The sequence below is a fragment of the Lycium barbarum genome, chromosome 3 (genome assembly GCF_019175385.1).
Source record: "Lycium barbarum isolate Lr01 chromosome 3, ASM1917538v2, whole genome shotgun sequence".
Classification (NCBI taxonomy): domain Eukaryota; kingdom Viridiplantae; phylum Streptophyta; class Magnoliopsida; order Solanales; family Solanaceae; genus Lycium; species Lycium barbarum.
The window spans coordinates 134,919,210-134,991,298 of NC_083339.1; the positions used below are offsets into that span (position 1 = coordinate 134,919,210).

The 72,089-nt window shown below is 34.3% G+C and overlaps 1 protein-coding gene and 2 pseudogenes across 3 annotated transcripts; 1 reads left to right on the forward strand and 2 right to left on the reverse strand.

Annotated features, from left to right (window-relative positions):
- Positions 1 to 31,638: 31,638 nt before the first annotated feature.
- On the reverse strand, positions 31,639 to 39,416 carry LOC132632743 (calmodulin-binding protein 60 A-like; annotated as a pseudogene).
- A 2,281-nt stretch (positions 39,417 to 41,697) lies between these two features.
- LOC132631411 (NAC domain-containing protein JA2L-like) lies at positions 41,698 to 46,333 on the forward strand (annotated as a pseudogene).
- Positions 46,334 to 55,059: 8,726 nt separating this feature from the next.
- On the reverse strand, positions 55,060 to 63,305 carry LOC132632744 (calmodulin-binding protein 60 A-like). 3 transcript variants are annotated; one of them, XM_060348806.1, is made up of 8 exons: positions 63,136 to 63,305; positions 62,535 to 62,613; positions 58,572 to 58,624; positions 57,655 to 58,118; positions 57,112 to 57,272; positions 56,412 to 56,618; positions 56,161 to 56,325; positions 55,061 to 55,974 (listed from the first exon to the last, which is right to left on the reverse strand). In XM_060348806.1, exons 1-8 carry the CDS (start codon positions 63,201 to 63,203, stop codon positions 55,402 to 55,404), a joined length of 1,770 nt encoding a protein of 589 aa, XP_060204789.1. In that variant the 5' UTR covers positions 63,204 to 63,305; the 3' UTR covers positions 55,061 to 55,401. The 3 variants fall into 3 exon arrangements, with proteins under 3 accessions (XP_060204790.1, XP_060204791.1, XP_060204789.1); XM_060348807.1 differs by lacking the exon at positions 58,572 to 58,624 and having other exon boundaries at positions 55,060 to 55,974; positions 63,136 to 63,289; XM_060348808.1 differs by lacking the exons at positions 58,572 to 58,624; positions 63,136 to 63,305 and having other exon boundaries at positions 55,060 to 55,974; positions 62,535 to 62,696.
- Between the last annotated feature and the right edge of the window lie 8,784 nt (positions 63,306 to 72,089).

Sequence of the window (72,089 nt, forward strand, 5' to 3'; positions counted from 1 at the left end):
ATTATTCTTATATTATCATTTTTTATTATCAGTTGTCATTAATTATTATTTCTTGTTATTTCCATTATCATTATCATTATCATTATTATTATTAATTACTAATCATTATTATCAGCGTTATTTGTTATCAATTATTAATCATCATTATCATCGTTATTTTTATTATTAATTATTATCATTATTTTATCAATAATTGTTATTTATTATTATTATTATCATCATTATTATTTCTTATTATTATTATCATTATTATTTTATTATTACCCCTATTATTGTTATTATTATTAATTCATTATCATTTTTTGTTATTATCAGTAATTGTTATTTATCGTTATTATTTTTTATTTATTAATTACTATCATCTTTATTATTATTATTATTATTAATTATTATCATTTTTTAATTATCAATATTTGTTATTTACCATTATTATTATATCTATTATTATTTTATCACCATTATCATCAACATTATCATTATTACCATTATCATTGTTATTTAGCAGTATTACTACCGCTATTTATTTGCTACTATTATTTAGTATTATTGAAACTTGCATTTCTCGACATTTCTACCAACTTCTGCACACACATCGCATTTATTTCGCACATTTAAATGATAGCGTTTGTTATTAAATATTATTGCACGGTCATTTGCGACATCATATAATTTTTACCCGGGTCTTTTTATAATTACATATTTCCGTAGGTGATATTCTGGCACCCTTAGTACATCGTTAATCAAAATGTGTCTCTTATTCAAATTTAGAAGCCAAATTATTTCTTGCACTCAGTCCGTATTTTGACTTACCGGACCCCAAATCAAAGTCCGATTAATTCCTAATATTTTTGGACTAGACCATATTTTTTATCTCAATTTTTAGATCAGTCCATATTTAGTTTACCAGTCCATTCTTTTAAATACCCAGTCTAAAATTTGACCCGGTCCACAAATGGACCGGGTCCAATTCATTTTTTCAGCAAAATGAGGGAAACCCTACCCTTCATCTCCTCATTTTCACACCGCCGCACCCCTTCCTTCCTCTCTCCTTCCCGCTTCTCTCTTCCCCACTCAACGCCGACTCACCCCACCACCGCCGCTCCTCTTCCCTTTTCCCCACCACGCCGTTCCTTTTCCCCCTTTCCTCCGCCTCACCTCCTCGTCCCCACCTCGCCGACGACTCCAACACCGCCGCCTACCCTACACCGCTACCCCACTCCACGCTCCTCCTCTACCCTACCTCTCTTTCTTTTCTCCTTTTTATCATCACCGCCGCTACCCCACTCTCCACTCACCGCTACTCTTCCTCCGCTCCACTACGCTCCTCCATTTTTTTCCATAAAAAGGGGAATCGAGAACAGAGTTAGGGGGGATTTTTTTCGGTATCTTGAAGGATTTTCAGATTCTGGGAATTGTTTTCAGTATTTTTTGAGAGACTCACACCATTTTCCACACTTGATTTTTTTTTTCCGGTGAACTTTAGCCGTGGGGGAACAATTACTCTATTTCTATTTCTTCGTTTTGAAACTTTAATTATTCTAATCGAGTTCGGGTTCGTTCGAGTTCGAGCATAGATTCGAGACGTCGATACCCACTTCACTGCACCCACAAAAGGTCAGCGTGCTCTTTTATTTCGAATTTAAAATCTGTGATGTTATTCGTATATGTTGTTGCTTCAGTTTTTGGTTAATTTTCAATTTACCAGTTTAGTAGTATTGTGTATGTCCAAGTTTTAGTTAGTCTAATTTCGGTTTAGTAACGAGTAATGTTTAATTTAACTGCTGGTTATGTTAGTTAAACAATGTTTGTGAGTTGATGTTTTGATCAAAGATTGTTTTATTGGGTCCGAATTACTGCTATTATGCGACCAGATATCACATTATGCTTTAGCAGGGTTAATTTCAACTATGATTAAGTAATCAGGTACAGAAATATTTTCTATAGTTTCACAATTTCATCTTGATATAGAAATGAGGCGGTTTGAAAATGTCCGTATGTAGAAGAAAATAATAACTTTCCAATCTTTTCCTTTATTTGCTTTTCTTGCTTCAGTAGTTATTTGGTTCTGCGACTATCTGTTGGTTTTGAATAGATCAGCTCAGAATATGGAGTTAAACGTAATGGATTCTCTAATCAGCCCGTTCCGATAGTTAGTCGAATTTGTTGATTAGTAGTCACAAATATCCGTAGTGTTGCTATCTCGATCCCAATCTGTTCTCCGAGTTAATGTGCCTTGTTTGATATGTCCAACTTCCAGATTCTACTTCGAATAAATAATGGGTAGAAATAGATAAGGCAAAAGCAGTCTCATAGTTTATATTGTATTCAGTGAGTTTAGGTTTTTTTTTAGGTCCTTATTTACATGGGTATGCTGTTCATCCTGTTTTCGGCGACAGGCTGGGCCTCTATTAGTTTTAATTGCTGGATTATCCAATTACATGACCTGATAATGGAACTTGTTTTAATCTATCAACCTCGAGCTAGCATTAGATACTTCAAATACGATCACATATTCAGATCCGTTCGTTGCTTGTAAGTGATTCAGTCTGTCACCCCTAATATGTAATATGTCCAGTTCGAATGATTGAGATATTTAATGTTATTGTTAGTTGAAACTTATCATCATATTGCTTCAGGAATCTGACTATTATCTGCTTCTTTGCTAAAAATCCTTATATGGCCCATTATAGTTTGTTTCATTAGCATAGTTCAAGGAGTCAATATTCAGCCATATGGTTAAGGTGTTCATCTCTGCATAAATATGTTGAATGTTAGCTAATAAATGCTATATTTAGAAGCCTATTAGAAATTATGCTCTGGTTGTTCATGTGGTTCATTGCATCACAAGAGGTCAATCCAACTCCTTCACTCGTTCCCGTCTTTCGTTTTAGTTTGGGGTCATGAGTGGAATACATGAAATAAATGTTAGCAAACATGTTTTAAGCTCCTGTTAGTGTGTCGAAAGGGATCTTGTGTTTAGCGATGTGCTTCCAATGTTAATGGCTTTAATGGTGGCTAGGAATTATTCACTGGAATATTCTGCAGGAGTGAGATCTTGCTTTGTTGGACAACTTTAATTACACTTCACTACGTTTGTTTTCTGTTTTTCACGTAACTGAAAGCTGCGGTGTAATGGATAAAAGGAGCTGCTTTGTAACTTCTAATGATATTAAATGCTAAAAATTAACATATGCTTCAGATGTACGTGTGGTATGAACCTGTTTGAATACTTAAAATGCAACAAAGTACTTTTCAGACCCTTATGCATCTCAGAATTATGTTTAGCCATTGTTTACTAGGAATTCTTGGTGTTTTATTTTTTGTTGAGTATAAAAATATCGCTTTCTAATATTTATCCTTTGTGTCTTTCTTTGTTTGCATGAACACTGGATTCGATGAGTTTCATTTTGAGACTCAACGACACCGCTACCGCATGGAATCCGCAGCCGTATACTAAATTCGCTGGGCCGAAACCCAGTAACAAACAAGTCACAGCAGTTCTATAAGATGGGCTAAACCCATTTAATTTCATTTGCTCTTTATTTCGTACATTTAAGTTATATTGTACAATTAGTACTTTACTTGGTTTGTTTTCTTAGCTAGGATAAACCTTAGCGTAATTAGTGAGTTGATAGGATGGGTAGTTAATTTAAAAGAGAGCTAACAATTAATTCATAGGTTTCATTTCATTTTTTTTTTTAATTATTAGTATCGATACTATTCGGTTTTATTAGAATAATTGATTTTTTAAAAATATCATGACTACATATTTTGAGAATCAAGATTCATTCTTACTATCTTAGAAATTTAAAACGTTACTAATTTTATACTAACGCTAATTTGTTTTGAGAAATAAAAGGTAAACTAGCTCCCACCGATAACTCTTTCACATTAGTCATTTTTCAACACTTCAAAAAACACATTTTGTTTAAAACAGTCTTTGCATAATATACATTGAATTAATAGTCATTCTATAAAACCTTTTAAATTTTATTAAATAACTTTTAAATTTGTTGGTCATTTTTTTTCAAATACATAAAAACATTACACATCTCGCTTCTTTTAGTAACTAAATTCTTTATGCAACTATTACTTTTCTACAAGTTTTATTTTGAATAACATTCTATTTCTATTTATAACTTTAGCCATACTTACAAATCTACTTTCTTTTTCTATAAAACTATATTTACACTTAGCCTAATTAATTATAAGTCCGGTCGGTCAACCATTGTTAATGGGTCTTAAAGGGTGCCTAATACCTTCCCTTTAGACTAATTGAACCCTTATCTAGAATCTTAAGTTTCGCAGACCTTAAACAGAGCTAACTTTAGAAAATAACTTTAATAAACTTTAGGTGTCCTAATTCACCGTAAATAATTAGGTGGCGACTCCTTAAACAAACAAAAAAACAGGAATCTCCAATACGTCATACTTCTACTTTAACCTCCGGGGTTAAAAAATGGGGTTTGACACCGTTCCCATAATGAATATACATTATATTAATCTTGTGCTACAATTATACCGATGGCTTTGTCCAAATTCCATCTTAGATTGTGAACATAAACCTTATACTTATAAGAACCGATGATTTAATCTTCCGTGTATAAGCTAAACTCTATACACTAGATCATCTACTATATAAGTAAATGACACACATACTAGTACATGATCTATTTAACTCTTTATCAAAAACTGAATAAATAACTGTTCTATAATAAATACTATATCCAAACACATGGTTAATAGTATATATATATATATATCCCAACAATCTCCCACTTAGACGTTTAACCATGACAATTGTTAGAATATACCATATCTAAATGCACGGTTAATGGTATATACCCCAACAATCTCCCACTTAGACTTTTAACCATGCATTTACAACTTTCACATGTATTCGTTTTGCACAACTACCAAAAGTCTTAGCCAATAAGCTCTTTGCAAAAAAAAAAACTTGCCAAGTTGTTTCGTGATGCAACTTCGTTCAGTAGTGCTTCGTCGTAACTGACCAGTTCTATACTAAAATCTTCAGGGATCCTATCATGAAACTCTCCCAAAAGTGTATTTCTTTTCAGGATCCTATCATGAAACTATCCCAAGAGTATACACCGAACCGATCTTGATTATTGTTCTCCCACTACGACTAAGTACTACTACTAGTATAGTCACACTATCATATTCCTGAGTCTTAATATTATCTTCATTGCCTTTCGGTATTGAAATATTAACGACTTCATATAGTGTTATTTGCTCAACATCACTCCCCCTATTTAAAAGTAGTGAATTTCCTTACGCCTATTAACGTTTCTCCCACTTCTTAAACGTAATGGAACGTCAACCCTGACTTGCCGGTTAGATGTTCTTGAACTTCTGAATTTTTAGATGACTCATTTGCTATTTCTTTGCTCAGTTCCTATAAAACTAGTTTACTTCTAGGAACTTGGTTTATTAAATAGTCCTTTTCTAAAAATCTGACATTTGTATTAACAATTACCTTATTTTCTTTTAGGACAGTAAATAAACCACCTTTCGTTCCCTTTGGATAGCTTATAAACATTCGTACATCCGTTCTTGATTCCAACTTATATGTTTTCTCTTTGAACACATGTGCTAGACAACCTCATATCCGAACATGTTGCAGATTTGGCTTACATCCAATCCACTGTTCTATGGGTATCAAAGGTACTAACATAGAAGGAATTAAATTAAGAATGTAACTCGCAGTTTCTAAGACATATCCCAAAACGAAAAAGCAAATATTAATAAGTAAATCATTAATCTTACCACCTTCATAAGAGTTATATTTCTTTTCTCTTCCACACCAATCTATTGCAGAATACTTGGTGTAGACAATTGAAATGCAATCCCTCTATCTGATAAGTAACTAATGAACTCTGCAAAGAGGTACTCGCCACTATGATCAAATCGTAGTGACTTAATATATTTTTCCTGACGCTTTACATTTTCGCCTTAAATACCTTGAATTTTTTTTAAACCATTCGGACCTATAGAGCATCAAATAAATATATATTCATATCATGAGTAATCTTCTATGAATGTCACAGAATACTCAAAAACACCTCTTTCCTTGAAGTTCATTATACCACACAAATCAGAATGGATTAACTTAACTTATCGTTAACTTTATTCCCTTTTAAGAAAAAAGGTCTCTTAGTCATTTTTCCTTCTAAATAGGACTCACAAGTTGGTAGCGCCTCCACTTTCAATGAACCTCAAAAGTTCATCCTTTGACCAACTTCAAAATCCTATCCAGATTAAAATGACGTAGACACAAGTACCAACAGATAAGCTCATTCAATTCCCGGGAAAAAAAAATCTCGTATGGGACATATTAACATTATTCAGTTTAGAAGAGATGTTAATTTAAAGTGTCCACGCATCAATGTACCACAAGAGATAAAATGTTTATGAAACTCAATAACACGAGTTACAAGAAAAATAAACTAACTATCCATCTCTTGTTTGGTTAGAAACTGAAAATAAATTCTTTCCAACAAAGATAACCTCCGTTAAGTCGTAATTATATACTCCATCTGTTTACTATTATTTGTTCAATATTCTAAAAATAGATTTTAACTTTTACTTGTCACTTTTAGCATATCAAGAGAAGACAATTTATTTTTGGGTAAATTTCATAAATATACAATTTGCTCACTTACATTGCAGAAAAAATAGCCCAAAACTTGCATTGCAAAGCTTTAATCCACACCTATATACATATACACATATATACACCCATATACAATATTATAACATATATCCCTATACACCCATATACAATATTATAACATATATCCATATACACCCATAAACAATATTATAACATATATCTATATACACCCATATACAATCCTACACAATGCTATACAATATTATACACCCATAATATTATACAATATTATACACCTATATACAATATTGTACGCCCATATACAATATTATACATCCATATACAACAATCACAACGCCGCCGCCACTGCTCCATCTCTGGCCAAACAACCGGGACCAAACATAACGTCGGCGGAATAGATCTAGAGTTTCGATAGCAGTAGGAGGCGGGAGAGAGGCGGGGGAGAGAGAGAGAGGCGAACTAGATCTAGGGTTTTCCCGGCATTTTTGGCCACCACCGCGAACTAGATCTAGGGTTTTGGGGAGTAGAGAGAGCGAGAAAGAAAGATTTCCATGGCTGGCCACCGCCGCAAGCTAGATCTAGGGTTCGGGGAGGAGGGGAGAGAGAGAGAGGGGGAAGGACTTCTTCGGCGCCGACGGCGATGTGCAGTGGTGGGTGGCAGCACCGGAGGTAGAGAGAGGGGAGAAGAGAGAGAAGGCTGGGTCATTTTTGGACAAGTAATTTTTGTTTAAATTGAAGATGGGCTACTGTGGGCAAGAAACTCAAATATGGACTAAATTTGGTTGCATTGGTACCGCAATTGATACTGAGTGTAATTATCTCATTATTTTTTCCTATTTTACTCATAGTATTAATTACTCACTTCAAATCATTTTTCAAATCCAATAAAAATATGCATCAATTAATATGGGTACATTGGTAAATTATGTATTTTATTTATTATTTCATAAACAGCGTGAAAAAGTCTAAAGTGGACAAGTACAAGTGAATGGAAGGAGTAGTACGGAGGCCAATCCCACATTTTCCAATGGAAAAAATGTTATTTGCCTCTATTAAGTGTTATGTGATCAAATTTCAATACCTATTTAATTAGGGGCAATTTTATCAATTTTTTATTTTTGACTAGAAGTTAGTATTTTTTTAAGGGGTGTGTAAATGGCTAGTAGACACTTTTTTTTTATCCGGAGGAATATTATTTGACGGTGCAACCGGATTTAAATAATCAACCAATTAATTTGCTAGACAAGGCCAAATTTAAGCGGTGTGAACTGTGAAGATTGTGGTGGTTGATCTTTTCATACTTTCTTCAGTTCTATGGTTATTGGTTAGTTTTCCGACTGTATACATTATTGTGAAGTTGTGTGTGTCCGTCAAAGGAATCAATCCCTTCCTTATAGCCAACACTTGTCAGTTATTGTCGCTTTTGCACATCCCCCCACCCCCGGCCTCCCTTTCCCGCTCTACGATCTACATACAGGCTTGAAGAATGAAGCACCAATTAATTAAGGCCAAATGCATATACGGCTGTTAAGATTTTTCATATACATCTAAACCAGTCCTATTGGACACTTCAACTCAAGCCAAACTATGCCAATTAGACACACAATTCACAAAAATATAGCGCGTGGTCCCACATGCGGTAACATAGAAAATAAGCGAATCACAAATGACACGTGGCAATTGATTAAAAAAAAATGCGATGTCTACAGACAATTACTTTTGTCCCCTCCTCCTTTGTCTTCTTTCTTTCACCATCAATACACCCACCACTCACTTATCGGATGCTACGACAACTATAATCACCACAACCCTTAACCATCTTCTTCATTTACTGTCATCACAAGTTCACAAGTGTTGCTGCACTTAAGTTAGAAGGTGTTATTTTGATAAATTGCTTATTCAATGCTAAAATTATTGTAGACAAACTTATCAAACTATGAAAAATTGTCCTTCAAGTCAAAATAAGGAGTACCAAAAGAAGATTAATTTTTGTCCAAGGCATCGGCGCATAGCTTAATCGAATTTGGTGGTAGAGCTAATTAAAAAATTAGTGTATTGCAATGATTTATGGCTGAATCTATTATTTTTCAAAATAGTCTCTATTTTAATATTGCTTGTATTTTGACTTCGTGATGAAAAAGAAAAGAGAAAGAGAAGAGAAGGTAAAGAGGGCTGATGAGACCACAACCCAAATTTTCGCCTCGTTCTCTTTTTCTCTCTCTATGTGTTGATACTTTTATTTTTGTCACTAATTTCTATAGAATATTGGCTATTATAGTAGAAAAATTGGCAACTGCACTGGTGGATGAGGGATAGTGATGGTGAAATTGATGTTTGTTTCAATTGGTCTATATGATGGTGGTGGAGTTGGGGTGAAATGATTTTTTCATTTTGGGTGGTTTGCACTGTGCTGTGATGGAGGAGTCATAGTGGTGAGGCAGTGGTTATGGCGGTGAAGGTGGTGGGAGCAGAGATAAAAAAAGGAGATATAAGGAAAAAAGTTGAGTCTTGTCACGCGCTCAAAATAAATAAAATATACACAAACACTATGTCATGTTCGGAGTTATGTGTCTAATTGACGTAGTTTGGCTTGAGTTGAAGTGCCCAATAGGAACAATTAAACCTTAGTTTAGGCGTCTGTATGCCCCACGTTGTGGAATTTTACTAGGTTGTTGTTGTTGTTTAGGTGTCTATATGGAAAATCTTGACAAATTTAAGGAACTGTATGTGTATTTGGCCATTAATTAACAATCACATACTGAGATATATTTCTATAATAATTAATTTTTAAATACCACGTAGACACACAACACAGGTTTGGAAGCTGGGGGAAGAGTAGCATTGCTGAGTATAATCGGAAGGTTAAATTGCTGAGTAGCATTGCTATGCCTATATGGATATGTAGTTTTCTGGGTCTAGCGAGATACTCTCTCAGTCTCAATTTAAATAGTATCATTTTCTTTTTGGTATGTCCCAAAAAATGTCACTTTTTTATAATTAGAAACAATTTAACTTTAAAAATTTCTTTTTTATCCTGAGTAAAAAGATTTATAGCCACATAAATATCTACTCCGGAGGCCTAGAACGCTGACTTGGATCTGACTCAACACTACTATACGTGTCATCACAATATTCATCCAGCTGTGTTTTACGAATTTTCCGACCGGACACGTAAAATGGTGAGCTTTCTCAGAAAATAGCTCGCCTTTTTCATACCCAAGAGGCCGACCCGAAAAATAGAGTTTCTGTTATATGATAATAAAAGTGTGACTTAATTAGACTCAATATACGACGACTATGGGAATTGCGAAGATAAATTATGGGAAACTAAGTAAAACACGCAAATTAATTTCTCGAAGGGTTAATTATGTCAAGTCACTGGTTATCTACTTCCTGTTTCCAATTTACCAAAATTCACCTATAGAGTAATATGACTCTGCAACAACACAATGATTCAAGAAACTGATCGTATCTGTTGTTTGCATGTTAAAACGTGCATACCAGTATTCATTAAGTACAATAGGTAACGTTTAAACCAGTGTTTTAAAAGGCAGTTTCAGGACTCGTCTCGGGGCTCGCTCCGGGGCGGGGCACTGGCAAAACGCCCTGAGGTTCACGTGCGGAGCTTAGTTTCTGTGAGACTTACGCCCTAAGTGCCCGACTGTACGCCCTAAACACGCCTAACGCCCAACGCTCGGGGCTCGCCTAACCATTCTTACACAAATCATATGTTAAATTTTTTAATTAAAATCGTTGACCCTCATAATTCTTTAACAAATGAATGATACTTAATAGTTTTTCATCTATAGAAATAAGAAGATTGGGTGTAACTCAAATAACAAGTCGTAATATTGCATATTTACTATTTGAGAACATAGTGAGGGTGAATATCATTTAATATTTCTTTTAAAAATACATAGTCGAATTTTACATTTTCACTTATCATTGGTCTTTTGTCCTATGTATCAAAATTGTCATATTTTATTATTTTTCTATTTGAAAGTAATTTTATTTTATTCATGAAGGATTAAGTTTTAATTATAATACTGATAAAGCTTTATTGATTGTTTGCTTATAGGGAGATAAAATGAATAGTTTGATAGTAATATTGTTTTAAGAAATTGTGATTTTTCATTGTTTGAAAGTTAAACTGTTAGAGTTAATTTGCATTTCATAATAGCTTTTATTTCATTGTATTGTTTATACTTGTAAAATTATGTTATTTATAAATACAAATTGTAAGTGGTGTATAATCGATTGCTTTAATTAGTATTTTGTGATCAGGATCAAACACATCTATATATATAATATATATTATTTTTTCATTTATTCACAGTTTTCTTTTATTTTTTATCTAATTTTACCTATTTTAAAATAATTATTGTAATTATATTATTTTATGAAATATTAAAAATTAAATACCCATAGGGCTTACGCCTCATGCCTCGGGGCTTACGCCTCATCGAGGCATATGTAAAACGCCCCGCCTTACGCCCCCGCCTTTTAAAACACTGGTTTAAACTATTAGATACATAATAAGTGACTTAATTTGTACTTTCAGACGAATAGGAAAAAAGAAAGAACTAAGAAGGACATAGGGACGAAGTATTAACCCCAACGTAATAAGGCGAAAAATACATGGAAACGCATTTGCAAGTACAGTTAGAAAGAAGAAAAATAATAAATTATAATGGTCTTGCTTTGCGGCTACACTTTAAAAGGTTTTTTATAGTGCAAAATGACATCAACATAATTTAACGTGGTGACATCAACATGATTTAACGTGGTGATCTCACTTCTTGGAGGGAAACCCAATTATGCTTTTCAAACAACTTTTTCATGACTAATTATGAGAGAATTTGAAAACAAATTAATGTGCTTCCATTTAATTAAGATGGTAAGGAATAGCCATGGGAAGGAATTAAAGAAGAAAATATAAAGTTGGTTGGAATTGTTATTCGGCAAAATTAGAAGTACTGTGAAAGTGGAAGAAAAAGAAGTGTAATAAGTAAGACGTTTGCCCATAATGAAATATCACAGAATCCTCTTTTTTGGGTCTTCAAAGCTTCATTATTGGGAGATATGATTAAAAAGCAAAGCACGAGTTTAATGTTAATTCGAAAGCCAAAAACAGTAGCCATGTTGAAAAATATTTTCGAGATACTTCTATGACCGAGAAAGGTAAAGAATTGAAATAAGAAATATATAAAAAGTTCTCCTTGCAAAAAAAAAAAAAAATGCTTTTAGAATTTGGTGCTTGGGTTACGAGAAAAGAATATCAAAAGGTGCTTGTTTTTATAATTTGGTCAAACTTTGGGTTATAATCCAGTGTTTTATTTATTTTTACCTAACTCATATTGGCTCAACCAAATTTTAGTTGAGTTAAATTATAACCGTTTATTAGCTTGCCCCAACTTAATCAGGCCAAATTTAATTCAACCTAGTGGCCGTTTGCCACCTCTAAGTTTATATAACCATCCATCAAAGTACGTAAATACACATAATTTGGTGTGATTGTCTTAATGAAACCGTTATTTGGATGACATCTAATCATGAAGTCAGGTGTGCTCATGAATAGGAGGAGCAAAAGGGAATAGTAAAAGAATGAATAAACATGGGTAAAAGTAATCAGAGCGTAAATAATGCAGGACCGTAACTTTATCGTCTTTTGATTGACGTTAACATTTGATCTCCCTTTTTGTTTTTGATATTTAAATGCTGTTCCAATTTATTTGATATTTTTTGTTTTTTGAGAGTTAAATTTTTTAAGCATTTTCAGCATTTTTGAATGACTGTCCAAAAAAAGTGATCCCCATTAAACTTTAATTTGACCGTCTCTTACTTATCTCTCCCTCCAAGCTCTATAGCTTTTTCTGTACTCCTGTAGTACTAATATTCAATAGACAGATAAAGTACTGGTAAGGATTAATTTTTCAAAAGAAGTTTTGAATATATTATTATCAAGCTTCATTTTTTAAAGTTACTATTACAACTTATTACATTTTGTAGTTCCATGGATGATATCTTATCTCACCAACTGTAATTCTATAATCAAATTAATTGAATATTGCTACAACTGATAAAATAAATTACTCGGATGTTTATTTCAGTACTATTTAATATCCTAAAAAGAAACTAAAATGGGTATTACATTCTCAAAAGGCATTTTCCAATGTCTTAAGTTTTTAATTATATACGAAGCACCATAATAGCCAATAATTTATTAGTACATACTTATTAGGTTAAGTGGAAAAAAAAAAGAGAAATCTTATACCGCATCTATGCCCATGTTATATGACACAATATAAATAATCACCTTATGTATAAAAAGTTTCACGTTTTAGTCTAGCGGAATGGTAGTTCAAATGACGTTTCCGTATTTAGAAGTTAGTTAAAAATTCAATAAATTTTGAAATTCTGATTCAAATTTGATTAACGCGTAGTTTAAAAAGTATCTATTAGCCTTTTTCTTAAATAAAATCATATAAACTGAAATAAAAAAATAACATCATGACATAAAAATAAAATTATAATTGCATAAAAATAAAATTATAAATATATGTTGCACGGGCTCTAGTATCCAGTTTAATATAAGATCAAGTTGGCCGAGACGTGGCATCTTTACACTGCTTCCTTGATGGGATTCAGAAAGGTAAAATAAATGACTAGCACTCTATTTTTACTACGTTAATGAATTCGAGCATGTTTGAAAAGGAAACTGGCTAAAGATGGTGAAACATTTTAGGGGAGCCTCTAATAAGGGCTTAATTAAGGTTGAATTTGGTTCAGTACTTTTCTTTCTCTTTTTACGTTTATTACTCAAACAATAAGAACGTTCAATAATTGGAATTGGTACTTTTTCTTAATATAAAATTTTGTACTATCAAGAAATAGAGAAGAGGTTGCATATAGTCTTTTGCAGAGTATGTACTTATCATGTTTCCTTCCCTGTTTAAAGTAACAACAAATTGGTTATTGATAAAAAAAAATTATAAAAAGATCAATAAAAGAAGAGTATAATACTACAAAACAATGTCATGGACCTAATTAAGATGATAAGAGAACTAGAAAAAACGGGGAGAAATAACTATTTAGCCCTTTACAAATTTTGTTTAATTTTATAACTCTTTTACAAGAGATCTTCATTTTTTAAACATAAGAGATTGGAAAGAAATACATAAGAGATTTGAAAAAGTCATTTTCTTCTATTCAAATGGTAAGAGCCAAAAAATCTCGTTTTCTGGTGAATTAATAACTTAAATCTCATTATTGTCCAAATTATTATAGATAATAACCAAATTTATATCCACAAATTTAATTAAATATCTGTGGGACACTTATTAAGATCAAAAGCTAATTTTAAGAAAATTAAGCATGCCTAAAAAGTTGAGGCTCATTATGCGTATGTCTATTTTGAGAAAATAGAAAGAAAAAGAGGACCAGTGGCCAAATCATTATCCTAAACGTGGCTGACTGTGACTAGAAAAAGAAAACAAAAGACTAAGGGCCCGTTTGACCATAAATATCAAAAACTTTTTCACTTTTTTTTGAAATTTTTAAAGTTGGAGTTGGAGTTGTGTTTGACCATAATTTTTGAAATTGTAATTTTTGGTGAAATGTAATGTAAAAAAGTGAAAAAAGTTAAAATTTTTTGAAAAATAAATTTTTCTTGTTTTTAGTATTCCGGAATACAACTCCGGAAAAAAGTGAATAATTTTTATGGCCAAACGCTAAAAGTAAAAAAAAGTGAAAAAAAAATTCCGGAAAAAAGCGAATAATTTTTATGGCCGCCCACTAAAAAGAGAGAGCAAATAAGGAACGATAGCTGTTCGTGATGGTAAGCTTGAGCTACAAGCAAATGTATTTTCGTTGCAATTAATTGGCTATGTAATACCCGAGCATCTTCTTCTTCTTCTTGCCATGGAAGGGCAGAGAACAACTAGTAGTTATTTATAAATTGGACATTTCATTTAAGAATCACTCTAATTATCACTAAACTAAGTCGGCTGATTTAAAATCTGTGGAAAATATACTTTCAATCACTGTGAATCAACTCTTAAGTAGTTAAACAGTTGATATTTCAGAAGGGGAAAAGGGTCAAAAATACCCCTCTACTTTCCTAAATTGGCTACTCTTACCCTCCGTTATAAGTTAGGCCAAATATACTCTTACCGTTAGCAAAGTATTCAAAAATATCCCTCAGTTCTAATATATTTTCACATAAGCAAGCCTAGTCATTGGAATTGGGTGACATGAATGTCACATGACATTTAACTTATTCTATGTGGCGCCTATGTGATTTTTTTTTAAAAAAACAATCAGGAAAATTATTTTTTTTCAAAACCAAATCGGGAAAAAATGGCTATTATTAAAAATTTGATTTTTTCTTTGATTTGATAAAACATGTTTTTTAAAAATATATTCTCAAAAATTGGATTTTTAATTAAAAAATCTGGAAAACCTTTTTTTCTAATCTGGAAAACTATAAAGTATGTTTTTTTTTTTTTTAAAAAAAGTGTCCTAAAAATCTTTGTTTAAAATATTGATTAATTTTTTTAAAGAATCTGATTTAAAAAAAACAACATTTTCCAGATTTTTTAATTAAAAAAATCCCATTTTTCAGATTTTTTTTAATTTTAAGAAACGGGTTTTATAAAATCAAGAAAAAAGAGTAAAGTATTTTTTTTTAAAAAAAAGTGTCCAAAAATTCTTGATTAATTTTTTTTTAAATTTGATTAAAAAAACATCATTTTCCAGACTTTTTAATTAAAAAAATCCCATTTTCCAGATTCTTTTAATTTTAAAAAACGGGTTTTATAAAATCAAGAATTTTTTTAGATTTTTAATAAAAGTCATTTATTCCAGATTTGTTTTTAGAAAAATCCATTTTCAGATTGTTTTTTAAAAAATTGCCACGTAGGCACTACATATAATAAGTTAAATGCCATGTGGCATTCATGTCACCTAATTCTAATGACTAGGCTTGCTTATCTGGAAATTTGTTAGAAACGAGGGGTATTTTTGCATACTTTACTAACGGTAGGGGTTTATTTGACCGCAACTTGTAATGGAGGGTGAAAGTAGCCAATTTATAAAAGTGAAGGGGTATTTTTGACTCTCGGCTCTTTAAGGATTAGGCTACAATAAGGCCAGTAAAGCAGTAATAATTTGGAGCCCAACTTTTTTGGGCCTCATTTTTCCTAAAAATTATCATATATATTATATTTTTTTGTATATATTGTTAAATTCTAATTCCCCACTTTTATTGTTCTTATCATCTTATTATTAAATATTCTAATTCCAAAAGAGAAATTTGAAGAATTAATTAAATGTAAAAAAGGAGCCCTTGATAGCTATATAATCAATTGAAAAGGATTTGTGGATTTGTTAGAACAAATCTATAAAATAGTAATTAACAGTAATCGATGACTTCGCATCTAAAAAAGTTAAAAAACTAGACTTTAAATAAAAATTTATATGACAATATTTCCTTTTAAAAAAAAGGGTTATGGCCTCTTTATAAAGTTTGGCTTTAGACCTCCATTCTTGTTGAGTCGCCCCGGTTAAGGATTTATTTCCTTAAAATTTCAGGTTGTTACTCCTAGTAGCAATGTATTTATTCGTTTAAAAGAGAACGCAAGGGATTTGGCGTGGGGTGGGGGGGTGTGGGTAGGGGATAACCTAGACCAAAACCCCATGTATACATCACAATGTTGCTGAGAATAATTTCTTGTTAGAACATATAATGCAACAATGAAAATTAAAAGACAAATTGCCTTTCCATTTGGTACATAATTCTTATGGGGTTTGAGTTATTATTTGTCTTAGGTTCTCTAGCTGTAAAAGACAAATTGCCTTTCCCTTTGGTACATAATTCCATATAATGCAACAATGAAAATTAAAAGACAAATTGCCTTTCCATTTGTTACATAGTTCTTATGGGTTGTGAGTTATTATTTGTCTTAGGTTCTCTAGCTGTAAAAGACAAATTGCCTTTCCATTTGGTAAATAATTCTTATGGGTTGTGAGTTATTATTTGTCTTAGGTTCTCTAGCTGTGCACATATAACGACTTTAAATACGACATTTATGTAAATGCGACATTCTAATGCTGTTAATTTTTGGATGGAAATGTCTTACACATGCCTTGCACAGAAGGACCCATTTTGTTAGCTCTTCCTAGTTCCTAGTGTCCAAGAGCCCGTTTGGATTAACTTATAAGTTGCTTATAAGCTGTTTTCAGTTTTTTTGCGTGTTTGACTGGCCAGCTTAAAGTCATTTTGTGCTTAAAATAAGCTCAAAAAAATAATTGGGCCCATTTGACTTAGCTTATCTAAAGCAGCTTATAAGCCAAAAAAATAAAATAAGTTAGACTATCCCAACTTATTTTTTTTAGCCAACACCATTCAAGGTAATCTTTCTATTGCTGAGTACTTCTTGAAGATTAAAAACTTATGTTCTGAAATATCTCTATTAAATCCGGACGAGGCTATTTCTGAAGCACGAATGAGAAGAATTATCATTCGTGGTTTGAAGTCAGAATATATTCCTTGTGTTACATCAATTCAAGGATGGGCTCAAAAACCATCCTTGGAGGAACTGAGAATTTGTTATCGTCACAGGAGTTATTAGCCAAACAGTTGGCTGGTGTATCTGTCAAAGAAGGTGAAGGAAATGCTCTTGTAGACGATAAGAGAAACTTTAATGGAAAAGCAAGAGATAGGCTACACTCTCGCTCCTCAGATGGTTCAAGCTCGCTAGGAAAAAAGGAAGAGTCTTCTAACAATCACGGTAAGAAGCCTCCCAAATGCTATTGGTGCGGCAAAATAGGACACATAAAAAGATATTGCCGAGTCAAAGAAAGTAATATGGCTCAAACTGAGAAAGCTGCAGAAGAAGAAAAAGACTGGGGAAAGTGCTTTGTAGCTGAGACTTGAGCAGTAGATGCCATGGCTTTCATCAATTTTGAAAAAGACTGGATTGTGGATTCAGGATGTGGGCACCATCTCACCGGGGATGAATCTAAATTTTCCAACTTCCGAAAATAAAATGGTCGTGATGTCATTGTAACAACAGATAACTTAGTTCATCATGTGGAGAAGGAAGGCTCTGTTGTCATCAACGAGAAGCAGAAGGACTCTATCACTCTCAACAGTGTCTTTCATGTTCCAGGTATGAGGAAAAATCTATTTTCAGTTACAAATGCCGTAGATGCTGGAAGTTATCTATTATTTGGCCCACATAACGTGAAGTTCCTTCAAAATATCAAAGAACTCAAGGCAGATATCATTCATACCGGTAAGAGAGTTAATGATTTATATGTCTTATCCGCCTCTAATTCATATATTGAGAAGATGAGTAGCAATGATAATACATATCTGTGGCATGCTAGACTTGGGCATCTTAGCATGGATAAATTAAAAGTTATGGTGAAATTCAATCTAGTAAAAGAATTACCAAACTTAAGCAACTTTGTTGGAGGAGAGATTTGTGAAGGATGTCAATACGGAAAGGCACATCGTCTTCCGTTTGATAGATCCTTGTCAAGATGCAGTGCTCCTCTAGAACTAATTCACAGTGATTTGATGGGGCCCACAAGAACTCCTTCATTCTCCGGCTACTCTTATATGTTAAATCTCATTGATGATTTTACTAGATTCACTTGGGTTTACTTTGTGAGGCATAAGTCAGAAGTTTTCAGCAAGTTTATGGAGTTCAAAGAAATTGTTGAAGGCGAGCTCGGTTCCAGAATAAGGCGGTTGCGGACTGATAATGGTGGTGAGTTCACTTCTGAAGAATTTCTCTCTTTTTGTCGTCAGCATGGTATTAAAAGAGAACTCACCTGTGCCGATACACCACAACAAAATGGAGTGGCAGAAAGAAAGATTCGACACTTAACCGAGACATGTAAAAGTTGGCTTCATGCCAAAAATTTACCTAGAGCCTTATGGGCTGAAGGTATGAAATGTGCAACATATGTGATCAACAGGATGCCGCTTTCTCCAAACAACATGAAGTCACCCTATGAATTAATGTTTGGAGAAAAGCCTAGCATCAAACACCTAAGAGTTTTTGGCTCTATCTGTTATGTTCATATCCCAGATTCTCAACGAAGCAAGTTGGATGCCAAGGCAAGGAAATGCATCTTTGTTGGATATGACGAAAGGAAAAAGGGTTGGAAGTGCATAGACCCGAAAAATCATCGCTTCATTTTTTCTCGTGATGTCGTATTTGATGAAGTCTCCTCGTATTATGGAGCAGCTTCAGAAGGAGAGGGTTTTAAAATCTTGAATCCTGGAGTTCCAAGCTTACCCATCACAGGTGTTTCCTCGGATAGTACAACTACAGAGAGGAGAAAGGGGGAGCCCGGGAACTCAACAATATAAAGCTCAACAAAAAGATAATTCACGTGATTCACAAAGACCAAGAAGAACTATTGTTAAGCCAGCCTGCTTCAGAGATGAAAATTTTGTTAGTACATATTTTTGCTTCTTTGCAGGACCAATTGACGATGAAGAACCTTCCTCGTTTGAAGAAGCTAAAGGAGTCAAAGAGTGGGAGCTTGCTATGAATGATGAAATGGAGGCTTTAATGAAAAATCAAACTTGGAGCCTTATACCAAAGCCCAAAGACGTACAACCCATATCTTGCAAATGGGTTTACAAAATTAAAAGAAGAACAGATGGTAGCATAAACAGATATAAAGCAAGGCTGGTTGCTCAAGGATTTTCTCAAAAGTATGGTGAAGACTACGAAGAAACCTTCAGTCCGGTGGCTAAGATGATCTCAGTTCGAGTTGTATTAGCCGTGAAAGCATCGTACGGTTGGAAATTATGGCAACTTGTCGTGAAGAATGCCTTCTTGTACGGGGAACTTGACAAAGATATCTATATGGATCAACCACCCGGGTATGTCTCTAACTTATATCCTGATTATGTCTGCAAGCTTAAGAAAGCACTTTATGGACTCTAGCAGGCTCGATGAGCATGGTATGGAAAAATTGCACAATATCTACATTTTTGTGGATATGCTGCATCACATTCAGATCCTAGCTTGTTTGTTAAGAAACATGGAGACTTGCATGTTGTTGTTCTGTTATATGTGGATGACATGATAATAACACGAAACAATGATGATGAAGTTGCGAGGCTTCAAGAGGAGCTTGCCATAAGATTTGATATCAAGAAGCTAGGAGAGCTACATCATTTTCTTAGCTTAGAGGTGACAAACACGAGTAAAGGGATCTTTGTTACCCAAGAAGGGTATGCCAAGAAGCTTGTTGACAGGTTTGGGATAAAACAAAGCAAAAAGTGCTCTACTCCTCTTGAGACTAGCACGAGGTTAAGGCGTGAAGAAGACTCACTTCTTGCAGATCCCAAGCCTTTTCGAGCTCTTGTTGGAAGTCTTTTGTATTTGACTATTACAAAGCCAAATATTGCTTTTTCTGTTGGATATGTCAGCAGATTTATGCAATCACCAAGAAAGCCTCATTTGGAAGCTGCAAAGAGGATTCTAAAATACATCAACTCAACATCAAATATGAGCCTACTCTTCCAAAAGAAGAATGATTTGGTATTAATTGGATATACTGCGCCGATTTTGGTGGTGATCTAGATGATCGAAAATCTATGTCAGGCTATATTTTTCTTTGTGGTGGAACAAGTGTTTCTTGGTGCAGCAAGAAGCAAGACTCAGTTTCTTTATCAACTACGGAGGCGGAATATAAAGCAATAGCTCTTACTGCTCAAGAATGTGTATGGCTCCAAAGACTTGCTGAAGATTTGCATCTGTCTATATCAAAGCCAACTGCTATTTTCGAAGACAATCAAAGTGCCATCAAGCTTGCAAACAATCCGGTATTCCATGCTATAACTAAGCACATTAAGATGGAACATCATTTCATCAGAGAAAAAGTTCTTGATGGAACTATAAATACTTTGGAAGTGCAAAGTCAGGAGAATGTTATTGATATCTTCACCAAGTCACTTCCTAAAGCTTCATTCGAGTTCTTTCGCGACAAGCTTGGTCTAGTTCCAAAAATTCACTTTAAGGGGAAGTGTGAAATTATAAAGTAGATTTTTTGGAACTACAAAAAATCCTGGATATTTAGTAATGATTCTAGAATATCCTGGTATAGTATCTTGGATAAATATCTTGAAGAGATTTCTAGATAGTTTAGAGTATTGCAAGAAGATAAGGTTTGCTAGATTTTTCTTATAGATGTATCTAGAAGAATGTCTAGAACTGTCACGACCCAACCCCGTAGGCCGCGACTAGTGTCCGTGCTGGACACCCGTACGTACCCAATAACCCAAACCAGCAAATAAGCAGAATATACAGATACAGAAGTCGAATGACGTTACTAACTGTTGTAGTAAAACAGATATAACGCGTGGAAGCCGATAAGGCTATCCTAAAACATAGCGACCCAAAACATATACACAACCCACATGTATGTCTACAGACCTCTACGAACAACAAGCAAATCATAAGACGGGACAGGGCCCCGTCATACCCCTGAATAACATACATATGTGCAACAGAAGAGTCTGTACCCAAAATATAGGCTCCGGACAAAGGAGCACTCCAAGATAGCAGAATAGAATCCTAAGCGGGCGGATCAGCAAATCGATCGTCTGTACCTGCGTGGCATGAAACGCAGCCCCCGAAGAAAGGGGGTCAGTACGGGATATGTACTGAATATGTAAAGCCTGAAGTACAGAAACAAAATCATAGTCGAAACAGAACTTGCAGAAAATGAGTGTAATATCCAGATTATCAAATGCATATTTCCAAAACATAAAGAACGTATGCAGAAACATATGCCATATCATATCCGGCCCCCGTCAAGGGACACGGTGAACAGAACGTGGTCGCCACCCCGACACTGGCGCCACAACACATCATGCTCCAGAATAGGGAATAACTCCGTATCATAACATATCATATCAGATGGCCATATCAAATCATATCATGACATATCAGAATGTGTGTACATGGCACAGCATACTCCACAACCCATGTACAAGTAAACCTGCCCCCTCACATCGAGGCACGGCGAACAATGCAGTGGAATACGCTTGACAACATATCCTGGCCCGGGCTCAGTGAGGGAAACATTGAGGCATCCACGAGTGGAGTAGTGAGAAACTAAATGCAACGTAAAATACCATACATTTCCAGAGACTCAATAAAACATGCCGAATGACAAATCGAAACAATGAAATCGGACAGAATCATAGTAAGTGTATTTCGGAGGTCATAACAAGTTACGTAGAAATCATCTTTCTGGGATCGTTTCCATGTTCCAAAATAGTTTATAAGACTCAAGGGAATATTTAAAACAATTATTATTTAGTAGTTAGAAGAATGGTTAAAACATTCCTTTAATATTACTCGAAGATAAAACAATAATACAATAGGGGACAAATCGGGCATAGTGGGCCCACCTCGGGTAAACTGAGGGGATGGGCGCAAATTATGTATATTAAGTCTATGGAGTCACCCATGGAGGTCCTAGGGACATTTCCTAATTTTCTAGGCAATTTGTGAAAGCTTACACAATTCTTTCAACAAAACATGCTTATAGGATTCAATTCTATTGAATGAAAAAGGGACATTTTCAAACTCAGTTTTCTATGAACAGAATATCCCCCGAGGCTCAATTTCAGACCTAGTACATCTAGGACATGCCAAGAGAAGGAAAAGGATAGCTTTACATACCTTTTTCACGTCTTACGCCTCTCCAAGCTCAATCCCAGTTTTCTCCAAAATCTGCCTTTGGTCACAATTACCAACTATCAATTTCAAGCCTTTAGGACTTGAATCTTAAATTACACTTTTCTACAGAAATTTGGGCTGCATCTCCACTATAAATACAACATCCCCGAGATTTAACTCGGCTCCAAACATCAACAATCAAACCAACAACAATACCAACAACATCAATAATCGACTAGAAACGCATTCTAACTTAAATAGTCTTCTTTTCCAATAATGCAACAATTTCCAATCTAACTTGCATTTTCAAACCAATATCAACATTTCCATATACATTAACAATCAAGATCACTCCAATTCCATTCGGGAGCATTTCCTCTCTTTTAACATAATGTTTACAATTACCCCAAAATTTCCATAAAACCATAATTCTTTCGAAACTTCAAACTTTCAACATAAACGTTCCTAACATATTTTTGTCACCTCGTTTCATTAACAATAATCATGATTTACACCTTAACACTTCATTTTCATAATATCATAAGATCATTCTAAAATGACATAATCTTCTACATTTCATTTCAATACCAACTTAAACCATTTAACCTTAATTTACATGATAAGGATCACAACAACATAACTAACATATTAAACAAAATTAATTCAATTCCATTCTCACTTCCATACCACACGGCCAAATGCACCCATATACACCCACTTTGCAAACTTCCATATTTTCATAATTTCTACTTATTTCTACATGCTACAACACACACACACACACACACACACACACACATATATATATATATATATATATATATATATATATATATATATATATATATATATATATATATATATATATATATATTCCAAAGTAAAAGGAGCAAGATCTTACCTTTGTTCTTCCAAGCTTCATCACTAAACCCACTTGTTAATTTGAAGAAACAAGCTCCCTATCTTCCAAAATAACTACGTCAAGTTGTAAAGGACCCTTAAATTAGTAGGATTATCACAAGACAATAATTTTTGGATCAAAATTTGGAGGGGTGAAAATTCCTTGGACTTGGCCGAATGGCCTTCTAATTTGCTCTTCTTGTTGCTTTGTTTTTCTCTTCTATGTTTCAAGAACTTTCTAATGGATAAATGACCCTTATATTCATTTTAGCACATGGGAAATATTAGAATCATGGGTTGGGCCTTAGGCTTGGCCGGCCACCCTTCTCTCTTTGGGCCTAAATTTTCCTTTTCATTTTTTTGGGCCAACCCGGTTGATCCCGAGTTGGGCCTAGCTCACTGACCTTTTGACCTTAAAACGTCCATATCTCCTTGCACCGACGTCACCTGAGAACCCACGACCTATGGTTGGAAAGCTAATTCAATTATCTACAACTTCGATTTCTTGGTATTTTTCCAAATTCTAAACTTATAATACCGTTTGTGCCCCTCAAAGTCAGGTCACCCGAAAACGTTTTCTTAAAAATATTCGTTTGGAGCGCTTCCACTTTGATTTGGCCCAAGAGTCCTTCATGAGTTGTGTTTAACTTTACATATGTGATTCATATGACTTTTCAGATGTTCCAAAAAAAATCTCGACATGTGGGCCCACCTCAGCTTACAAATAATCCGATGTTCAAAAATACGGGATGTAACAAGAACCAATCTTAAACAAGTATAAATAGGAGTGGACTTGATCATTTGTAACCAAGTAATTCAAGTAATTCAAGAAAGCCTTTCTTCCATAACCAAGTTCTCTTATCTAAAATTTTCTTTCTCCTTTCCAAAGCTTCCTCTTCTTTAATTGAATCTTCCAATCTTAGTAACGATCTTGGGCTAGCAGAAGGCTTTTCCGATTTACTTTTCTTCTGCTATATTTATCTACATATACTACTTTGTGAACTCAAATGAGTGATTTCTAGTTAGTCTTGAGATGGTATAATAGTAGTAATATGCAATTTACGGTAAGACTGTCAAGTGGGCCGGGCCGAGCCATATAAATGCGGGTCACATGGGGCCGAGCCTGGGGCTGGGCCGGGCCATAGTTAGTGGGCCGAGTTGGAGGAGGGAAAGAGGTGTCCGGTCCAGCCCCCTACCCGGGTAGGGGTACATAGTGGGCTAAGTGGGCCGGGCCGGATTTTAATTATTTTAAAGAAAAATTCTAATACTAAAATTTATTAAGTTTGATACTTTAAAATCTAGTTGTTGTTAATTTTATTTTAGCGATCAAATTCCTTAAATTATACTTTGGCCCTATTTTCAATCTATAAATACCAATCATTCTTCTCCATATTATCTCACAATTCCCTACTGTTGACACCCAATTTTGTCCCTCCTTTATTTGATTTTGTCGGGTTTCTAAATTTACTGACGAGCTAAATACTTTATTTTCAAAATATTTTATTGCTACTACTATTAATATCATTACTTATACTTTTCGACGTTATGAGCGTTACTTTATCATAAATTTTGAACAGTTAGTCATCGTTTTCGTTTCGGGTTCGGATTCGTTAAATTAATTACAAGACAATACTTTGTAAAATCCTTACTTTCCATATACTAATTACTATTTATCTTCACATAATAAATATTGTACTGGTTACTAAATTAGAAGCTCGAAAATAATTAAAATAGCGGAGGAAGGACCAATATTTTTCAGCCAAATTATCAGCCCATACTCTAATTAATTCAACCAACCCACATTATTCCCTACCCAAAACAATTCAGCCCACATTATTTCCCTACCCAGCCCATTACCTAATTATACCCGGTCCAACCCAAAAAACTACCCGACCCGGTCCAATTCCCCCCTAAAACCTAATTCCCTCATCTTTCTCTGTCTTTTCCTTTTTCTTTCTTTTCCGCCTCATCTCTCCCTTTCCCCTTTTCTCTCCCACTTCTCCGCCTCCCTCGTCTCTCTCTCTCTTCTCCTTCCTCCCCACACCGCTACCCCACTCCACGCTCCTCCGCTACCCCACTCTCCACTCATCGCCGCACCCCGCTCCTCCTCTACCCTACCTCTCTTTCTTTTCTCCTTTTTATCATCATTGCCGCTACCCCACTCTCCACTCACCGCCACTCCCCTACGCTCCTCTTCCTCCGCTCCACTACGCTCCTCCATTTTTTCCATAAAAAGAGGAATCGAGAACAGAGTTAGGGGGGATTTTTGGGGTATCTTGAAGGATTTTTTATTTTTAGGAATTGATTCAGTGTTTAGGGACACACACCATTTTCCAACCATAGTTTTCACTTTTCCGGTGAACTTTAGCCGGATATTACTCTAAAATCACCATATTTTTATACAATCAAATTTTGGGTTTTAATCGAAGCATCGTTTGTTCGTCGTCTTCGAGTAGATTCGAGACCCCATCGCCCATTCACTGCACCAACAAAAGGTCAGTGCTATCTTCTTTTTCTCTTGCCATTTTGTTCAGATCTTAAGGTGTGTTAATGGTTCTGTGTTAGTCCAAGTATTGTTTTTATATATATGTGTTGTGTATGTAGTCTAAATATCAGTGTATGTGTTAGAATGGCTGGTTTCCTGTTGTTAAGTCTACTAGGCACAATTTGGTGTAGTTAGTCCCCTGTTTGGTTCAGTTTCGTTTTCGGGTGGTTACCCTCTTGTTTTGATTCTGTGTGCAACCGTATACATGATTTTCTTTAGTTTCAATACCTCAGCATGATTTCCCCTTTGATTGTTTCTATTTGGTATGACTGACTTCAGAGGAGTGTTAAAGGTGGGTAAGCTCGAGGCATTCAGTTTCATACCCGTTTAGACGTGCATTAATTGGTATATTTAGTATATAAGGGGGTTGAAAAGGTTTCAAATCAGTCGCATGAAGTTCTTATATGTAAAAAAAAAAAATGAATTCAAGATAGCAGTTAAAAACTCTAGTATGATTATTCAAGCTTATGTGCACCCAATTTGATGTAGAGATTGCATTGAGTTGCTTTACATTAAGATAATACGCCTTAGTCTCTTAACAAAAACATTCCATATATATTCTCTTATATCGATCGGGAGTTAAGCATGAAACTGTCTCTCTACATCATATCTGTTCACTTGCATGATTTCTTTGTGGTTTATGATGTATCAATAAAAGTTCAGGGTCTGTTTGTTCCCTAAGTGTCGTTTGAATTGCTTTATACTTGTTTTGACTCTTCAGTAACTTACTTGAGACTAAACATCTGAGTCTTGTGCCAAATACTTGCCTTGCTTTAAGTCAGGCAATCGTAGTCTAGTTTGACGTTCCTTATCCTTGTCTGATTATTCAAAACTTGTGGAAGAGTTTTTCTCATTTTTGCTTTACAAAGTCTAAATCGCTGAGTCCTGTATAAACCTTTGGTGTCGTTCAGTTATTAATTTTTCTAGTGGAAGGTCTGTCAGGCAAATGAGCTTAATACATAATCACATACGACCTCTGCTGACTAGTTTTAAATACTTGCAAGACTGTTGAGAAAGCCATTTTAATACAATGGTTTGGAACTTAAGAGTCATGTTTTCCCAGGTTGTTACTGTAATGATCTTGTTTGAAGGATAATACTTGGTTTATTGCAGAAAGCAAGAAAGTCTTGAGGTTTATGAGTCATTTGTTTAATTAGAAAAGTTTCATCTAGTAATAACTAGGAATTGGAACTGTTGCTATTCTGTTCTTCTTTTTCTTCTCGCTCTCCTCTTCCATGTGAGGTCTGGGTTATGCATTAATTAAATGTGTGAATGAACCAAGTGTTGCCACAAAGGTCCTATTTTCTTATTTATTATCTGACACTCTCAGTTGAGTTTAAATGAGATACAAGCTGATCTGACCCTGACCCTGGGATGTTCCATCTTTGGTGATTTTGTTCGAAAACCATGAAGCTGGCACCTTTAATTTGGTGTTGGTTCTGGTATTATTAAAAATCAGAATGGATTCAAAAGCGTCTAAGCATTTAAAAGCCCAGTTTAACAATTTTAAATCTATCCAAGTGACCTGCTGAGTTTTGTGAGGATGTTTGAAACTTCTTTTGTTGGTGAAACATACTAGCTGAGTACTACTTGATCATTTTTAATAAATTGAATCTGTTTGCGTTCACCCGGGGGAATTCTGTAAATTGGATGCATGTATACTATTGTAGAATACTTGTTTGGATCTATATGAAGGGAGGGATTACTGTAGTCTACTGGTAAGCCTAACGAAATGTCACAGTCCTGCTTATGCGAGCGAATGCCGACTGTTTTATGCCCAGATTTGTTTATAGCTATTAGTTGGAATGCTGCCTGCTGGTTTTGTTCTATAAAAGAATAGAAACTACATCAGATAGACTGGCCATGCCTGTGGTTGAAATGGTCCCCCATGCTTGGTGCATGTTGTTGTCCTTTAAAACACTGGCTGCACTGGGAGTTATGCAACTTCTGAGGTGATCACAAGTAAAATAGCAAAAACAATGCATAGAGGCATAAAGTTCTTGGGTTGCTAAAATTGATGGTTACATTAACTAAGTACCAGACTAGTAATTACTAAGTTGGCAGATTGATAGATTATTTATACTCGACTTTTCCATAAAGCATCTACAAAAGGATTTCTCCTAAATAACAGTACATGGTCGCATTTCCTTTAGCTAGGGCAAAGTATATTACATATGACTGAGAATTGGCTGTGAATTGAACACATCATGCCTTGTGCATTTAATATCTTGATATCTTTCTGGAAGATATACACTAACCTAGCTAGTGTCTTGACATAAGCTGTCTCCAAAATGTTATAAAGTGTTGAGTTACTAGCTCAGAAACTAACGCTCCCTCAGTTCCGTTGACACTATCTTTTTTTTTTTTTTATCAGTCTCAATAAATTAAAAATGACATCTTCTTATATCTACTATAGAACAATTTAACTTTAACTTATAGCTTTATCCTTAAAAGAACAAACAGATTGTGATTGCTTCTATGTTCCCTATGAATTTGTATACATGGAATATACTAGTTATACATAGCACGTATATGAGTTAATGTGAGTTGTTAATCTGTCCTTCTCTTGAGTTTACATTATGTATGTTTAGCTTTATTCATCAATCATATACTAATCTTTTTCTTTCGTTTTATGCATGACATCTCGTGCGCGAGTTCAAGCGACTTGTCGTCTCCTTCCGCACTTGGCGTTGGGCTAAAGCCCAACACAACTCCTCTCGAATCAGCCCCCATATAGTAGCGGCCAATCCGCAGCCAAACAAGGAAATAAAATTTGGGCCTAAGCCCAATAAATGTGAACAGCAACAGTGACGCAGCAGCAGTCCCTGGAAATGGGCTGAACCCATTTAACCTATTTGCTCCTCCACTTTATTTTTTGTGCATTTAATTGGTAATTGTATGACTGATACTTGTTTATTTGCTTAGAGTAAGTAAACCTTAGCAGAATTAGTAGTTTAGTATGGGTAGTTAATTCCACAAATCACATTCACTTCTATTTTTAAAATTATTTACAGTATCTATAATATATATATTATGCTTACTGTCTTAGAAGTTTAAAACGTCACAAATCTTACACTAACGTTAGCTTATTCTAAGAAATAAAAAGCAAATTAGTTTCAACGGATAACTTTTTTTTCACTTTAGTTTCTGTTCAACACTTGAAATACATATTTGTTTGAAACAACTTTAGCACAACATATATACTAGTCTTTATATGAAACCTTTAAAATTTATTTAACATTAATCTTACAATAATCCTTTTAATTTGTGAGTCGGCATAATTCACTTTTTTCCAAATACAATATAAACATCACATGTTTCGCTTCTGTTAGTTTACTTTAACTAAACTCTTTTATGCAATTACTACTTTTTACCAATTTTACTTTAAACAACTTTATCAATACTCAAAGAAAAAAAATCATTTTCTTTCTATAATATTATATTTACACTTAGCCTAATTAAATTTTAGTTCGGTCGGTTAACCATTGTTAATGGGTCTTAAAGGATGCCTAATACCTTCCCTTTAGACTAATTGAACCCTTACCTAGAATCTTAAGTTTCGCAGACCTTAAACAGAGTTCACTTTAGAAAATAACTTTAATAAACTTTAGGTGTCCTAATTCACCATAAAATAATTAGGTGGCGACTCCTTAAAACAAATAAAAAACAGGAATCTCCAATATGTCGTACTCTAATTTAACTCTCCGGGGTTAAAAAGGGGTGTGACACCTACTCTCCTCTTTCCCTAAATTTCCTACTCATCTAAATCTCTCTCTCTCTCTCTCTTCCAACTTCCAACTTCCAAGTTCAAATTTCAAAATTTAAATTTAATGGATAATGATAATCCTCCACCTCCTCCTGCAGTCCGAAGATCAATTTCAAGTCTGGTGTGGTTGCATTTTGAGCGAGAGACGAGGAACATGTTAAATGTCAACATTGTGGTCAAATATATCTCCATAAGTCCGAACCGATTTTTGGGGGTATTGGTCCGTTACGTAGGCACTTGGACAAAAGGCACAAAATTAAACATTGAAATTTATCTCTTCTTTAAATTTCTCCGTCGATGCTAGCGTTTTGAACTTTTCATTTGTAATAAGTTAACCGTTCAAGTTTGTATGTTTTGAATTTGCAATGTTATCAATTTAAGTTTGAAGTTTTATTTTAAATTACTTATGTAGTCTTGTATCACATTCTCAACTTTTTATAATTTTTAGCACTTTAATAGCCGTTGGGAGTCTTCATTCCAACAACATATTCAAGATATACACAAATATACCATTAACATATACAAGATATACATAAATTAGGAACTTTTTTTTTGGCTATAAATAAGCTAATCTTTTTTACCCCCCCCCCCCCCCCCCCCAACCCAAAAAAAAAAAAGTTGAAATGAAATCACACAGTAACTAAATGGGAACAATGCACATGAGTTTTGATAATAAACCAAAGTTCTTAATTTAATTATCTCATCTGATCCTAAGTCCTAATGTCATGTGCAGATTGTCACCTCTCCATCATCGGAGGAGACATTTCAAATACGCTAAAAAATATTTAATTATTATTATATATAAAATATTTGAAACTAATAAGATCTTAGACATTGGTTGTTCTACATTTTCGAACTTCATCACAATCTATCTTCCAATTTCTCTGTGAGTTAATCCTTTTATTTCATTTTAACGATTATGTAAACTCAGGTATTAGTAGGGATGACTGATGACACATCATTTTGACATAACTATCTTCCTTTTAATTATGCTAATTGATTATTTTTATAATAATATCCATGATGCTCAATAGTGTTATTATATTAATTTTCTTGAATCATGTTCACAAAAAGATATTTTCTCTGCCGCCATAATTTTTTGTGTTGCCAACTTATTTTTTACAACAAATAGGAGAAAAAAGAAGAAATGGTGGAAGTTACGAAATCTGTCATATATATATGTAAAAATGCCTATTTATGATTTTTTATTTTAAAAAAAAATTAATTCGAAGTGAGCCGGGTCGGGCCCTCGGTGGGCGAGAACCCGAGCTATTGGTGGGTTGGGTTACCGGGCTAAATGGCATGTCCGGCCCAGCCCACTAATTTTTTCCACTAGCCCAGCCCACCATCCTCTTACCGGGTTAGGGGGCCGGGCCGGTTATGGGCCGAGTTAGGTGGGCCAGTCCCGGCCCGACCCGGACCAATTGACAGGCTTAATTTACGGTCCTCTTCCGCCGAAAAGATGGTAAATTTCGGACGAAAAAGATAACATGATCAATAAGGCAAAGCGGATCGGATTGATGTGATATGCATGAAACAACTACAATAATTAATTAACCAATATATGTATACGTCACTACAAAAAAATTGGTAATTTGTGGAGGTTGAAAGTTGCAATTCGCGGAGGTATTAGCCTTTTTTAGCAACTAGTTAAGACTAAAACCTCCGCGAATTACAACTTTCAACATCTGTAAATTACCTTTTTTTTTTTTTAGTGTACGTTCGTTAAAGGATAAGAGAAAATGGTGATAATCATTATAGGTGATAATCATTATAATGGACTCTACATGCTAAAATAATAGCATGTCTCTTTCACCTCAACAATAACTGATGTTTACATGACCATATAAGTAAGTATATTATATTGTTCCAAATTCTTGTGACTATATAATTGTTCAACACTGGTGGCTAAGTTCATATTTAGCAAAATTCCATGAACGTCAAGACTTCATCCAGAGAAATAGAGAAGGCTTGAGGTAGTAATGTTCTTTTGGAATATTATAATTTATAACAAAATGTTATTAGTTGTGGAAACTGTTACAGCGTCTTCATATAGAGAATATCAAGAAAAGATTTAAAAAAAAATCTTAAAAAAATAACAAGTGCTAATTTGCAGTCACACTTTAAATATGAGACTGTTGAAGTCTCCTTGTAAATTTCACTCCATATTACTCTAGTACAATAAACTAGAAGAGATTAACCAACGAAATAATATTCTACTGGAAGAGAGGACTCAGAGGATAGTGGATGGAATGGTCATATAGAAGAGGACCTGGTACTTCACCAATAAGAGTTTCTAAGCTAATTTGGCTTGCAGAGTCATAATTATTGATTATACTTGTGCCCGGCATATAATTAGCATTAGACATTGGTTGCTGCTGTGTGTCAGCTAGATAATAAGCCTCTGAAGAGAATCCATTAGAGCCATCAAGAGCAACCGCTTCCATTGGACAAACGGCATTTGATAAATAGGAAGAACAAAGCAATTTAATAGTATCATCATCCAAAACCTTGAAATTCTGGCCAACTTGAAAGGCCGTTTTTACCAGTTCCATAGCATAAGCCTGTCATCACATGAAGTAGAAAGGGAATAAAAGCAAGTCAGTCATTAATCCTCATGACAAATTATTACTGCACCTAATTCTTTTTGCTAACTATATATTCGGTATCGATCTGGAACCACAAACTAATTCTAATTTAAGCCACGTAAAGCCTACTAAAGAGGACAACGCTCCCAGCCAGAATCTTTTTCTCGGGACTTAAAATCCGAGACCTGTAGTTAAGAATGATTCTTCCATCCTTGCCAGTGACAAAATATTAGTATACTGCTTGCTTGTTGAAGAAAAATGTTAAAAAGGAAGTGAAAAAAGGTAAAATTAGAACCTTATGAGCTCCAGTCAGCTTTTCGACCGACACGAACTGCCCCTCTTGGTATATTCCGAGCAATTCTCCCACATCACTAAATACCACTGGTACACTTTCCTGGGAATGGGCAGAAGGATACACGTATCTTTTCAAGTCAAGTTTACTCTTTGCCTGATTAACTGCTGCATCCAATTTCTCAACGCACATATGCCTGCCGATGATCTTTACATATGCAATATGCAAATGTTTCAGTAGTTCATTATGCAACATGAACAAAAAGAGAAAGTGCACTAGATTGGCCTTAGTAAAACAAATTAACATCATAGTGAAGACAAAATATCAAATTAAAACAGCTAGCTAGAAGTTTCAATTCATAACTCTTCAACTAGTTAAAACATGTAACCAGCTATGACGACCAAAAAAAAAAAATAAACTACCGGCCGGCAGGTGAAATCATGAATTCATATCCTATCAGGCTCAAACTATATCAGTAGTCTCCTGCTCAGTACAAGCTACAGCTTGAACCGCTTGCCAATAGACGGGAAGTGGGGGAAATATCTATGGCTACCATGTTCAACTATTTTTACCATCCATATTAGATATGATGGACAGGAATCAGCGACACAGTATCAGGCAAATTCGGATGAACCTTCATCCGAAAGAGGTTAAAGTAAAATTTTAATTAAGCAGTAAAAGTTTTTATATCCTCAACTATATATGCTGTTGAAGCGATTTCTATTAAGAGGGGCGAAAATTCTTACTTTTAGTAGGTTATCACGGTTCAGAAAGTATTGAATTAACAAGTCCCTGACAGTTTTAATGTTTTCCTTCATTAAACAATCATGATAAGGACCGTCTTTGACAGTCGTCTGCAGTTTCCATACTTGATCATCAAGATTTAGAGGCCTCTTGCTCTTAGGCACTGCAAGATTCAAACAATATTTATATATGCAGCATTGGGATCTAATTTAGGAACAAGAATATATGATTAATTAGAAAGTCTTACTGGAACGACGATCCATCACGAAGAATGGTTCAGTGGCTGCTTCCTTAATTCTAGTTCCAATATCGTAGGGATGCACAGCTCTTGCACCTAGTCTCAACTCACGTTTTCTCATAGGGTTTTTAGTATGTTTGAATGAAATATGACTTACAGAAACTGTGCCATCTTTCAATCTGACATGAGGATCTCCTCGAATCAGCGATTTGTCACCAGTACAACTTGCAAAGTCTTTCTCAAGGACAACTATTTCAACCTCTGCTGATGCTTCTGGCTCAGATTTAACAATATTCTCAGTACGGCAATCAACTTAGTCTAGATTTAAGGTGTTGCCCCGATCTTCACCTACGGGTAGCCCAGTATAAACTGTACCATTTATGTTGCTTGAAAACTTTAATTTTAAATGCCGTGATCCACACTGATCACAAGGGTTAGAATTTTCCTGCTCTTTCCTGTGCAATATGTACAAGTCCCACTATCATATAAAAAGCAATGGAAAAAGATAGAACACAAATTTGTGTATCAAACACCAGCAGGAACAGGATTAATGAAAATAAAAGTAGCAAGGACGACGACAATGATGATTAATAATTATAATTATTAAGGAAAGGACGCTTATCGTTGCCTTGGGCCGGTTGAAATCTCGTCAACTTTCGGTTCGACTCCTGCAGCCTGTATAGTTTCACTAATTAGATGACAGAAGCTAAGACTGAAAATCAAATCAACAGGGCCCAAAATAAAAAGTAATGGTACTGTTTTTTTAAATCATCTTGGCATGAATAGAAGACATAAACATCAAAGACCAATAAATTAGATGACTATCAGCACAAGAAATTGACCAACATATTCAGAAGCTAATGAACGATGAAGTGAACAAATTCTTGGAAGGGGTAAAGAGAAATTAAATGTCACGCTTAGCTATTAGCACACAATTGTAAGTACAAATAGACTACTAGGATTTTAGGGATATGATGCGATAGCATATATCCTAGAAATAGATCGATTGAGGTTGAAATAAAACACCTAAGTGGCCAAGTTGCAATAATAAGTCACTAACAAATTAACCCTTTTCCCTGCCGAAAAAGAACGATTCCTTGTCAAAATTATTTTGGCTCAACAAGAAGTTGCATTAAAATTATTTTGACGCAAATAACATAATTACGTTGACTTCGTGTGGTATTTGCTCCAAATTCTACTACCTCCGGTCCATCTCATCAACTTAACTGTCTCCTTTTTTGGCTTCCAATCTTCAATTGCTTATTGTTAGAGCTAAGGAGGTGATGCACAGATTAATGTTCATTGGCAATAAATTAAATGTAACGACTCAGAAACTATACGACAAACCTTATTAGACCAGCTATTAGTTAACCAAGTTTTTATCTCAACATATCAGTACTAGTAAGCTGGAGTATATATATATATATATATATATATATATATATATATATATATATATATATTTTGAAAACAATTACGGTTGTCATTTTCTGATATTTTTGTGCTAAACAGTCACATGATGTGCTAGTTACTTCTCCGATAACCTTCACGGGCGAGAAAGTGATGTTAAGACTTTTGAATAATACCAAATATTTTGCTATTAATATTTGCTGAGTCATTTTAGCTTCTTCTTAGAAGCTTTTTCTGAATTACAAATAAATAAATTAAAATGGATTGCTAAATAAAAAGAAAAATGTCTCATGAAAAAAGGCAACCCTAAAAGGTTCATGTGCCCTATTAATAAGGAGTATCACGTTAATTAGGCACAAGGCGCAAGTAAACAACTACTATAGTACTAACATATGAAGGCATAAAGTGTTATATCCCGTATTTTTGAACGTCGGATTATTTGTAAGCTGAGGTGGGACTCACACAACAAGATTTTTTTTTGGAACATATGACAAGTTATATGAATCACATATGTAAAGTTAAACACAACTCATGAAGGACCCTTGGGCCAAATCAAAGTGGAAGCCCTCCAAACGAATATTTTTAAGAAAACGTTTTCGGGTGATCTGACTTTGAGGGGCAAAAACGGTATTATAAATTTGGAATTTGGAAAAATACCAAGAAATAAAAGTGATAGATAATTGAATTAGCTTTTCAACCATAGGTCGTGGGTTCCCATGTGACGTCGGAATAAGGAGATATGGATGTTTTAAGGAAAAAAGGTCAGTGGGCTAGGCCCAATCCGAGCCCAACCGGGTTAGGCCCATTACCCATGTCCTTATAAGTGCCAATTTCGGCCTTCCTCATCATTTTAACACCAGGAACATCCAGAAAATTCTGGGGAGAGAGAGAAAAAGAGTTTTGGAGAAGAAAAAAACCAATTTTGATCGAAATTTGAGCCCCGAATCCCGAAGCCCATGAAGGGAAAAGTGTTGTACGCTGCGTTGTCTTCAATTTGAGCTAAAAATCAACCAAGGAGGAGAGTGATAACGTGGTGGCTGCATACTTAAGGTAATATGAAGGTTCCTTTTCATTGTTAACAAGTTTATTTAAAGATTTAACGGATTAGGACGGAAAAAAACAGCGATATAAATTCGTTTGTCGGTATTGATGTGGTAGCCGTATAGGGGGCTGTTTTGGTGGGGTATGATGAGCTAATTTTATTTAGTATTTTGATTGTTGTTGTGTTGTGGAATGTAGAAAGGAAAAGAATTCATGAAAATATGGAAGTTGCATGATGAATATATATAGCCGTGGGTACGTATGTGTGTAGAAGGATGAACCAATTTTATTTGTTATGTTAATTGCGTTGTTGAAGCCTTGTAATGGAAATGGAAGGAAATGGTTCAAGTTGGTATGGAAAAATTGTTGAAAATGGTTATAGGAACTTATGTGATTTTAATGTAGTTTTTATGTAATTATGGAAGTGGAGTTCTAAATGTGTATTGTTATGTTGATTGGTGAATTTGGAGGGATGTAAGTCCATATTAGCATGAAAGGTTGGTTGTTAAGTTGTTATGGGAAGTTTTGTGATTTTATGGTAGATTTATGTAATTATGAAAATGAAATTGTTAAGGTGCAAATTATGATTATGGTTGATGAAATTGGAAGGTGGAAATATGTTATGAATATGTATGTTGAAGATTAGAAGTTTTGGATGGATTATGGTTTGGTGGGAAATTTGTATATTTTGTATATTTTGTGAATATTTTGTAAAATGATATGAAATGTTCCGAATTGTATTGGAGTGATATTGATTAGCAAATGAATATGAGAATGTTGGTATTGAATTGAAAATGTGAAGTTGGAATGAAAGCTATCGCACTATGTTGAAAAGAAGACTAGTTATGCTATATTGTGTTTTGTAATGATTGTTGGTGTTGTTGTTGAATTATTTTGGCCGAGTTAAATTATCGGGGATGTTATATGTATAGGGGAGATGCTGCCCAAATTTCTGTAGACAAGTATTGGTTAAGATTGAACTTTTAAACCTTATGATTTATATTTGGTAAATGTGACCAAATGTAGATTTTGGACGAAACGGGAATTGAATTTGGAGAGGCGTAAGGAGCGAATAAGGTATGTAAAGCTTTACCTTTCCTTCTCTTGGCATGTCCTAGGTATGATAGGCTTTGATACGAGCCTCGGGGACGACTCTACTCTTCGGAATCTACGTTCGAATTTGCCCCTTTTTCCATTCAGTAGAATTGAATTGAATATGTTATGAACAGTTAGAAAAGGTGCCTAAATGTCTAGAACTTGCACAAATAGGACCCGACTACCTTAGAACTCTCACGGTAACGTTATGAAGTGTAACATACGTAAATTATGTGCGCCACCTCATTTGACCCGAGGTGGGCCCACTTTCCCGGATTTCTCTGATTTGTTCCGTTTGACTTATTTTGGAAAACAAATTTCAAAGGAAAACTCTTGGTTACTCTTCTAACTACTATATGACATTCGTTTGACTCATTTTGTTAAGTCCCGTAATATATTTTGAAACATGAAAATGATTTCAGAAAGCTTATTTTGACATATGCTATTGTGATATCCGAAAGGCATACGCTATGACTACCGTTCAATCTCTTTTATATGATTTGCCGTCTGAGTTATGCTATCGAGATTCTGTAAATGTTTATATTTTGACATGTTCAAACAATCCCAAAAGCTTTAATTTGATATAATCCCCCGCGACATTCGAAAGGTACGTGCTATGACTATCGTCTGATTTCTTTCTTAAATGACCTGTCATTCGGATTATTTTGTCGAGTCTTTGTAAATATTTTATGATGCATAAGTTTCTCACTACTCCACTCGTGGATGCCTTAATGCTTCCTTCACTGAGCCCGGGCCAGGATATGTTATCACGCGTATTCCACTGCATTGTTCGTCGTGCCTCGATGTGAGGGGGCAGGTATGACACGTACATGGGTTCTGGAGTTATGTTGTGCCATGTACATATATTCTAACATTCGATGATATGATATGATATGTGCACATTCTGTTATTTGATATGATATGGCCATCTGATATGTTATGATATGTTACGGAGATGTTCCCTACTCTGGAGTTATGCTGTGTTGTGGCGCCAATGACGGGGTGGCGACCACGTTCTGTTCACTGAGTCCCATGACGGGGCCGGATATGGCATATGTTTTGACATGCATTGATAGTTCTGTCCACCGCGTCCCTCACGGAAGGGCCGGGATCTGTTATACGCACATATACGACATACGATCCTGATATGCACGGTTTGTGTTTGGAAAGTAAGTTCTCTGGCGTTTTGTATCCTCTGTACTTCTTCTGACCTATGATATTGATATACATGATCTGTGTCTGGAAAAACAAGTATTCTGACATTCTGGATCCGTACTTCTTCTGACATACGACTTCGGCTCATATGATCTGTGTTTGGGAAACAATCATTCTAATATTCTGAGTCTGCACTTTTCTGACATACGACATCTGCTTACATGATTAGTGATCGGGAAATAGCGCTTTGATAATCTGGATAATGTATTTACCTTTGTACTGTTGATCCGGTATGTTCTATTTTCTGTATTTCATGCTTTACATACTCAGTACATATTCCGTACTGACCCCTTTTCTTCGGGGGCTGCGTTTCATGCCACGCAGGTACCTACAGATGAATAGAAGATTTGTCAGAAGATATTCCAGCAGGATTGGCGAGCTCCATTTGCTTCTGGAGCGTTGCCGAGTCAGAGTGCATGTACGATATGATTTCCGGATTGATGGTAGAGACTTTGCAAACAGAGTCGTGGGTATAGTATGTCAGTTGTGTATGCGGCTTCATCAGCCGATATGTCGTTCTGTACTATGTGTTAAATTCTGCATGATCGTAGATTCTGTTTGATTTGGAAAATATCGGACAAAATTATTTTGAGAGTTTATTGTGTATTTTATTTTTATTTGATTTAGAAAGTCTATTAGGATTATGTGTGTTCTAAAGGTCTGTGGGTTCGCTCGGCTTCGGATGTGGGGCCGGGTGCCCATCACACCCTAGCGGAATTGGGGTGTGACATAAAGACAGGTGTAAAATATAGATTTAAGGCAGATGCTACTCACAGCTGGATCAATGCATAGCCGCCTCATTGACTTGAGTAAACGCAAGACTTGGAGCACAACCATAACGGACCTGATCATCAACAGCCCAAAATGAAGTAAAACTAGTAGAAGAGAGCAAAATTAAATGAAAATTTCAGTTTTTAATCAATTCTGTTAATCCCCAGCTGGAACATGCAAATCATTAACGGTATCAGATATTCAGAAATACTAAATAACACCAAGCAAGATAAAAAGCGAAGATAATAACAAAGAAGGCCGAGATAAGGGAGAGAGAGAGAAAGGGCAGAGACTTTAGTTTGCGGAGTTTTCTCTTCCTATGAAATGAGGCCAAGGTAGGTCCTGAATAACTAGGAGAATTTTCTTCCAGATCCATTTGCAAGTGTTTTTTTTTTCTTTCTAAAAGCTAGTGATTATATTGTTAAAGTAGAAGAATACTTTTGGAAAGTGTATTTTAGTACTAAAGCGAGAGACAGCGCACATAATTTATAGCAACTCGGGAGACTCAATATCCATGAAACCGCGTATGTGGATAAGTTAGCGGCCCAACTCTACCGAGAAATATCAGTGAAACCGAAATGCAATTTACTATACTACTCTTTTGAAAAGTCATTGCAACTCCAATGGCATAGGAAATAAAACATGAGAGGGAACATGAAAAGATATAGTAAGACAAATAGACAAATTCAAAAAAGAGAAAAACAGCAACCAACTTAGGTTAGCATGTAAGAATGGTTGTACAAGATCTTTGATTAAGTTTTCAAAATCTGTTTGTATGATCTCCACTTAAATCTTTTGAACCCTATGGACTCTTGCACCTTAATTGACATTTGTTCTTTTCCTCGTTTTGATTTTTTTATTACATAGGGGAAAGGGGGAGGTGAATAGGAGAAGAAAATGCCTCATAAATTTTAGCCCTCCAACTTAATTATGGAAGGCATGGATCTTTCTTATTTTCTCTTTTTTCTTTTCCTTATCCTTAACATTTGTCCTTTTCCTTTTGTTGGGAAGTTGATTAATATATATTTTAGCCGTTTCTCTCGATGTCATTGGAATAAGTTATCATTTAGATAATTATACTTTTGTATCTACTTTTGATTATTTTTGTACTGAAATTGTAGTTCGTCGCGCTCCCATAGTTTTGCAAAGCATATGGCTTTTGTGTTTCGATGAGTTCTTTTCTGTATTTTTTCCATATTCTAATTTCATGAAGTCTTTAAATAATTTCTTTTCTTGCATTTTGTGTTTCGATGAGTTCTTTTCTGTATTTTTTCCATATTCTAATTTCATGAAGTCTTTAAATAATTTCTTTTCTTGCATTTTGTGTTACGCCGCTTTAAGAAATAAGAATTGACTGGACCAGGGAAAAAAAATAAGATTAAGGATTGAAAACTTAATTCGAACCGATGGAAACAGTACTTGAAAAATGAATTGCCTAGAGACTGAAATTTCGCATACGGTTAAATTTGTTTAATTATATGTTAATGTGTTTAGAGTTTATGCATATTTGTGCAGTTCGATTTTAAATTTGTATTGAGTAATATTTAGTATTATGTTTAATGGCACCAACTCCGCGAATAAATTAAATGTCTGCAATTGGTTTAGTTCTTATTCATTTTTAGATATACTATTTTTTTAAAAATTAAATTTAGCCATGATGGCCTTTTTATTAATTAATATTTTTAGATATACTATCAAACTTTGATTGAAAATTATAATTTCCCACTTCTCTCAGTGCATGCTATATCAGTCGTAAAGATGCTTGAATTGATTTAGAATTATTAAATATCTAGATTAGAATAATACTAGCAATCGCACAGGCCGAACATGTCTATTCACTTTAATTAGCCAGTCTTTAAGGTTTGTATTTTGAAAATAACTTTTAAAAACATTCTAATTATTATTATATATAGCAAGATATACAAAATGTATTTTATGTACCATCACCTTAGTTATAGTTAAAAAATGGAGTTTAAAATTTAAAAACATATGATGAAATTAAGTCTTTGAGATGGAAAGTGTTACACCCCATAGTTTTGTACGTTGAGATTCATAAGTGTTGATTGTTTTAAGGATGGACACTGGAGTTGCCTTCAAGAATATATGAGATTATATGCGCCAATCTTATAGTTATGAGGGTTTAAGTTCGCATAATAAGCTATGAGAGGATTGAAGGGCAAGTGAATCAAGGAAATTAAATTTGTTGGAACTTTGAAGAAATTATGAGGGGCAATTTTGGCCCAAATTGGAGGAAGAATGTCTCTTAGCATATGATGTGTTTTGAAGTGAAACAAAAGCCTAAAATGAAGTTCGTCGAGTCCAGTTTCCAACGCAACAAACCGCTCGTCGATAGGACATCAGAGTAGAGAATTATGATCGTTACAAGTCAGGCTGACAGAGCAGAAACGCGTGCTACAGTACCTGATACAGTAACCTACCTGCTACAGTACTCGGTGTGAACAGTAAAAACAGAAATTTAAAAATAAAAATCTGATTTTTTTTCACTCATTTTCTACTACCTTCTCTCCCTAAATTCTCTCTACACTTCCCCCAAAACTTTTTCTACCGAAGTCATGAAGGTCTAAGATCAATTCAATTGATTTTGCTTAATCGAGGCCCGGATAACGCATGGTTGTGATTCTAGTATTGTTTTGCGGTGGATTTTAGCGTGGATTCAAGTGGATATCGGAGATATTGCTGTTTTAACAAGAATAAGGTATGAATCTCTTTCTATTTACGTTAATACAGATTTATTCTCAGAGACAAATTGTATGGTAAGTTGGTTAGTTATCGAAGCTGGAAAACAGCGTGTGGGTTGTTTTATGGCACATGTTGGTGTTGATAATGGTGTTGATGATGTTGGTATTGTTGTTTTTGATTGGTTGTTGATATTATGATTTCGGGCTAGGCATATAAACAAGGGAGATGTTGCCCGAATTTCGGCAGATTCTAAATGGATTTAAATTAAGGGCTTAAGACGAGCGTATGACGATGAGCCTAACAATAGTATGAATAGTTGTATATGTAGATTACGAGGCTATGAATGATCTTAAGTGAATTGCAAGACAAAAAGTAAGTTGGAAGTCGAGAAATTATCTTTCAGGTATGTTAATGCTAGTCCCTTTCTTCTAAACGCATGATTCCTTTCTTATGAATCCAATAGGTGTTTTCCAAATGTCCCATGATCCCTTTCTGTGAATCCATAAATGTTTTCCAAGAATATTCTTATTCTCAAAAGCTAGAGATTCATGATTCATAGAGTTCTTATGATGCTAAAGATAAACATGTTTTATGATGACGATGATTCTATTTCTAGAAACTCCTATGTTATAATTCCCTACATATGTTTCATAACCTCCTTACTTCCAAAATTTAGAATTCATGATTCAAAGTCATGACTTCTTTCTTGATAATCCATAAATGTTTTCCAAAAAGTCCCTATTTTCCGAATCAAAGATTTATGATTCTATAAGCTTTTATGACAACAACAACGGACATGTTTTTACAATGTTAATGACGATGCTAAAGATGAGAATGTTTTTTATGATAATTACAACGATGATGATGATTCCATGTTTAAAAGTCTCAAGCTTATGATTTTAATGTGAATATGAGAATGTTGAGTTATTTTCGTGATTTTCTTGATTTTTATTCATTATTGTTGATCTCGCCTTATAATAATTGTTCCTTCAAGGTGAGATAGAGCGATGATGATTATTTCATAATATAATCGGAGGTTACCGACCTTACGTCACTCCGATGTATTTATAGCTTCTATTTGGCTCTCATGCATGCTTTATATATATGTATGAATTTTCTCACACCGCACCGCGCTATAGTCGGTCGGGCATGGCACGTAGATCTACACACCACTACAGTGGGCGTGTTATGATATTGCCCCGGACGCGGGCTAATAATGATAACACCGAGCCTTAATGGTCGGGCATGATACTATATATATGACGCCGAGCCTTAATAGCCGGGCATGATAATATATATATGACACCGAGCCTTAATGGTCTGGCATGATACTATATATATGACACCAAGCCTTAATGGCCGGGCATGGTACTATATATAAGTATACAAATGTTTTTTTAAAAGGCTAAGCATGCATGACACTGCCTTATGAGGCATCCAGATGTACAGGTTATCTCTCTTATTCCATGTTACCGTTCATATCTATATTATGTTGCTATTCATGCCTTACATACTCAGTACATTATTCGTACTGACGTCCCTTCTTGTGGACGCTGTGCTCATTTTCTAACCAATCAACAGTAGCATGAAAGCTTATTGGGAAACGAAAATTTTAAATAACACAAGTGAAATTCGAACACAAACACACACACACACAAAAAAAAAAAAAAAAAAAAAAAAAGGAAAATGAATCCACCTCCAAAATAAAATAAATATATTAAAGAATGAGCAAATGATTGAGAATTAGACAAAAAAGAAGGTAAAATTAAGAAATTATAAGTTTAGAAAAGGTGAAAGAGAGAACAAATCACAGGTTTCATAAATATATCTAAATCAGCGATTTGATAGTTGTGGAGTGAAGTTACTTCCAAGAAAAGGACGTTGCTTGACATAAATTTGATTTGCACCTTCACCCATTTTAATTGGTAATTCTCTATTTCCTTTCTTATTTGCTAAAAAACCTGTTACTTTATATTTTCCCACTGGAAAATTTTTACTCTCTAGTTAATGTAATTAAGTTCAATTGAGGAAAAAAAAAACAAATTAATTTTCCTTTTGTTCTGCTAAAACTGTTGAATTATAAAAGCAATCTTCCAAATGAAAGAAAAAACCAATATTGCATTTTCTTCTGTAAAAAAATTGTTAATTTAGATTTTCTTATTTGATTGAACAAAGTTAAACCTGTTAACCGGTTAAAACCGGTAACCGGACCGGTTAAACCGGAACCGGAACCGGTAGAACCGGTTAACCGGTTCCGGTTAACCGTGTAAAATTTTACCGGTCCGGTTTCAATATTTTTGAAACCGGAACCGGTTAAACCGGAATCGGACCGGTTAAACAGGTTTAACCGGTGAAATTAAAAAAAAAATAAAAAAATATTAAGTTATAAATAACTTAAACATATATATATATATATATATATATATATATATATATATATATATATATATATATATTAAGTTATACATATATATAAGTTATATAGTATACTTAAACATATATATATATATATATTAAGTTATCCATATATATATATATATTAAGTTATACATATATATAAGTTATATAGTATACTTAAACATATATATATATATATATTAAGTTATCCATATATATATATATATTAAGTTATACATATATATAAGTTATATAGTATACTTAAACATATATATATATATATATTAAGTTATCCATATATATATATATATAGTATATAAGTATATATAATATATATATTAAGTTATACATATATATAAGTATATATAGTATATATATTAAGTATATATAGTATATAAGTATATATAGTATATAGGTATATAGAGTATATATATTAAGTTATACATATATATAAGTATATAGTACATATATATAAGTATATATAGTAGATAAGTATATATAGTATATAACTTATATATAAGTATATATAGTATATAAGTATATATAGTATATATATTAAGTTATACATATATATAAGTATATATAGTATATAAGTATATATAGTAATATAGTATATAAATATATATAGTATATATATTCAGTATATATAGTATATATATTAAGTTATACATATATATAAGTATATATAAGTTATACATATATATAAGTATATATAGTATATATATTAAGTTATACATATATATAAGTATATTAAGTTATACATATATATGTATACGAAAAGCACTATTCTGTATTGCTGACTTGCTATTAGCCTGTTAGTCAGTAAATATTTAAACTTTAATTATAAAGTTGTATAACATATGTAAATATACCTACAATATACTAATAAATACTATAATATATATATATATATATATATATATATATATATATATATATATATATATATATATAATACAAAAAACAAAAAAAAGGTTTTAACCACTCCAAACCGGACCGGTTTCGGTTTGGAGTTTCAAACCGGTAAACCGAAACCGGTTAAGCGGTTCCGGTTTTTTAACCGGAACCGGCCGGTTCCCTAACCGGTTACCGGTCCGGTTCCGGTTGAAACCGGTTGCCAGGTTTAAACAAAGTTATTGGTATTATTTAAGTAACTGACATAAAAAAGGGAAAGTAGATAACTTGAGCACCAAGTGTAACCACAAAAAGAAAAAGAAAAAAATTTCGCGCTAAAAGGACCACCTGTTCTTTCCAAAAAATTTTATTACTGCTACTCCGCGTGAATTGTTTTTTTGGAAACCTAACATCTTTATTAAGAACCTGAACACTGCCGTTGTAATTGTTCAACTTATTCTTGATTTCACAGTGAAGTAATTCTTTCTTTCACTGTGATTTTTTCTTTCTTTCATAATACAATTCTTTATTCTTCTTTCTGTAATTTCCCAAAGCAATTTCTGATTCATTGACAGAGAGCACTATCAGACCATCAATGTTTTCTCTTTTGTCTTCTTTTTGTGCTTTTTTTTTTATGTGTGTGATCAAAAAGCAGAGACCATGTCAATGGGATCACGGCTAACCAAGAGTGTTCGATTTCATCTTACTGTTGATAAACTATCTGAAAAAGGTTCTTGAAGGGTGAATCTTTCCCGAGTCAATGCCCGATTCGGCTTGCCGAAATCTATGGAGATCAACCTCCATTGGCTATTTTTGGAGAAGAGAAAGTAGGCTACTTTATATCACGGTTAAAGAAGTGGAAGAATTCAGATGAAAGGTATCGTCGAACTTGCGCCACTGGGACTTGGACAGGCCAAACTAGTTGTAAACCTATCGACAATCGCAAGGGTACTGTTGTGGGGTTTAGAAGAAATTTAAAATATCACAGTAGCAGTAAAGAAGAAAGGCGAAAAGGACTAGCATTAATTGGCTGATGAGAGAATATTTCATGGGGGATGATTTCTTCATGGAAAACAACATTCCTAAGCAAGATTTTGTTATTTGTCGAAGCAAGAAGTATATAAAAGAGAAAAAGGTAAAGGATGTCAATATGGAGGAACAAGATGTTGCGGGAATTATCAAAGCTATGTTGCACGGATCTGCTGAATATCAAGTTATGGAAGAGAATCAGAAGACCAAAGGAAAAGAACAGAAAAGCGATTTCAATGACTGCTTCGAGGAGATCGATTGGGCTGAGGATCTGCTCATAAATATTGATGATTTTGGTGGTATAATTTGCTGTTAATTCACACTCTTGACTTGAACATATTTGCTGGTAGATTGATTAGTCTACTTCGCTTACTAGTCTTCAATTATTTAGCAGATTAGTTTACGTTCATATTTTTTTACATTCACGTTGTCTTATTGTCTTTTGGGAGTGAAAGATATATATATATACAACGAACTATTGTATGTTCAAGTTTAGTGTGTGTTGGCTTGCATTAATTGGGAGAGGATTTAATTAATTAGTTTTGGTCTGTCTTGAAGTACTCCGTTTATATATGTATCAGAGGATTGTTTCCTTTTCCAGCCCCATTATTAGTTACTAGCTAGCTACTTCTAAGAACTAGAACAAGGTAAATTTTGTTTTCCCTCCTAGCAAGTGATTGCCGCTACTGCATCTGGAGGCAGAATTGAACCAAGATTTTAGCTGAGATGGTACAATACGATAAAGAAACTCTGAAATTTCTTCTAAACCCCACAACCGTTCGTTAGTAATACTGTGTTATAATGCTGACCCTTCGAAACTTAATGCAAGATATGATTGTAAATATGCACTTGCGCAAAATAAATAATCCATCAAAGCTTGCTGCTGTCACTACACACATCGACCTAACAAGTACAAACTTTCCATCAGATTGGCATCAAGGGCAGTTTCACATTCACAAGACTCAAATTTTGATTCAAAAAAATTAAAAAGAAAAGGGTGAGTGAATTTTGTATATGAAAACTGGAGCATGATTGGCGCTACTGACCTGCAACCAAACTTCATTCGCAAAATACTCTCTTCTCTCTCCTCCTTTTTTCATGTAAACCCTAAAGCCAAGATCTCAAATACACTGATTATGGCCTCCATTGCCGTTGGTCAGACCACCATGGTGGCTGGCCAACCTTCATTGACAACTTCACAGGAGATTACTACACCACAATTTGATTGTAACAAACCACAATATGTAAGTCTGCTCAAACCAGTGATTTTGAATGAATCCATACAAACACAATCACAACCAAAATCACAAATTCCAATAAAACCAATAACTTATTTGCAAGGGAAACCTTATGTCAAATGGACAGAGAACGAAGTGAATCAAATGAATGAGATTGAAGAACTTCAACATGCCGTAGTGGGGAAATTCTCCTATGGGTGGCCGGATATTGAGCAATTGAGAGTAATAATACCTGCACAATGTGGAATAAAGGGTGAGTGTAGAATTGGTTTCTTTAGAAATAGACATGTTCTTATCAGAATGACACTAAGGGAGGACTTTATAAACCTTATTTCAAAACCTGCTTATTATATTCAAGATAGAGAAGGATATTCGTATCAAATGAGGCCATTAATCTATGACTCGAAGTTTAAGATTGATGAGGAAACTTCTAAAGCAATGGCCTGGATCTCATTTCCTAACTTATTGCCTACTTACTTTGTTAAGGAATCCCTGTTCACACTTGCATCAGCAGTGGGAATTCCTATACATTTGGATACAGCCACTATTAACAAAACCAGACCTAGTTGTGCTAGAGTGAAGGTGTTAGTGAATTTGTTAGCAAATTTACCTAAATCTGTAAGGATGGATATTGAAAATGAAAAATCAGGGGCAATAAGGACTGTAGATGTGCAAATTCATTATGACTATCTTCCTAAGTATGGCAGGGAATGTAAACTACAGGGCCATAATGAAGATGACTGTAGGGTTATAAATCCTGAATTAGCACAATATGGGGCTGAAGAAGAGAAGAATGGGGATGAAAAACATAATGCAGAATCAAAAGATGACAAAGAAATCAAGGAAAACCCAGACGAAGAAACAAGAAAAAGCAAGGAGAAAGAAGTAGCTACTCATCAAAGTCAGCAACATCGGAACCAAGTCAATAGCAATGATAAGCAGAGGCAAGACAATAGCACAAGGTATGGAAATGACAAGAATAAGGAGAAAGACAAGCAAAGGCATAAGGGTTACAACAATCAGCACAATCACTACAATCACTCTGCTAGAATGTTAACTAGTGGAAGAATGCTAGAAAATCCGGGAAATTGGAATCCTGTAAAAGATAATAGAGATTTCAACACCAAAAAAGGAGTTCCCAGTAATCAAAATGCCAGACAGAAAGATAAAGCTGCCAGCACAAGCAATAAATATGAAACTTTGGTGGACCTAAATGAGGAGCAGGTGGCACATGATGTTGTGCAAAAACAAATTGCTGAGAAGGATAAAAATAATGAAGATAAAGAGAAAGAGTCTGCTAATGCAGAAAACAGTACTGATAATGAACAAGAAATGAGCACAAATAGGAAAGAAAAGCTACAGTCACCAAGCAAAGTACAGGACAAGGGTTGTGGGAAAGGAAAAGACATGCAGATAAGTGAAAAAACAATAACACATGACTCTGAAAGGACGGTCACTGATGTTAAGGAAACTTCAAACGAAAAGGAGATACAGGATGAAAAAGCAAAGAATACAACAGAGCAGCAAGTATCTCAATCAATAGAGATACAATATCAGGAAGCAAACCAAGAGAAAATGCCAAATGGAATGTATAAGGAGCAATAAGCTGGAGTACCTCATAATTCTGCAAACAAAACACAACACAAAGATCATGTGACATCACAAAAAGAAGGAAGTTCGGGGATCAAGTTGGTTGATAACATTGCTGAAATTGAAGACAGAGAAGAGAATACAGACTCTACATCATCAAATGCACAGGAGAAGGGGATACCTTGTCATACCGATGATGAGATAGGGGATGATGATGATCTGACCAATACATGCACTTCCACAAATAGTCAAATGGTTCAGAATTCTGGAGATATATCACTAAAGCAAACAACAAAAACAAAAGGGAGACAAGACAAGCAAGGCAGAGATAAAAGTGTTCCACCTAAGCATGAAGGTGGAGTACTAACAAGGAAAGCACATGCTAAAGGAAGTGTACAATGAATATCTCACTAATATGGAATATTAGGTCTGTAAACTCTCAGCAGGCCTTTGAGAGAGTAGTTCTAATGCATAGACAGAAGCAGTTCAATTTCATAGGTTTAATGGAACCATTCCAACATCATAGACACATTGATATGTATAGATTGTGGTTGGGTATGGACACAACATATCATAATATAAATGGAAAGATTTGGGTGTTCATTCATGAGGAATTTCAAGCAGAAGTTACAAAGGATACTGAGCAACTCATTTCACTGAAATTAACTCATATTGATTCTAATGAGGAGAGCATAATCACTTTGATTTATGCTAGCACCGAAAGGGCTACCAGAGTTACTTTATGAGATGATTTACATGACATTTCTATTAACATGACAATGCCGTGGATTGTGGGAGGAGACTTTAATGTGATCTTAGATGAAACAGAAAAATATGGAGGATTGTCAGTTTCTTTTCCAGAGGTGGAGGATTTTTCTCATTGTCTGAACATATGTCAACTGCAAGATTTGGGTTTCATGGGAAGTAGCTTCACATGGTGGAATGGAAGATCAGATGAAGCATTCATTTTTAAAAGACTGGATAGATGCTTAGGGAACCAGTCATTTATGACTGCTTTTCCTAATTTTGAAGTGGAACACCTGATTAAACAGGGTTCAGATCATTCTCCAATGTTGTTAACATATAAAACGGATGCTAGAATTATTAGAAAACCTTTCAAGTTTCTGAATTTCTGGATAGATCATGAATATTTCTTGGGGACAGTCAAAGAAAATTGGGAAAGTTGGTATAGTCATGACCCTTTTTTCAATTTCCACAACAAGATGAAGAAGGTGAGTAAGGCTTTGGTCAAATGGAGTAAGGACACCTACGGAGACATCTTTAAACAGGTGGCAACACTGGAAGAGGTGACAAAAATGCATGAGGTTGAATTTGAACAGAATCCATCACAAAACAACAGAGCAAGATTACAGAAGGTGCAGGCAGAATTGATTAAATTCTATGCATTAGAAGAACAATTTTGGAAACAAAAGGCAGGTTTGCAATGGTTCAAAGATGGAGATAGAAATACTAAATTTTTCCATGCACATGTGAATGGGAAAAGGAGGAAATTGCAAATTAAAAAGATTCAGAATCAGAATGGGGTGTGGTTGGATCAAGAGCCTGACATTATTCAAGAAGCTATACGGTTTTATGGGGAACAATTTACTGAGGAGCGAATACCAACTGATTTTGAATTGCTAAACCATATTCCCAAAAGTATTTCATCAGAAGAGAATGACATGATTAAAGAATTGCCAGAAGAACATGAGGTAAAGGAAGCAGTATTTGGGTTAAATTCTGATAGTGCAAGGGGACCTGATGGTTTCACAGGGAAATTTTTTCAAGTATGTTGGGACATCATTGCTAGGGATATGGTTAAAATGGTGAAAGCATTCTTCTGTGGACATGAACTGCCCAGATATTATCACTTGCACTAATTTGGTTCTAATTCCCAAGAAGAAGGAGATTAACAATTTCTCTGATCTAAGACCTATTAGTCTCAGCAATTTTACCAGTAAGGTGTTTTCCAGAATTATTCATGAAAGACTGGTGAAATTTCTTCCAAGACTAATATCCCCTCAACAAGCTGGTTTTGTAAAAGGCAGGAGTATTGTGGAAAATATTCTACTTGTACTAGAGATTGTACATGACATGAGATTGAGGGGTAAACCAGCTAATGTGGTGATAAAGCTTGACATGACTAAGGCCTATGACAGGGTCTCATGGTTATTTCTTACCAAGGTACTAAGAAAAATGGGATTTGGAGAAATCTTAATTGATATGGTGTTTAGAATTATTTCTAACAACTGGTATTCCATTCTAATTAATGGCCAGCCTTGTGGTTTTTTTAAATCATCTAGGGGCGTTAAGCAAGGGGATCCTTTATCTCCAACTTTGTTTATTTTGGCTTCAGAATGCATGTCCAGGGCTTTGAATTATCTTCATTCTAAAGAAAATTTTAGGGGATTTGGCATGCCTAAGTGGAGTCCTTATATAAATCACCTAGCATATGCAGATGACACCATCATTTTCTCTTCAGCTGAGGAGGATTCATTGAAACTCATTATGAATACCTTGGCATCTTATGAGGCAGTAAGTGGGCAAAAAGTTAACAAGATGAAAAGTGCAGTGTTCTTGCATCATAATGTGACTCAAGAAGTAGAAGAAAAGGTGTCTTCCATTACCAGAATTCCTAGAAAGGAATTTCCATTCACATATCTGGGAGACTGGGAGTTCCTATCTACTATGGAAGAAGAATGATAGCTCACTACAAGGAGATCATTGACAAGGTTTTCAACAGGCTGAATTCATGGACAGGAAAATTATTATCTATTGGTGGAAGAGTTACCCTCATTAAACATGTGCTGCAAAGCATGCCTATTCACCTGTTATCAGCATGTAACCCACCTGCAGGTGTGCTATCCCAAATACACAGATTGTTTGCTAAATTCTTTTGGAGCAACTCAGTGGGCAATTCTAGTAAACATTGGGTGACTTGGACAGCTTTATGTTATCCTTAGGAGGAAGGCGGAATGGGTTTCAAGAGCTTGCAAGATGTCTCTAAGGCTTTGTTCTCAAAACTTTGGTGGAATTTTAGGACCAAACAATCATTATGGAGGATGTATATGAGCAACAAATACCTTAAAAAAGAACATGCAGTGAATGTTCAGTGGAAAAAAGGGACATATATTTGGAGGAAAATGATCCAGTGCAGAGACATAGTAGAAAAGGAGATTTGGTGGCAAGTGAAACAAGGTGACTCCTACTTTTGGTTAGATAATTGGACAGGCTTAGGGGCATTGTACCAAATACTACCTTCTGATTTCAACATAGACAAAACATTGATCCAAACAAAAGAAATGGGAAATGGAGAAGGATGGGATGAACAAAGGCTGAGGGAACTATTGACAGGAAACATTGTGGATCATATCATACAAAGTGTAAGCCCTCCATCATGTAATGATACACTTGATAGGCCATACTGGAAATTGGATACGGGAGGCAAATTCACAGTGAAGACTGCTTTCAATTTAGTTAGACAAAGGGAGGAACCAAGCATCTTGTACAGGAAGTTTTGGATTAAAGGTTTGCCAGTAAAGATTTCTTTCTTCAGCTGGAGATTATGGAAAGCTAAGGTGCCATTAGATGATGTAGTGAAGAAATGGGGTATTCAGTTTCCTTCAAGATGTTATTGTTGTGAAAATCCAGAAGTGGAAACAATTTCACATGTCTTCTTACATTCTGCTACAGCTCAATTTATATGGAAGGGGTTTTGTAGACCTATGGGCATAAATATTCAGAATTTACAATTGAGCCAGGTGATTAATCAATGGTGGGATACTCCAGTGAACATCCATGTTAAATACATTTTTCAAGCTATACCTTCAATTATTCTGTGGGAACTATGGAAAAGGAGGAATGCTATTAAGCATGGAGGAAAGATGTCCAAAGTTAAATTAATGTACCAGATTGTGCACGCCATTGTCATGTTCATGAAGGTTAGAAGGGGCAATTTTAAACATGCATTTTACAAGTGGAGCACACTGATACAATCATTACAGAACTACAAACCTAAAATTAAGGTAGTTCAAGTGAATTGGAGGCCACCTGACAGGGGATGGATCAAGTGTAACACAGAAATCCTGGAAGAGGATCATGGGGGTTTTGTTTGAGGAATGAGAATGGTGATTTGATTGCTGCTAAAGCAAAGGAATTAACAAATCCAGCTAGCACTAATACTCAGGCTGAAGCAATGGCTATTCTACAAGCAATAAAGTATGTTGAGGAGAAACAATTTCAGCAAATACTTATTGAAACTGATTCCTTACTACTTGATGAATTGCATTCTTAAAATCTGGGAAGTACCTTGGCAAATTATTGAAGTAGTGGAGGAGATTTGGAAAAGAATGCAAAATAGAACTTTTAAAATCACTCATATCATGAGAGAAGGAAATCAGTTGGCTGACCACTTGGACAATCTAGCATTAGATGAAGGGGAAGTAGATGTTGAATCATTTCAAGAATTAGGAGCTAAAGAAAGGGGGCTCATCAACAATGATAAATTGAATTCGCCTTACTTGAGGATCAAAACATGCAGGAGATAGTTGGGTGAAAGAACGGAGGAAAGGAAAATTGGGTTCTTTATTTGAGAAAACAAGAACCCGTGATTTGATCGGACATCACTTAGCTGTCTCTTGGCTTTGTCTTACTTTATTGTTTTTTCCTTTTCTCCATTATGTAAAGACTCTTCTTTTAATTATTAAAATAATAAAAGGAACTACTAGGTGTTCACCTAGTAGTGGTTATATAAAAAAAAATGATTGGCGCTACTGACCAATTTTACACATATCCACAAGAAATTCTACTGACTACTACTGCACACAATTTTGCATCAGGCAGCAATTTCCTACAGATTCTTTTGCCTCAGCATACTAAGAATTTCCGAAATATAAGTTAACATGATCAATAAATTTCGGAAATAAAAGTTAACATGATCAATAAGGCAAAACGGATCGGATTGACGTGACATGCATCAAACAACTACAATAATTAATTAACCAATACATCTATACGTTAATTAAAGGATAAGAGAATATGGTGATGATCATTATAATGGACTCTACACGCTAAAACACGAGCATGTCGGTTTCACATCAGTAGTAACCGATGTTTACATGACCATATAAGTATATTGTTCAAAATTCCCGTGACTATATAATTGTTCAATACTGGCAGCTAATTTGGCATTCAGCAAAATTCTGATGAACGTCGAGACATTAATCCAAAGAAATAGAGGCTTGAAGCAGACAATGTTCTTCTGGAATATAAAAATATGTTACTATTAGTTGTGAAAACTGTTACAGCGTTCTCATAGGGAATATTAAGAAAATATAATAAAATAAAACAAGAGCTAATTTTACAGTCACATTTTAAATATGAGACTCTTGAATACTCCTTATAAATTTCACTTCTCTATTGCTCTAGTACAATAAACTAGAAGAGATTGACCAATGAAACAATGATCTAAAAATCCCAGATGCTTTCAAAGAGAGGATAGTAGATGGAATTGTCCTATAGAACAGGATCTGGTACTTCATTCATCACCAGTAAGAGTAGCTAAGCTGTTGATGATTTGGTTTGCATAATTATTGATTATACTTCTGCCCAGCATATAATTAGCATTAGTCCCTTGTTGCTGCTGTGTATCAATTGGACAATAAGCTGCCTCGGAAGAGAATCCATTAGAGCCATCAAGAGCAACCGCTTCCATTGGACAAACGGCATTTGACGAAGTGGAAGAACAAAGCTGTTTAATAGTATCATCATCCAAGACCTTGAAATTCTGGCCATCTTGAAAGGCTGTTTTTACCAGTTCCATAGCATAAGCCTTTCATCACATGAAGTAGAAAGGGAATAAAAGCAAGTCAGCCATTACTCATGACAAAATATTACTGTACTTTTTTTTTTTTCGGTAACTATTCCATATCTGAAACCACTGACTAATTCTAATTTGGGCCACGTAAAGCCTAAAGAGGAAAACGCTCCCAGACAGAAAATTTTCACCAACTTAATTGCGATTAAAAATACTACTGAGTGACATGTAAAATCTTGATCTGGATGTGCTTTCTTATGAGCGCAATGGATTTGAATTCCTAGCCGCGGAATGAAGTCACAGAGCAAGAAAGTAAGTTGCTGGCATATCCTTAGTTCTATAAGCAGGGAAAAAAACGTGAAAATAATTTCAAAAGATGACTAATTATGGGCGCTGTTGCACTTTATACTTTGGCAGTAGAACAAAGACAAATAAATGTAGCGGAACCGTTAATTCCAAAGCATGTTTAACTGTACACAAATATTATTATATGGCATGTTCCTCCACCAATTCGAATTGACATTCGTTCTTTCAGACATAATACTAATAATTAAAATCATTACATTTTTCATAAGTTCCTACAATTCAAACCCGTTAACTAGTTCATATTAAAGCATGAACTCAGTTATTCATAAAAATCAACCACACTAATTTCAACGATGAACTAAAAGCGTCACACAGGGTAAACTTTGATGACTGTTAATTGATCTCCACCGGAGCTAAATGTGATAGAGCCAGTGGCTTTTGTTTACCATATGCTTATCTGGATAATTTCCGCTTCTTGGTAGGTTGGACCTTTGTATGTTTAACAAACCTTTTCAATAAGAACCATCGCAGTATGCTAGATATCTTGGCCCAGCTCTTCTTCGACTTGCCTTTGCACATAGAGGCCACAGGAACCATCGAGATATCATTCATTTCTAGCCATTGATTAGCATTTGTGCCATCTTCATGGATGACAGTGTGCACATCTTCAGATATCATCAAGTCCGTGAATTGGTTTTGGGAAAGATCCATACTCTCATCAGGTTGCAATCCATAAAACTGCGTGGAACTTGTTTCAGCAGCAGAGTAGTTGGCTTGGCCAGGCTCTCGGTATGGGAAATCCTCAAATTGAAGTTCATCAGAATTAAGATGCTGCATGATTTTCTCCCAATAATCTCCTGAATTCACAGACGTGATCTCGTTGGGAGTTGTGGTATGGCCAGGAGCAGGGATATCGAGAGACATGCCATCTGGCTCTGCTTGCTGGTCGACAATTGCATAAGTGGAACATTCAGCACTGACCACCCACTGGCTACTTTCAGCAGTTCTCTGAAAAAAATTTGACCTCTGTGGCGCAGTTACAGAAAATCATCAAGGTAAAGAAGCAGAAAAATTCTTCTTAATTTGCAAAAACAAGAGTGATTTTCAAAGTTTGATCCTGCCGCCAAGTATATAGTATCATTTTTCCATCACATTGACATTTAAGCACAGGGTAGTAGTGTAAGAAAAACAATTTGGAGAAAGAGTACTTACTGAAGTAAGTTGAAGTTCTGAATGCTGGAAATCATCAAGCATGGGACAGGATGATGGGGATAATATGGACGATGATAAGTGATCCGTGATAGAAATATCGTTATCAAATTTTAGGACACTTTCCCAGTTTGCAAATGCAGTTTCCACTAACTTGTGTGCATAAGCCTGTTTATCAATCCAAAATTGAAGCAGGGAACAAGAAATGGGCCAAGTAATGATAGATACATGACAATCAATCAATAGATACATACCTTTTGAGATTCAGAGAGTTTGTTGAATTGATGTAAACCGCACCCTGAGTCCAACAATATCACCTGGCCAGCAACATTAAACGCCACTGCAAATTTTTTTTCTGTCTCCATATGATAATACAAGTATGTTCTTCCATCAATATTACATGTCTTAGCATGCGTTGTAGCCTTTTTCCAATAATCATCAGACATGCTTTTGCCAAGGATCTACAGGCACAAAAAGTAAACGCTCATTTGTATTGCTTCTTAATGAAACGGAAAAATATTAGTAGTTCATTACTTCTTCATCTAAACTGTTAAGGTGCATGGTCCAAGTGTTTAGGGGCTAACTTAAACCATTATGGCACTAATTATTGTAAACAAATGTTTCAGACACTCACTCTTTAAATCTGTAGAGATAGAGTTTTGCTTCCGGACTTTAAATTACAATATTTAAACAATTGGTATTTGGCAACAAAATTAGAAAATAGCCATAGCACGAAAGGAATCTAATCTACTGTATCTTAATTTACTGTCATGAGGCAGAACCTGGACAAATACAATCAGTAAATTAGCTTAAACAGATCCCAGATGCATGCAGGAAATGTACATGTAGGTGCAGTAACAGCCCTTTCATGAACCACAAAATCTCAGAAGTTAAATTTGCAAGTATTATTTTTGTGAAGAAGGTCGTTATTAGATAACATTAGTAACTTCTTACACAGCGTAGCCTCCGAGGATTGTTGTAGAGTTCGATTAGGAAATCCTCCACGGTTTTGATACCGTTTTCAGTCAACCGGTTATGGAAAGCACCATTTCTGTAAATCTGCTCTAGCCTCCATACGTCATCAGTTGGTGATGGAGGGTACCGCTTCTTTGTTTCTGTGAAAACCGCAACTCAAACGTACTCGTTATTTTATTTTTTTCGAGTGAGAGAAATATCATTAATTGAGTAACCAAGATAAAATGACTTCTTTGTTCTGTTATGCATGCGAGATGCTACATATAAGAAGCAAGAATAGAGTAATTCATTAATCTAGAGCTTTTAAGATGTAGTAATTCCTTCAACCATAACCAGGATGAAAGGGTAACAGAGTATTATCTACTTAGCCCTTTTAACAAACAAGACAGCTTTTTCAGAAACGTGATGAGTAATTCTTATTTCACGTATAGCAATGCAATTTCCAAAGTATAGGACTTCTTAGTTTTCTAATTAGAGGTTATTAATTAAGTACACGTATAGGAATTAAGTTGAAATACTCACTTAAACGTTTATCCTTGATAGTGAGGGGTCCTGTAACAGCCTCTTTCACTATAACTCGGTGTGATTGATCGACAACTCGTGCTCCTAGCCTTACCATCTCCAACTTCTTCATATGCTTTTGTCTGTGCTTGAATTTAATTTCGTCAACAGAAACAACGCCTCCTTCCAACCTCAAATATGGATTTTTACCGGACCCTGATTTTCCACCTCTTTTTTGCATCATAATATGACTGTTTAGTTCTTCAATTGTCCAATTTTCCTCGCCATTAAGTAGAAATATTTCAACTTGTGCTGAGGCTAGAGGTCCCTGTCTCACATGTTGTCCCCTAACAGCATTAACCAATTCCAGTTTGGTTCCTTCGGAAAAGATACACTCTCCAGTAAATACCACTTGGGCAATCTCGTGTGAGAACTTTAAAAGTAAACATCTCGATTCACAAGGATGGATTTTCTTCCGGCAATTCCTGTTTTATGTGTACAGTATGGAATATAGTTTAATCTTAGATACAACATGAAATTACAAAGGTTTATGTAAGTTCAAAGGATTTAAGTTTGTGTAACAAGTTGTACCATTTTAACTATAGGTTATACCAATTAATGCTTATTAACAATTATCGTACAAGGGGTGTGTTTTCTGTGATCATATTGAGATTAAGTTCTATGCACTGACAGTGTAAAAACAATCTACATAATTAGATCACTTAAAAGATAATTATAAGTAAATCAATTCAATAAGTTTTAGTTAGTTTCTAGAATATATGGTAAGTAATTTGCTATAACATGTTAAATCACATTAGTAGAATAAAAGTCATTCCACTGCAAGTTTGTTTAACTTAAATCCTACTAATAATATCAACATAAATAAAAAGCAGTGATGACCATCTGGAAAATTTCCTAGTAGTTCTCTGTTTCCTGACCTGTTACGAGCAGTCAAAAATATTTCCAAATCCAAGAGAAATTCACGCTCCACCTGGATATATTAAAAAGTTGATTAAATAGTCAGATATTGATATGACAAGTCCAAAGACTACAAGGGGTAGTTTGGTTGGAAACAAGTTATCGCAGGATAACTTATCCTATGATTAGTTATTTCGAGTTTAGTTATTCGAATCTTCCACAGAGATAAAATAACACTACAATCTCGAGATAACTAATTAAGGGATTAGTTACTCTACGATTTTATCCCAACCAAATATGGGATAAACTCATCTTACATATAATCATTATCCCTCGTACCAAACGAGCCCTAAGATTACAAAATTCAACTCGGTCTAAAGAGGTATCTTCTATTTCATCTTCTGAACTAACTAAAGCTTTTATTTGTTAATTTTAATATAATTAAGTAACGAAAAATGTGATATTTCTAACAACTTAAGGGCTTTTAAATATAATTCTCACATTTAACATGATATCATAACAAGCACAAATTCTAAATTCAAATCATGCTGCCGCAAAAAGAACAATAAATTAACTTTATGTGTTTAGTCTGCAAAAAAGATAAGGCCGACACTTGAGAACGGGTTGCTATATGAAATTATTAAGTAATTAAAATTTGTTTTCTCTAACCATTTTAAACTTTTAAATGTGATGGTCACCCATTTCAATACTACTACTCATATATTTCTTATATGTTCCAATTTTCGATCTTCTCTTTAATTACTTTTTTTTATATTTTTTTATAAAGTTCACAAATAGCTAGTACTTTATTCACCAAAAAAAAAAAAAAAACTAGTACTTACTAATTAAGAATTGATCCATGAAAATAATACGTGTGGTCCTCAGTGGATGCTGTGGTAGTCCATCATACTATATACTAGATATTTGACTTTGAAAGAGAGAAGTTTAGCCTCTTTTATCTTAATTATTATAGTATGTGTATTTATAAGAAAATTATAACCACTTAATGAGTCTATAACAAAGTTCATTCAGATTTCTATTCAAGTATTCCTACAAAGATAAAAGTTCACCAGTACCCCATTCACTTTCATTGCTAATTGCTGTTGCCCCTGCCCATCATTATCAATTAGCATCATCCACCACCCATAACAGGCATCCTTCGCCACAACAAACATCGCTATCAATTACCACGATCAGTGATCAGACGTCACCACCACTAACCACCAATTATACTCATCACCATCAATCATCATTACCACAACAATCACCAATCACTATTGATAATCACTATCATCAGTCATCACTATACATTGCCAACTACCATCATCATTCATCATCTCCGCTAGCTAACACTATCATCAACCACAATTATATGTGTCATCAACTGCTCCACCGAACCATTGACCACTACTGACAACTACCATCACCATTGGCTACTACCCACAACCACCAACTAGATATCACCACTGCTAATCGTCATATAACTTTTTAAAATATTTTGTTGATAGTTAAATATTACATTATATTTAAATCTTATATTTATTAAGTTTTAATAAAGACAATTTTTTGGAAATTCAAGTTTCAAAAAAACAAACCGTCTTTATTATTTTAAATCTTAGTATAATAGCTTAATATTCTGATCCAAATATCTAAATCTTAATACACATATTAATTTTAAAAAATGTACTCAAATTCAAACATTTTAGTCTTAGTAAAAAGTATAAGGACAACGCAAGATTATGGTAATTTCATATAAGAAAATCCACAAAAAGCTCACAGGAAACATTTCATAAAAGTAAAATTTTGTACTTCTAACCTCATTGTCATCAACACATCATTTACATAGTGGAAATAAAATACTCCTATCATTTTAGTTCGGAACTTTTGGAAAGGGATGGACAACGACGGTGTCAGTCTAAGCTGGTAACTCAGATTCTGTAGCCAGAGATTTTGCATTAGTGATTGATCCTGTTTTCTTTACCAATATCAGTCAGTGACCAAATATCCTTTTTGCGGAAAGTGTCCCTTTTTTTTTTTCCTTTTTCTTTTGTCTTTTGGGGGGTTCCTCGACAATGGAATGTTCAAACAAATTCCTTTTAAGGGAATGTTTGGTACAAGGAAATATTTTCTGCAAAATATTTTTAATTTTTTTTCATATTTGGTTGAAAAGCATCTTTTATAGGAAAACAGTTTTCTTGAAAATGAGAAAAAAATAATATGATAAAACTTCAAAGTAAGAAAAACAAGTTTCATAATTTATTTTTATAACACAAGTTTCATGAGAAGCCTACCAATTAGCTTATCCCCCACCCTCCAATGATCCTCACTCCCCAATGGTGTTTTCCTAGATTAGTTATGCATGCTCTTGGGTCAATTTTGCTTTAGTATCAAACATTAGAAAATAAATAAGAAACTCGCCAATTTTCCAAGAAAATATTTTTTAGAAAACACACCTTAAGTGTATACTCTTTCTGTCCCAAAATAAGTATCACTTTAACTCATTTCATGCTTGTTAAGAAATCAATAAATACTAGTTTAGGAGCATACCTTGCCATTAGGACTAGTCTAGGAGTCTCATTTCAATGATCATGTACAAAGTTTGGAATGCCAAACTCAATTGTAACTTTTTATACATCAATGATCAAAGAAAATTTTAATTATTTTTTAAATCAATAAATACAATGCATACTAAATTAATTTTTCCCTCTAGAATACTATGCATCTTTTTGATCATTTTGCTATTGAAAAACATTCTTCGCAAATTCCAACGGTACCAAATTATGATCTGGCTTTTCAATCATCATAAATACAAGGAATTCCGGATGATACAAGAATTTTGACAGCCAATTTTTTTTTAAATTTCAACTTAAAATATTATTGGAGTCAAAGTTCCATTAAATCTTTAAAATTTCATTTGATTTTGTTTTCATCTTATACAAAAAATTTAGCATTTCCCACCAAAATATTTTATATTGAACAAGAATTTCATATAGTGTGAATAGTGTTGGATTTTAATAATTGTTGTAATTCAAATATTTTATCTATTAAATATTTCTTGAGAATTGAGAACTGTTAAAGAAGTAGTCGTTCAAATTAAGGATATAGTTGAATTTTTTTTTTTAATTTTGCCTTGAATTTCTAAAGTGATTGATATTTTGGGACAATCTCTCTCTCTTTCTTTTTTTTTCTTTTTTTTTTTCAGCTAAAACATACGGTTGTTATTTTGGGAGGGATGAATATCATATCCTTTTCTTCAAAATTGAAAAGTCCAACTCCTGTTCTATTCCTTTCATTCCAGATCTGCTAAAAATTGGTTGAAGATTTTTTTTCCAATCGCATGCCAAAAGACCTTTGTCAATTAATTGACGTGCCACCAACAAAAAAATGCCATAATAATACCCTAAATTAAGTAAGCAAATCCATAGATAGATCTGCCTCACAATCGCTCGCATCAAGACCTAAGAGTTTATTAATTTTTGTCTACTCAAGACTATCAAAGTTTTCAAGCAAATCAGGCCTCAAATGGTGTAAACCCCACCCATTCACCCTCCGCCGCCGAAAGAAGAAGAAGAAAGATTTCAATAACTAGTTTTCGCATCTTAACTGGAATAGATCCACAACTTTGGGTGACAAAAATATCTGATCTTAGGTTACAAAGTAGTGACTCAAAAACTTATAACAGGCCAAGGATTTAAAGAAATAAACGTTAGGTTATAAAAGTGCTAGCATATAATTTTTACAGCGAATAAAGCCATCAAGCTGAAGTCCGAAATGGGGATTATCCATGTTAATTCTAAGCAAACGTGCATCCAGAATACCGACATAACTACACAAAATTTAAGTGGTTAAAGAAACAAAAATACCAAAGTTATGCACGTGAAAGCTAGCCAATGTAACAAGTACAACCAAAACAGAAAGCAAATCCGTAGTCACAAATTAAAGTAGCGTTGCTGGGAATTGAATCTATAGAAAATTCAACTCACAGGAAAAGGAAACAAAGCCAGTAGAAAGGCCACCACAATCCGCCGGAGTTTGCAGAGAGACAAGACATCCCTTATGGCCCTAGAAATTAAAGAGAGAAACAAATAAAAGAACAGCAATGACTAAGTCAACAGGTCAACAGCCCTAGAAATTAAAAAGAAACAAATAAAAGAACAGCAATGACTAAGTCAACAGGTCGAGACGGTGATTTCCATATATATTGAATATATACTATCAAAGCAGAAGAATCACATGTCAACTTGTAACACATAATTGCGGATGCGCCAAACCTTCCCTTTTTTTTTTTCTTTTTTTTTTTAATTTTTTTTTTTTTAAGCACGAGACAAAAATAATATTGGTAAAGATCACGATGTAACATTTATACGAAGAATCAACACTAATTAATGAGAATTTCGAATTATAGTTCAAGCATGCGTCGACACAGCTAACCAAATTAAGCAACAACCCACTTCATTAATTGTTCCTTTGTATTTGATAATGATTTTTATGTAAATTTAATCCAGCATTAATTTTAATCTGAAATATGCATGATTTTGAAATTTTTAATCTGAAATATGCATGATTTTGAAATGGTTAATTTACCTGGTAAAAGGAGGAGTAGAGTTTGTTGTTTCAGTATCTGAGGTCTCTTTTCCTAGTTCTCTTACCATCTTCGAACATTAAGGTTTGTGCCATCAAGTACTATTTCACTTAAAAAGAAACAAAAAAATGAATGCTATGATCTATGAGAGACACTGCTTGTAGGGCACCTGAAATATACTTCTCTTACATATATATACAAATTAGGGTTTTAGAGGGGTGACAACAAATTAAAATATTAAATGGGTTGTGCTTGTGCCTCTCCTTTTCCTATGTGTTGCTTAGAAAGACGCGTGTTATGATGACTAAAATAACCTCCGTTATAGTAGGGAGGCCGATGACACATTTTCGAATGGCAAAAATGCTTACCGCGGAATAATCATATCATAAGAGGCTTGTTAACACTATCACTTTTTAGGTGCAAATATATATATATTAAATTATTTTTATTACATAGGGATAGTGGAAAGGAAAATGAGTAATTGGATTACAATATGGGATTCGAACGCTCACTAACAAAGTAAAAATTCAGATAGTCAAAAGGACCACCGAGCGAAGTTGACATTTTTGGTGCAAATTATATGACAACTTTTGGGGAGTACTTTTAGTAGTTTAGCGGTGCAACCGCATTTAAATTTGCTAGACAAGGCCAACCCAAATTTTAGATACGCGCTGTTAATGCCCAAGACATTTTAAACGATGTGAACAGTACTCTCACAGTTTTTTAATAAATGATGTTTCAGGCTTTTCATTTTATTTTAAAATAAGTGGTGTTTTAAAATTTTAAAAAAAAATTAATCTTATTCTTTCAAAATTATCCTTATCTGTTTAAAATAAAGACTCATTAAGTAATTTTTTTAGGAAAGAGGTAATTACTTAGAAAGAGGTAAAACAAAAAAAAAAATTAAGGTTCTTTTATACTTGCTTCAGTTCCGATTTTTTTTTTTTCCTGGTTGCGGTTCCGATGGTTAATTGGTCTATTTTTCTACGTATATTATTTTAAGTTGTTTGCTTGTCTGTCAAAGGAATCTATCGCTTAAAACCTTCGAGCATTTACAGAAGGCAACACTGGTCAGTTGTCGCTTTTACGCTCACCCTCTATCTCTACACTCTACATACATGCTATACAAGTACTTAAATTTCAGTAATTAACTTTGGGCTTGAAGAATCAAGCACCAATTAACCATCACCTTACTTTTTATTTTATTTTTCAAATGACATGACAGGTTGGAAGCTGAGGAAAGGGTAGCGTTACTGAGGGCCCGTTTGGCCATAAATATAAAAAAAAACAAAATCATTTTTTATGAAATTTTTGAAGTTGGAGTTGGAGTTGTGTTTGGTTATAATTTTTTAAATTGTAATTTTTGATGAAATGTAATGTAAAAAAGTAAAAAAAGTTGAAAAATTTTGAAAAACAATTTTTTTTTATTTTTAGTATTTCGAAATACAACTTCAGAAAAAAGTGAATAATTTTTATGGCCAAACGCTAAAAGTAAAAAAAGTGAAACAAAATTTCAGAAAAGTGAATAATTTTTAAGGCCAAACGCCCACTAAGTATACTTGGAAGGACAAATTAAATTGTTCCATCTCTTGCAATGGGAACAATATCTTCAGGCAATTTCTTCCAGCGATTTATTTTAGGCGATTTCTTTTAAGAACACTCTTGCCTCCAACCTCTCCACCACCCCCTTAATAACATTTTGGTCCCTCATTTATTCGTAATTTTTTATTTTAGTTCTTATAATATTTTACTAAATATATCTAACTTTCAATTAGTGAAATGTGTCATTTTTTATTTCTTTTGATTGTCGATTTCTAAAAGTGTACCAGAGTTTTAATTTTTTTATCATTAAATTATTCATGTGTTATATTAAACTTATATTGTTACTTTATTTTTTAGGGTAATATATTTTGTAAAAATAGTCAGAATTCATATAGGGGAGAAAAATATATTTTTTAATTAGTTGGAGATTAAATATGATGATTCATATATCACAAGGACCAAAATCAGAATTTATCAAGAGAGAGAGCGCAATGCTACTATTATCCCAAAAGATAAAGCGAAAGAGATAAAGAGTTAGAGCATGTTTGGATGGGCTTAAAAAAAGCTGCTTATAAGTTAAAAACAGCTTATAAGTCAAAAAAAAAAAAATTGGTGTAGTCTAACTTATTTTTTTGGCTTATAAGCTGTTTTCAGCTTATAAGGTGCTTTAGATAAGCTAAGCCAAATGGGTCAAATTATTTTTTTGGGCTTATTTTAGCACAAAATGGCTTATAAGCTGGTCAGTCAAACACTCAAAAAAACTGAAAACAGCTTATAAGCAACTTATAAGCCAATCCAAACGGGCTCTTACTACAAAAGTACTCCCTCTCTATCCATTTTTACTTCTCTTTATTGTCTTGGCACACTTCTTAAGGAGCAATAAATAAAACGACAATTTTACTATATCACCCTAATATCACAAGTCATTCAAATAATTAAAATTAATCAAACATATTTTAAAAGTTGTGCAACCCCTGACAATTTCTTAAAGTTCCAACCCAATAATTAATGATAAGGGTAAAGTAGGTATGAAATGTTAAATTACCCCTTGGTTCTCAAGCTGGACAAATAAAAGTGATATCTATTTTTAGTATACTGAATAAGTAAAAATTGACGGAGGGAGTATATATTTTTACTCTTTTCATCTTGATTATTTTGTCCCTTTTTACTACTTGACAAGATTGTCGGAATCGAGATGAACCTATATAATACTTCTTCCGGATAAAAAAAAGAGTTTACTTAGCTTTTTTTTTTTGGATAAAAAAAAAGAGTTCACTTAGCAAATCATGAAAGAATTAACCTTATTTTTTCATATTTGCCCCTATTAAGTGTTATGATCACATCCCAACGCTTATTTAATTAGGGGTAATTTAGTCAAATTACCTATTTTTGTCTAGGAGTTAGTATTTTCTTAAGAGGTCTGCAAATGACTAAATGAACTTTTTTTTTATTCGGAGGGAGTAATAGAGACAATGTCAACCCAATTTCTGGCCGCGTAGCTGACCGTATTGGACATTAATGTTTTAAGTCGTTGACAGAAATTCGAAATTTTAGCCAAATAAAATAAAAACTACGAGAGTATGACACCATGCTCTGTTACAAATGGCAATACAATCAGAACTAATTTATCATTCCCGTAACATCAACAGATGAACATAGCACTAAATCAAATACGGATGAACAGTGTATTTCATTCAAAATTCCTGAAACTTTCATCTTTATATAACTTCAATAGGTCAAGTTTAGAAATAGCACAATACAATGGCTGAGAGAATTACGACGCTTCAACAATACAATGGCTGAGAAATTTACTCAAATTTGTTGTTTGCATTCTAATATATGAATAATATGTTAACGAAACATCAAATCTATAAATGCATAAGTGAGTACTTAATTTGTAGTATTAGGGGTTTATGAGTCCTGGCTTATTAATTTAACGGGTTTGTGGAATTCTTATTGACTGGAGGAGCGTGTCAACTCACTGGTCAAATGACATTCAATGCACAATCGTTACAAAAGACCCCTAAGATTCTTACGGCCTTTATTAACCTCTATTAGCCTTTATCACCTCTTAATTATCTTTTATTGCAGCATTAATATTGATAATTAAGGAGGCATTGATTCATGAAACTTGTACCCCATAGCTCAAGTATAAATAGTGTTTCTCATTTCATTGAAAAAAGCATGTGAAAATATATACAAGAAATACCTTGCTCTTATTTTGCTCTTAGTTCCTAATTTCTCTTGGTCAACTAAGCAAAGTTTTGATTGTGTTCGCTTGCCCGGAGACACTACTCCTTATTTTTTATTACATTTTGTTCATATTACGTTATACAATTGTTTATATCATTATTTTGATCATATTGATTCACGTGTCCTTGACCACGTATATAAATTCAACTGAACCGATTTTCCGTGTAAACATGAAGATAGCACAAAATCAAATACAGATGAACAGTGTATTTCATTCAAAATTCCGGGAACTTTCATCTTTAGATAACCTCAATAGGTCAAGTTTAGAAATAGCACAATGGACAATTTTTTACATTATTATAGGTAGCGAATTCTGATTTCTCCTTCTCTCTAACCACGCCAATTATTTTCTCTAGAGGTCAATTATGTCAAGTCACTCGTGTCAACTTCCCATTTCGAATTGCTCAAAATTCATCACGACAGGAGAGAGAATTGCGACGCTTCAACGATACAATGGCTTAGAAATTTACTCATATTTGTTGTTTGCATTCTAACATATGAATAATATGTTAAGTAAAACACGAAACATCAAACCAATAAATGCATGAGTGAGTACTTAATTTGTAGTATTAGGGGTTTATGGGTACTGACTTATTAATTTAACGGGTTTGTGGAAATTGGAATTCTTATTGACTTGTGAGTTGTAACATTGAAAGATATTGTGGAGTCATATGCCACTATTTGGGTTGCAGAAAAATAGGATAGAGGATAAAATTGTATAGAGAAAAGAAAGAAACAAAGAAAAGAAAGAAAGACTTTGAGGATCAAGAAAAAAAGGGAAAATCAAGTCTGAGGAATTAGGAGTTCGAAAGTGGTCTTGATTTGCGGCTTGACTTGAAAAGCTTTTTACTGTGCAGGATGGAATCTTTCTAATGTAATCTCATTTCTTGGACGACAACCCAATTTGAGTTTATGCTTTTCGGAAATATTTTTCATGGCTAATTTGGGAGAATTGAAAAAAGAATTTACGTGGCTTAATCTAATTAAGTAAGGAGTAAAAGAAGAAAACTAAAGTAGGTTGTTGTTCCGCAAAATTAGAAACACGACTGTATTACTTTGCGTTAGAAATTAGATGAAGATAATAGAAAGGAAAGGTTTGAAGCATGAGTGATTGTCTGTCTATGAGGTTCAGGGGCGTACTTAGTGGGGTGAGAGGGTGTTCACCCGAACAACCTCAGCAAAAAATTATATTGTAAATATAAGGTAAATTTTCTGTGCTTTTGTACATATATACGTTTTGAACACCCTAAAGATATCCAAAAGGTGAGCTCAAGACAAGTGAGGGATGGCTCAGTGGTTAAGCACTTCCACCCACGACCGGTAGGTCCTGGGTTCGAGTCACACTGGAGGGGAAGTGTGGAAACACTATAAATCCTCCTAAATGGGAGGGAAAAAAAAAAGGTGAGCTCAAGCGGTCCAAGGTGTTCAAATGCTCTCCTAAGTCCAAGGTTTGATCCCCAGGGACAACATTACTTTTTTATATTTAGGTTTTGTTATTTTTTACCAATGGTACGTGTTGGAATTCATCTATGGTATTTCAATTGTAGTACCCAAGTAATTTAAAATATTATTACTCCAATATTAAAAACTATATAACAATCCCGCTATAGTTTGTACTACTACGCTTAATATCATACATAATAGAAAGTATCTCATAGATTTGAACTTTCTAATAGTGTAAATATTTTAAAGTTTAGACAAAGTTATTGGTATTACCCATAGCTCCTTGTGCCTAAATTGAAAACATCACACGCATGATATTATCCGGCCACTTTGAGTCACTGATTCGCTCAAGCACTTAAAGGTCATGCGCTAATCCCAATTCATGAATACTTACAAGAGCAAACCTTATTAACTCTTGCTAAAGAGGCACCACTCCTGTACAAGTATTCATGTATATGTTTTATGTCCCTGTTACTCCAGACATTTACATTTTCATTAAGTGCTCTTGCTCGTCCTCTCCCTATAACAATATGCACTGATCATCCTGGGACAAGGCTTAAAGATTTGATGCTTTTCTTTTCAGTACTCAAAACGACACACCGAACCTTTATTGTTAGTTTTGTTAAGTCAAGGTTGGTTCCCTCTAATAATGTACTTATAGTTATAATTTTTAACCCTATGCCACTAGATGTTTTTGTAGTAGCATCTTTAGGAAGTGTTTTTGTAAGCGGATCTGCTAAATTCTTGCAAGACTTAACATATATAATTGTCATGACACCACTTAGAAGCAATTCTTTCAAATAGGCATGTCGCAAATTAATATGTCTAGACTTTCCATTGTATATCTTATTATAAGCAACACTCAACCTTGCCCCATTATCACAATATATAAGAATGGCTGGCATCGATTGTGGCTACAACTTTATATCTAATAGCATGTTTCTCAGCCATTTCATTTCTTTTCTAGCAGCTGTTAATGCCAAAAATTCTGATTCCATTGTAGAATGTGTAATACAAGTCTGCTTCTTTGATGCCCAACTTATAGCTCTGCTTCTTTGATGCCCAACTTATAGCACCTCCTCCCAACGTAAAAATCCATCCCGATGTTGATTTTTTATCATCATCATTGGTTATCCAATTAGCATCAGAGAACCCTTCTAACCTGCTAGAAAAACCATTATAACATAATCCAACATTCTTTGTTTTCTTTAAATAACCAAGCACTCTTGAAATAGCTTTTCAATGTTCAACACTTGGTTTACTTGTATATCTTGAAAGTTTGCAGACTGAATGTGCTAGATTTGATTGTGTGCTATGTGATGCATACATAATACTTCCAATAGCACTAGCGTATTCCAATTGTGCTACGACCCTTCCAAAATTTTCAGTCAACTTTATATTTGAATCTAAAGGAGTTTTAAACTCTTTTATTTTCAAGTGACTAATTTTTCGAATCACATTTTCTATGTAATGTGATTGATTTAAGGAGATACCTTTCTCACTTTTCTTGATCTTAATTTCAAGAATGGTGCCAACTTCATTAAGATCTTTCATTTAAAGACTGAATTGAGATACTTTTTAGTATCATTAACCCCAAGCATGTTTTACCAAAAATCAATAAGTCATCCACATAAAGATTTATTATGACACCATAATCTTTGTAAACTTAGAATAAATGCATTTATCTACATTATTATGTATAAATCCATATGATAAAATGGCATCATCAAATTTCTCATGACACTACTTTGGAGCTTGTTTTAACCCATAAAGGGATTTTACTAGTTTGCAAAATTTATTCTCATTTCCAGGAAGAACAAATCCCTCTGGTCTGGTTGCTCCATATATATTTCTTCACATAAATCACCGTTCAAGAATGCAGTTTTCACATCAATTTGATGCACACATAAATTATATATAAAGGCTAAATCCAAAAGCACTCTTATGAATGTTATTCGTGCAACAGGAACATATGTATCAAAATAATCAATACCTTCCTTTTCTGTAAAACCTTTAGCAACCAACCTTGCCTTAAAGGTTTGTACACAACCATTGGTATCATATTTTCTTCTAGAATCCCTCTCATTCATTTCTAACTTCTTTCCAAAAAACTGCATCTCTAGAAGACATTACTTCTTTAAAAAATTTCAATCTTTAGTAAAATGGGTATACATTGATTGACCTTGCTCCTTTTCCTTCTACAAGAAATACAGTGTCTTGTTGTAGCACCTCGTGCATTCGGGCTAACATTTGACTCATAAGACGGGGGTATAATGAACCCAATTTGAGTAATGTATAAATGAAGTTTGAAACCCAATCAATACATGAGAAGATTCCCTGAGCAAAGGAAAGTCGGAAGCTACCCTACGGAGCGTGTTTTCAAGTGAGTTTGCACCACGTATCAATTAAAATGAGTATACGGAAACATCTGTAAGGAATTTGGGAAAATTTCCTGCTTAAAAGTTGTAGATATTTGAAATACCTTTCCAACGGTATATTATGGAGGTCAAATAGACATCTATACAAAAATTTATGCCCATTTTACTAAAACAGTGTTCTGCCGATTTACGATGGAATATACGGGCCGTGAAAATTATACGGGCCGTAGATTTAGGCCATAAAATTGGCCCAGAAAGCCCAAATCACTCTGATGGATTTACGGCGGGATATACGGCCCGTAAAACTTTTATGGGCCGTAAAATAGGGCGTAAAATGGGTCCAACAGCAATTTTAAAACTTCGTTTTAAGGCTTTTTCACTTCATTCTTCACACCCCCAAGCCCTAGAACGACTTTCTATTCTCTCCCATCATCAAGAACACTAAGGTAAGCTTATTCTAATCATTCCAAGTCAATTCTAATATATATCCTTGTAATCTAAACAAGAATCATCATTCCTAACCTAGGGTTTTCAAGAAAACCCATCTCCAGGTTCAAGATTCAAGATTTTGGAAATCGTTTTCAAAGTTAAAGTCTTTAATTCAAGTTTGGAGAATTACCAGGTATGTAGAGTTACTATCTACGTGTGGGAACATCATTGTTCTTCCCCACGCTTCATAATCCATAAATTATGATTCTCTACTAAAACTAGGGTTTCTCTACCATGCTCATGATAACCCTAGGTCCATGTCCATGATTATATTATGTATGAATTATTATAATTCCATCATTGAGTTATTAATATTTCTTTATGATTATTGAGAATCCGTCCGTAATCCATGAAAACCCATATCTTGTATTCCATGGGTTCTTGCATGCATGTTTTTAAATAAAAATGCTTATTTCATGAATATCCTACATGTCTACAAGTTTTCATACAATTGTATTATATAACTATATTCATGCCATGACTCAAGATACATACATGCTAAATACAAGTTATTTCATGAAACCATGTTTATAAGTTATTTCATGAAACCATGTTTACGAGTTATTTCGTGAAATCATGATTACAAGACAAGTACAAGTTAATTCACGAAAATCATGGGCTTCATAGCCAATTATATCATGTTCATGTTTTTGGGAGTTGCACGAATTACCGAGAAGGCTCAAATAGCCTGAAACTACGTAGCCACCGTAGGACAAGGATCGCTCCGCCCAGTTAGGAAGATTTCCTTAATTTGACACTGAATGGATCCATCAGGCATGTTACCACATTATACCATGGCAAGGTATGGGGGCTCTGCTAGTCCGGCGAGGTACCAGACTCCACGTATCCAC

Coding starts and splice junctions, on each gene's coding strand:
- LOC132632744 (XM_060348806.1), bottom strand. CDS start 63,203: ATGGTAAGAGAACTAGGAAAAGAGACCTCAGATACTGAAACAACAAAC. Junction 58,119..58,571: donor TTTTTGACTGCTCGTAACAG/GTCAGGAAACAG, acceptor CACATAAAACAG/GAATTGCCGGAAGAAAATCC. Junction 56,326..56,411: donor AACTCTCTGAATCTCAAAAG/GTATGTATCTAT, acceptor ATTGATAAACAG/GCTTATGCACACAAGTTAGT.